Below are 72,089 nucleotides of genomic sequence, written 5' to 3'. Positions count from 1 at the left end.
GCATCATGAAGGCGCTAATAGGGGATACCGGCATGCCGGCAATACCGGCATCATGAACCAACCGTAAAATGCTATGTGTTCCCAACTGCCACAGGTGCACACAATCAGCACAGGTGGAGGCAATGGAGTCTGGACCAGAACAAAAGGAGCACAACCACACACCACACCCCTTCCCACACCAAAATGATTCCACTAGCAGTAGCAATACTGGGGCTGGAGGACATGCTTGCATTGCGACACCAGCAACAACAACAACAGCAACAGCAGGCACCACAGAGGAGACACAGGAGCAGGAGGAGGGTGAGACAGGCCCAGCATGCCCCACCAGTGCAGCCAGTGGTACCACGCAGGCAGCCCCAAATCCCTTGCATCAGAGCCAGTCCATTCAACCTAACCCCTGAGCAGTTCCACACCCTGTACCGTCTGGACCGGGACACCATCAACACCATCGTGGAACATGATACGCAATGACATTGTCAGCCTCATTTAAATACGCACCACCATCCCCCCTCTACTGAAGGTAGTGTCGGTACTCCACTTCCTTGCTACAGGCACCTACCAGCACACAGTGGGGCACAGGCATGGCATATCACAATCCTTATTTTCTCGCATTCTGAATCAAGTGCTGGATGCCCTCCTCAAGCACACAAGGGACTACTTATCCCTACCATGGACTCCCCAGGAGATTTCTGATACAAAAGTTGGCTTCCATGCACTGACAGGCATGCCAAATTGTATAGGTGCCCTCGACTGCACCCACGTGGAGTTGGTGATCCCACATGCCATGGAGGTGGCGTACCGCAACTGCAAGCAATACCACTCCATCAATGTGCAGCATGTGACACCAGCAAGATCATCACACATTGTTGTGCCCAATATCCCGGATCAACTCATGACTCAATGGTCCTGCGGAACTCCACGCTACCACGCTACATGGAGCGACATGCAGGACGATGTGCCTGGCTGCTTGGTAAATTGCATGACAGGCACATGGCAGTGAAATGGGGGGAGAGATGCACACACCACCATGGTGTCAATGTTGATGTGACAGCACGATGTGCACATCACTAAACACTGTGCCCCAAAGCATCCCAAACAGAACATGACAACCATATCCCATAGGAATGAAGTAAGGTGGACACCTATCAGAACATGCCAAACAGTAAACCACCCCACATCCCACAACACGTGCACCACTCATCAGCGCACCTCGCCCTCCGTAACACCATCCAGCAGCATGCAGTGAATATGCACTGTATTGCTGTCTCCAGCAAATCACCACTCAGGACAAGCGTCCATGGGAGTGCATTGAACAAAACCACCAAGGGAATCCACTGTCTGTCACAGGGCCGCCACAACCACAGGAGTGCCGCATGTCACCATGGGAAAAATCAGCGCTGAATGCCTAATATTGCAGAGCCTACTGCCAACGCTGCCAGTCAGAAAATCTTACAGAACACAACACATCACAAATTTGACACAAACACAACTGTATGAGCCCACAATGCATGAGCAACATCAAAGCAGTGTACACCGTGTATCATCTTGGAGATGTAACCCACACCATTAGTCCATGGCACAGGACACATTGAGGGCATAATATGGTGCGCATACAACCAGGGACATGTGCATGTGACCAACGATAATCTGCAGGCATGTGTGACTAGTAGAGCTGTCCATCATGAATCGACTGACATATACCTTTCATTGCCTCCCATGCAGGTGATAGTGGCTACATGTGTATCCGATGGAACGTGCTCCTGCCCCCTGACATTGAACTGCTACCACCTGGTGATGATGAAGGGGATGAAGAAGATTTGGCTGCACATCATCGCAGTGCCGATGCACAGGAGAGATGTGTTGTGTGTCAGTCAGTGATTGCACAATATTTCTAACACACATGGCTGCAGAGGCTGACATGATAGTTGGACAGAGGGCACTGGGTGTGGGAGTACATGTACACTATGCACTGTATATGAATAAATGACACATGCGCAATGAGGAATGTCCACTCAAGATATTTTTTTTCACAAAACAGGTGTATTTAACTGTCCAATAAAGATGAAAGTGCACTAACACTCCACCAAACACATCCCCTCCCCCCGCAACTCCCCCACACACCCTCCCCCTACCACCACAACTCCCCCACACACCCTCACACCCCTCCCCCTCCCCCACATCTCCCCCACTCACACCCCCTCCCCCACAACTCCGACACAGACCCTCACCCCCTTCCCCCACAACTCCCCCACACACCCTCACCCCCTCTGACTCCTCCACAACTCCCCCACATACCTTCACCCCTCTCCCCCTCCCCCCACAACTCCCCCACACATGGTGTCAAATCAATTGTCTATTGCCTTCATCAGGCTGGCCAGTCTACATCCTGCCACTCCCTGCACCTGGTGGCGGCATGTCCGGGTGGCGCAGGGTGCTGGCCGACCTGCGTAGTGGGCTGGTTTGCGTGGAGCTTGAGGAAGATGCGGTGGCCGCCTGCTCCATTCCGGGGGCCGGACCCTCAGCCTCCGTTGAATCTGCTATGCGGCTACTGGTGCTATCCGCGATGATCTTCCCCAGGGAGGCGGTGTTCTCGCGCCACTCCTGCCTTGCTTGGGCATTGTCAGTGACAAACAGGCTCACCAGGGCAGTTAGCTCTTCCTGCTGCTGCGAAGCATGCCCTGCCTGCTGCCTCCCTGCCGGTACACCAGTGGAGGTGGAGGGTGCTTGTGTATCATGCTAAAATGCAATTGGGTCCTCTATGGGACTCATGCTCTCTTGGAATTACTCCCCCCAGACTGCTCCGGGGTGGTGCCGTGGTCAGAGTCGACCAATGTGAGCTGGGGGGATGGTGCCAGACTTGGCAGGCAGGTTGGAGGAGTCATCCTCCACAGGCACAGACACCTGTCCCTGCACGTCGTCATCAGTCAGGGGTGCTGTAGCTGCCGCCTCCCCGACAGAGCTATTCTCTGCAGAGAGTGCTCATTCAACTGTCTTCTGTGCCGATATCACAGGAGTTGTGGTTATAGTGGTGATTGGCCTTGGCGGCACCAGTGCATTGGCATCCTGAGGCGGTTTATTCTTCGGTGCCTGCTGTGGCTTGTGTGGGGCTTTGGAGGTGGAAGGCCTGTTGCCCTCATCCCTGGTCCTCTTCCGGGGTGTTGTTGGCTGTGGGGGTGAGTGCCGGGCCTCGCTGTCAGGATCTGAGCCTGTGGGGGTCGAAGAGAGGGACGGCATGAGTGATGTTTGAGAAGCATCATGCATACATTTTTATAATTGCTCATCTACACAATAGAGGGGAATAGGCAGTGGAGTTTGGATGATCACGTTGCTTGCTATATGGGTGGGTAATGCAGGCATCCGTCGGGGTCACTCATGTTGGGGCGGATGTATGCTATGTGACATGCATATCTGTTGTGGCCTGCATGTAGTGTGACTTATGCCATTAACATCTTAGTGTGGTGTGTGTCAGGTATGGCATTGCCTTGCTGCAGGCATCTGCATGTGTCTAGGCTGGGAATGTGTGTGTATTGGGGCATGGCTTGCCTCTTTAGACAGACATATTGGTGGACTATCATCAGACTCTGCTGTTACAGTATTTTCTTAGGACACTCACCTTCTTCCTCTGATGAGGTGGCACCACACTCCATGTCACCCACGCCTTTGATGGCCTCTATGCCGATCGTGCTGGCACATATCTCCTCCCAGGAATCCGGATAAATTTGTCCAGAGAACACAACTGTGTTACTTACAGATTGTATCAATTTTATTTAATCGTGATACAGAAACTTAGAAAATAATCAATTAATGACACAATACTTTAAGAAACATATTATTACATATCACAGCAAATAGGGGGTACATATAAATAAAAACATGACAAAAATTAGTCCATCAATCAAACCATTCGTAGTGCAGCATTCAATCCATACAGCATTCATCGTGACATTCATCCAATCAACACTAGCTAAAAACAGCAAAAATTACTTCATGTGGGGAGTGAGCACAATCATCACAGCCCAGCTACTAATTTTAATATGTATTATTTGATTTTATAGAAGTAGAGAAACATACAGTAGAAGAAAAGTTATTAAAACAATCTATCTGAAGGGCAGATCTGAAGATGACCCTGTAGTGTAGATCACATCCCTTGAAAACAAAACTCAACCGGTTTTGACGTAGTATGTCTAATGTACAACGTCTTCATCAGGAGGTATAGAACAGAAGACTGCAAGAGAAGAGCAGTGCCCCTTCTCCCAAAGACAAACAAAGTGAGGAAAATAATATACAAACTGTACCCACTAGATACAACCAATAAGCAGCCAATTGTGTAGAGAGGAAAGAATAATATGGTGCTAGAAGATGAAGAGAAATCAAATCAACATCCCTGGTGCGGAGATAGAGAATACTAGAAGGGTATATTGAGCTACCCAACCACAAGAGTGCCAACTACATGCATCATGCGAAAGTGCTATTAAAGGGACGCCCCGAACGAGTCAGGAGAGATGAAGCCAGTGTAGCAGGTAGATGGATCATACCGGGCAACCTGCAGGAGGGAAAATATGTCCCATGTGAGAAAAGTAATCAAAAGTAATAAGCGAAAACTGACCTCACACAGTAAACCGAGCACTAATGTGAGGATGGAACAATATGTATGTTCTGAAGGAGTGGACCCTGCCGGGGGCTAGGGTGGTTCTTATGCTGAAAAAATAAATAAACAGTAAATAACAAAGAAAACCAGGGAGCAAAACCACGAAAACTAATTGAAGAACAGCTACCTGTGAGACCAGAGGTCCTGTATACCGTAGTAGCCATCATCGAAGGATCTGGTGAAGGACCCAGCTGGGAACAGGATACGAACAGAAAAATCAGTTCGGTACAACAAGCCTGGGTGAGCTGTGGATCCAAAGATAATGTGCATCTCATACCATGTTAGCGGAGGAGGAGGTGAACAAAATAAATTGAAATAAAATGACACGGGGGACAACACATGCAAAACTACTAGGGCTAGGCCACCTAACAATATAATGGGCTTTACAGATAATAAATGTGCATATGAGCCGACACTGGCACAATGCCCAGTGTTGGAAGCCCTAGAAATAGGGTCATAGAAAAAGGAAAAGAAGAAATGTGCACGTAGAGTGCTAGGACCAACAATATCTAGAGTCAGGGAAACTACTCGGTATAAAGAAAAAGTGCTGTAAGCCCTCAAAGGATGTATGTAATGATTAGTGGGGCACGAAGGTGTCCACGTAGTAAGAAACATCTAAGCTGACCCAAGGGTAAAATAACAGCATGAGCTGACATAAATAGTCGTAATTGGCAACAGCAGCCCCACACGGCCTGCCAGCATTAATAAGCGCAATGTTGTACAGAGGATCCGACTCACCTGATATCCAGCCAGGGTGAGCCGGTGAAAGCGACCATCAATCCGCTAGCTTGCGGGCGACGTTAATGCGTACTGCAGATGGTGCCGAGCGCGGGATCCACTACATGTAGAACTAAGCGCAGCGTAAGTCACGTGACCAGAGCAGGTCACGTGAGGAGGCTGGTTCACAGAATAAAGAGGAACCAAAACATCCGTACGGCAACCCGTAACGCATAAAAACAAAGGAGGGACAATCCACCCACCCGATGCAAAGCCAGGGTGAGCCGGTAAAAGCGACCAACAGTCCGCTGGCTTGAAGGCAACACTCCTGCGTACTGCGGATGCTGCCGAGCGCGGGATCCACCAAATGTAGAACTATGCGCAGCGTAGGTCACGTGACCGGGGCAGGTCACGTGAAGAGGCTGGTTTGCAAAATAAAGCGGAGCCAAACCATACGTACGGCAACCTGTAACGCATGAGAGCAAGAGTGGACGATGAATGACAATAAAAAAGGAAGCCGACTAAGGAAATGAATAAATAAATAAAGCCCAATAGGTGAATGGATAATTTATTTAAAAAACAAAGTGAAACAGAGCAAAATGCCCCCATCCTGCCAAGCAGGAAAAACAAAACCCAAAACCCAATATAAATGGACACATAAGTATCTGTAAAAGTTGGGACAATAAGAGACTCAGATGTATGAGCTGAATTACATAATAGGCTATACCAAATTGAACTCCCATGTTTCCATAGAATTAAACCCTTTTTGTAAGGTCCTGAGGTTGAAAATCCACATTTGCTCTTTGTAAGCCAATTTATTGGCAGTTTGTACCGCGCCACGGGCAAAACATTTTTCAAGGCAAAACCATCTAAGTGAGTCTGCATCATGGCCCTTCTCCAAAAAGTGGGACACCATAGGGGCAGTAGAGCAAAGATTTTCAACCTCAGGACCTTACAAAAATGGCTTAATTCTATGGAAACATGGGAGTTCAATTTGGTATAGCCTATTATGTAATTCAGCTCATACATCTGAGTCTCTTATTGTCCATTTATATTGGGTTTTGGGTTTTGTTTTTCCTGCTTGGCAGGATGGGGGCATTTTGCTCTGTTTCACTTTGTTTTTTAAATAAATTATCCATTCACCTATTGGGCTTTATTTATTTATTCATTTCCTTAGTCGGCTTCCTTTTTTATTGTCATTCATCGTCCACTCTTGCTCTCATGCGTTACAGGTTGCCGTACGTATGGTTTGGCTCCGCTTTATTTTGCGAACCAGCCTCTTCACGTGACCTGCCCCGGTCACGTGACCTACGCTGCGCATAGTTCTACATTTGGTGGATCCCGCGCTCGGCAGCATCCGCAGTACGCAGGAGTGTTGCCTTCAAGCCAGCGGACTGTTGGTCGCTTTTACCGGCTCACCCTGGCTTTGCATCGGGTGGGTGGATTGTCCCTCCTTTGTTTTTATGCGTTACGGGTTGCCGTACGGATGTTTTGGTTCCGCTTTATTCTGTGAACCAGCCTCCTCACGTGACCTGCTCTGGTCACGTGACTTACGCTGCGCTTAGTTCTACATCTAGTGGATCCCGCGCTCGGCACCATCTGCAGTACGCATTAACGTCGCCCGCAAGCTAGCGGATTGATGGTCGCTTTCACCGGCTCACCCTGGCTGGATATCAGGTGAGTCGGATCCTCTGTACAACATTGCGCTTATTAATGCTGGCAGGCCGTGTGGGGCTGCTGTTGCCAATTACGACTATTTATGTCAGCTCATGCTGTTATTTTACCCTTGGGTCAGCTTAGATGTTTCTTACTACGTGGACACCTTCGTGCCCCACTAATCATTACATACATCCTTTGTGGGCTTACAGCACTTTTTCTTTATACCGAGTAGTTTCCCTGACTCTAGATATTGTTGGTCCTAGCACTCTACGTGCACATTTCTTCTTTTCCTTTTTCTATGACCCTATTTCTAGGGCTTCCAACACTGAGCATTGTGCCAGTGTCGGCTCATATGCACATTTATTATCTGTAAAGCCCATTATATTGTTAGGTGGCCTAGCCCTAGTAGTTTTGCATGTGTTGTCCCCCGTGTCATTTTGTTTCAATTTATTTTGTTCACCTCCTCCTCCGCTAACATGGTATGAGATGCACATTATCTTTGGATCCACAGCTCACCCAGGCTTGCTGTACCGAACTGATTTTTCTGTTCGTATCCTGTTCCCAGCTGGGTCCTTCACCAGATCCTTCGATGATGGCTACTACGGTATACAGGACCTCTGGTCTCACAGGTAGCTGTTCTTCAATTAGTTTTCGTGGTTTTGCTCCCTGGTTTTCTTTGTTATTTACTGTTTATTTATTTTTTCAGCATAAGAACCACCCTAGCCCCCGGCAGGGTCCACTCCTTCAGAACATACATATTGTTCCATCCTCACATTAGTGCTCGGTTTACTGTGTGAGGTCAGTTTTCGCTTATTACTTTTGATTACTTTTCTCACATGGGACATATTTTCCCTCCTGCAGGTTGCCCGGTATGATCCATCTACCTGCTACACTGGCTTCATCTCTCCTGACTCGTTCGGGGCGTCCCTTTAATAGCACTTTCGCATGATGCATGTAGTTGGCACTCTTGTGGTTGGGTAGCTCAATATACCCTTCTAGTATTCTCTATCTCCGCACCAGGGATGTTGATTTGATTTCTCTTCATCTTCTAGCACCATATTATTCTTTTCTCTCTACACAATTGGCTGCTTATTGGTTGGATCTAGTGGGTACAGTTTGTATATTATTTTCCTCACTTTGTTTGTCTTTGGGAGAAGGGGCACTGCCAATTAGTTATGCAGTTCTGCTCTTCTCTTGCAGTCTTCTGTTCTATACCTCCTGATGAAGACGTTGTACATTAGACATACTACGTCAAAACCGGTTGAGTTTTGTTTTCAAGGGATGTGATCTACACTACAGGGTCATCTTCAGATCTGCCCTTCAGATAGATTGTTTTAATAACTTTTCTTCTACTGTATGTTTCTCTACTTCTATAAAATCAAATAATACATATTAAAATTAGTAGCTGGGCTGTGATGATTGTGCTCACTCCCCACTTGAAGTAATTTTTGCTGTTTTTAGCTAGTGTTGATTGGATGAATGTCACGATGAATGCTGTATGGATTGAATGCTGCACTACGAATGGTTTGATTGATGGACTAATTTTTGTCATGTTTTTATTTATATGTACCCCCTATTTGCTGTGATATGTAATAATATGTTTCTTAAAGTATTGTGTCATTAATTGATTATTTTCTAAGTTTCTGTATCACGATTAAATAAAATTGATACAATCTGTAAGTAACACAGTTGTGTTCTCTGGACAAATTTTTCCGGATTCCTGTGACACTATAATACTCTGGTCCAGAGTTTAGAGTTTTCCTGCTCTTTTCTGTTTTTGACATATCTCCTCCCACCTTATCAGCTTTATCGGAGAGCTTGCTCCTCCGCCAGTTTGTATTTTGTATTTGTATTTATTTTATTTGTATAGCGCACCAGGCCCGAGGGAAACTGGGCGCATATCTTAGAGGAGCAAGTACATGCATGGCATGGATTACATATACAGTCAATCACTTACAGTAAAGGACAGTAATGTACATAACAGTGCAGATAGTCAGAATGATAATGATCAAAATAGAGAGAGGTGGTGAAAATCAGATGGCCTTTGAAGGCGGTGGGTCAGAGAAGGTGGCAAGCCAGAGCTTGGCTTTGTGTTTGAACAAGGTGGGTGATGTCAAGGATCTAATGGTGAGTGGCAGTGTGTTCCATAGTTTGGCAGCAAGAACAGGCAAGCTGGTGCCTCCGGCTGTCTTTAGTTTGTATCTGGGGATCGTGAGGCAGTGAGCTTGGGTAGATCTGAGCGAACGCGAGGGTATGTATTGCGAGAACCGAGAGGCTAAGCAAGTGGGAGCCTGGTTGTTGACGCATTTGTGTGTGAGCATCAGTGATTTCAGTGAAATCCTTTGGTCAACCGAGAGCCAGTGAAGACTCTTCCTGGTTTCAGAGATGTGTGCAGATCTAGGAATGTTGAGGGCCGCTCTGATAGCATTATTTTGAGTAATCTGTAGTTTGTTAAGTTTGCGTTGGTTAGTTCCTTGATAAAGTGCATTGCCATAGTCAAGCTTGGACATGACCAGTATCCTAGCTAGAATAATGCAATTCTGTGTGGAGAGGAATGGGCGGCAGGCTGTGATGAGCTTACATGTGTAAGCAGAGGCAGCGACAACCGCGTTAGTTTGTCTGTTGAGAGAGAGGGTAGCATCGAGATAGATTCCTAGGGTTTTTGTGTCTTTGGAGACTTTGATGGAATTCCCATCGATATTGAAAGTGTTGAACGACGGGTCAAGCTTGTTAAGTCTCTGTTGGGAACCCAGAATGAGGAGCTCTGTCTTGTCATTGTTCAGACAAAGCTTGTGTTGGGCCATCCAAGCTTGGATAACTTGGTATATGTCATTCAGAGCTTTAGAGTCAGCATTGTAATCACTTGTAATGGGGATGAGTATCTGGGTGTCATCCACGTAGTTAGTGTAGGAGACACCCAGATAGTCAAGCACATCAAACAGAGGTTTGGTAAAAACATTGTAGAGTGTGGGGGATAGGAGCACTTTCCCTCTCCACCGCCGCCGATGGACCATCTGAGGAGGAGGGCATCAGAGAATCACTGTTGCATGCAGCTCATCCCTGTTGCAGCAGATATCACCCCATGCGATCATAAGAAGCCTCCACACACCGTGGTTGCGAGCCTACAGCCCGACATTTGTCTGTAAACCTACACGTGGCCCAATCTAAAATGGCTGTCCGTCCCTAAGCATCAGCAGGTTGCCAAGCAACCATCGAAGAATCGGTATAGCCTGACCTGATTGGCTACGTTGCCCCATTTACAGCACCAGACTTGACCGGAAGGCAAAGCCGGCCCTCCTTGTTCAAGGCCATCATCTTAAGGCCACTCTACCTGTCTGTGCATGTTGTTGCCTGTGATGCAGAGGGGCCCAGCATCCTGCCCGATATTCATCTGATTTCTACAGGATCACGGTAAGACACATGATTGAAACGTGTCCATCTTGCGGTTGCATCCATATAGATATTAACTATTCTACTAGCCGGATACCGCCTTACATAGTATGGAGTAACCACATTCAACTGAACCGATTGTGGCTGCATACTACCCCAACTGCAGTAATCAACCATCACTAGTAGATCACTACGTCATAACCCTCGAACTACCTTCAACAAATTATAGTACCTATCTCCTTACTATGTATGGCACACCTAGCAGCTTGTAATCCAAAAGGTGACACATGGCCGGTTGATTGTGCCAAATGATCATAGTCGCCCTCACCAAACCTTTACTCTAAGCCAACCATGTACCTTTGCATATAGCTCACTTGCCTAGCGTACCGTGTATATAGTTACCTGCTCAGTGTACATTCCTCCTGCTAGCGTTTTGCTGATCAGCAATCTACTCAAACCTATAACATTGGCCTGTATCCCAATAGACATTAACCTGTACCTCCAGTTTGTCTGAGCATCACCCTTGGAACCGAGCCCAGACCTCGGCCCTAAACTGCCCTGTGCATTGCAACTATACTAACTATACCACGACCTGTCTCTCACCTATACACGTACTAGCATTCAGTGAGTGAACAACAAATGCCCTATCCGATCAGGCATACTAACCGCATATCATTTATGTGCCCTACCCTAGTCACACCTACATTATTGTGATTGATCAACCACATGCCTAACAATAGTCTGTTTGAATGTATAATTATGTGTCCTACTTATATTTACATATCTGAAATGTGCCTAATTGCTTGCTCAACTGCTTCATTTACAGAAGGTGCCCACCTAACTATAACTAACTGCCTGATAAACTGATTATACCCATATGATTGTGAGTACCGCCCACTGATACTTAACGTGAGACCCACCTCTAGTAACGTGACTATGATAGCCTATGCCCAACTAGAGATCAACTGTTAGCAATCTCACTACCACAGCCTTATCTGCTCACAAATCACTACCCAAGCAGCCAGAACAACAACTACCAAGACAGTTAACTGAACTACCAAGACAGTTAACTTACAGGAAAGGGCCATGAAAGTTTTCTCGGACTCAGCATGCGCCTCTCCCAGTCACATCAAATGTGGGGTGCCCCAGGGCTCCTGCATAGCGCCCACCCTTTACAACCTGTTCACCCGGCCTCTCTTCATTCTCCTCGATGCCATGGGCATCTCATACACCAACTATGCGGATGACACCCAAGTGCTCATCCCGCTCACAGGTGACTATGAGTTGGACAAGAACACCCTCAATTCCATCTATGCCACCATCCAAGCCTGGATGGCAGACAATTGGCTATGTCTTAACAGCGAGAAGACCGAGCTTCTACTGATCAGGTCACCAACAATTCTAGGCAACCTTGACAGGCAATACTCATCCTTTACCTTCGACAACATACCGATTGCGGTATCCCAAACAGTGAAGACTCTAGGAGTCTACCTTGACTCCAACCTCACGATGGACATGCATGTTAATGCCATTGCCTCTCATCTGCATACTACTCCAAACTCATCTACGCAGCAAGACCCTTCATCTCTTCTCAAAATGACCTCACTATTGCCAGGGCCATGATAGGATCCAGGCTGGACTACTGCAATGCGCTCCTTGGTGGAACCTCCGGCAAAAACATTGCTAAGCTCCAACTTGCCTAGAACAACGCCCTCAGGGCCGCCACAGGTTTCTCCACGAAAGACCACATCTCAGACCTCAGAAGGCAGGTCCACTGGCTACCCATTAGGCAGAGGATCACCTTTAAAATACTCTCCCTCACCCATAAATGCCTCCACGACCTTGCTCCCCCTTACCTTGCCCAGAGGATCTCACGATCCACCTCTGCCAGGCCCATGCGATCTGCCTACACTAACCTGATCTCTACACCCAAGACCTGCAGAGTACGTGCAGGTGGCTCAAGCTTCCCAGCCCTAGCAGCTTCACACTGGAACGCCATACCTACGCACCTTAGGGGGATTGACTCTCACCTAGCCTTCCACAAAGCCTTAAAAACTAGGCTGTTTGTCTAAACCCTCCTGCCATGATCGCTTCAGACACACGAATGTCATATGTAACCACCCTCCGCTTTCTATCTCTGTAACTAAGTACCTATGTTTTCTATGTTTACATAATCTTGCTTGCATACACCTTCCTGCAACAGCGCCTCGATGTCTATGGGCTGCAGTGCGCTCTACAAATGTAAAAAATAAAATAAATAAAATAAAATAGAATAAACAGTGAAACATGACTAATAGGACTATCCTCCAGACAGTACTATCGATCACCCTAGCAACAATCTCCCTTCAAACTACAGATCTGAATTGCTTGATGGGAATCTCATCTCATCTAACTATGGCCAATTTCACGTCACTACCTTGCCCACTTATTTTAAGAAATAATAAACTTAGAGCACGACTACCATGCCTCTACGAACCGAGAACTAGCCACCTACCCAATCACTACCTGAACAACAACCGGTCCAAAATCAACCTTCCGCTCTTCACTAATGAGGTAGCACCCCAGAAATATAACTATATGGCACCACCAAAGACTAAAACCAGTGTACCCAATCATACAAATGACCTAAATCCAGACAGGTTCTCCAAAATCAATACTGCTCTAATAAATGCCAGATTGCTAGTGGCACATGCCTTGGAAATACCACTAATAACCTTGACATCTTAGCAGTCACTCAATCATGGCAACATGCCGCAGCAGGCCCAGCCCTTGCACTAGCAATCCCAGAAAACAACCAAATCATCAGAGCTGACAGACCTGATGCATGAGGAGGCGGCATTGCCCTGATCGCTAAAACACACCTGGCTAATACTCTCTCCAACAATCACCTCCTGTGAAATTTCCATAGCCAAAGTACCTATATCCAACACTAGCACACTAACAATCTACCTAGTCTACAGACCTCCAGGTCCTATTGGTTCCTTCGAAGATGACATATCAAGCATTCTTTCCAACAGCACCAAAGAAACCTCACAAGTACTCCTACTGACGGACCTCAACCTAGGATTTAATGATCCAACAGACAAAGATGCTAAGACTATTACGGACATGCTAGTAGAACAGGCACTTACCCAAAAAGTGAGCCAGCCAATCCATTCCAAAGGTAAGACCCTTGATTGGGTGGCTGACCTGAATTGTGAATTATCAGTTAACACCCCAATACCACTACCATGGACTGAACATCACCTGATTACTTTCACGATGGCAATAAATAAGCAGCTACAACCTAATTGAGCTATAGCTCCCCACAGCTCACATGAAAAAAAAAAATATCATGACTGTCACACTACTCCCACTTACCCTCCTTTCTCTGAACTCACTCCCATCCACCTCTGACCCTGTCACTCTATTCGAAGCCTACAATAATACCATGTCTAAAGCCTTAGATCACATTGCAGGCAAACTTGAAAGCCTGGTTCACCCCACACTTGAAAACCCTCAGACTGGAAAAGAGCAAACTAGAAGTCTTAGGGCACCACTCTCCTACAGCTGAAAATAAAACTACCCTAACAAAATTGTGCCGGCAACTATTAAAAAGAAATAATATGCACAAAGAAAGAGCTATACATTGACAGGATCTCTAAAGCCAGATCTAACACAAAGGAGCTATTCACCATCCTAAGAGAAATGGAAGCCCCAATCCCACCAGTGGACAATATAACCAAAGATAAAAACTAGTGCACAAATATTCGATACGCACTAGCCAACAAAATTGAACTCCTCCAAGATAAAATAGCTATTAAGAAATCCACACTAACCAAACAGGACAATCAAAACCTAACTCTTGAGGATTCAATCAATAGACCAAATCAATTTAAATTCATTAAAGTTTCCACCTTTGAGGTTTAGAAAATTATCTCCTTGCTAAAACCATCAAGGTGCCAGGGTGACAAGTGCCCAGCACAGCTAATTAAAGATGTAGCCAGAGACCTAGCTCCCTTTATCACTAAACTCATTAATGCATCCTTCTCAACCAACACCATCCCAAGTAACCTGAAACAATCTTGGGTCTTACGACTACTCAAAAAGCAAACATTAGACTCTTTTATTCCAACAAACTATAGGCCCATTACAACAGTACCCTTCCTGCTGAAGATACTTGACAGAGTAGCATATCTCCAGATACAACAATTCTTTGAAACCAATCACCTTCTTGGGCACCCATCAATCAGGCTTCAGGCCACAACATGGTACTGAAACTTCCTCAATTGACCTGAAGCCTCAAATTGAGGAGCTTAGGGATAAAGGAAAAACTGCCATGTTACTCCTCCTGGACGTGTCAGCCGCTTTTGACTTGGTGGACCATGAAGTTCTATGTAACCATCTTGCCTCAGCAGCTCACTTCTCCAAGGATGCAATAGCCTGGGTCCAATCATTCTTAAACAATAGAACCACGCAAGTCTTCTCCCCATCAGACTCAGCAGACCCAATTCCCATAACATGTGGCATCACACAAGGCTCATATGTTTCGCCTACCATGTACAACATCTTTACAAAGCCGTTGTTTTACAAATTGGATAAACTGGGTGTCACCAACACTAACTATGCAGACGACACCCAGATCCTCATACCGTTTTTGGGCAATTACGTCAGTGACATGGCTCTTGTGAACAGGATTTACCTACTCATTCAGGCATGGATAGCCTCGCATGGCCTCTGCCTGAATGACAACAAAACTGAACTCCTGATGCTTGGAACCACTGCCAACCTTAAAAAACTCAATTCAGACTACTCTTCTTTCAACATTGATGGCAACACCATTAAGGTTGTAAAAGAAGTAAAAACTTTAGGTTTTTACCTTGACTCCACCTTATCACTGAGCAAACAAGTAAACTTCTTGGCCTCGACTTCAGCATACACCTGTAAGCTAATCAGGGCTTGTAGACCTTACCTATCCCCATCCAGCTGTATCACTCTAGCTAACACCCTTATACTCTCATGACTAGACTTCTGTACTGCCCTTTACCTGGGTGCTAATAAATATATCCTGAACAAGATTCAAACCCTACAGAACAATGCCCTAAGAACAGCCTTAAATGTTCCAAATAAAGCTCACATCTTTAAGACAAAACCACTGGCTGACAATCAAGGACACAATCCTACTCAAAACTACTTCTGTGACCTTCAAATGCCTAAATAACGCTGCCCCATGATACCTTACTAACCCTGTAACCAGGAAAACATCTAATCACCCTGCCAGGACTGCCTGGCACTTAAACTGATGCTGTATATTCGCGTGATAAAATTCCCTTTATTATCAATGACTTCCCATTACTGCGATCAATTTAAATCACTTTAACTCGTACGGAAGTGCGAATTCAGCTGGCTACAGTTACCGGCAAGGGGTTTTATGGGATTTGGAGTACAAAGCTTCACTCACCGGCTCCAAAATCACAACTGCGGGCGACTTCCACTTCCTGACTTTCTTGCTTCTGCAAATACTAGTACAGGCTATCTTGGGACCCACAACCCTCTGCAGTACGGGTGCCTCAGAAATGGCTTTGACAATGGAGAATCTTCTTTTCTCCAGCTTCCTTGGTTTTCCTCTGCACACAGGCCTAGGGTAAATGAACAAATTCAGCTCTGCATTCACAGCAATTAGGCACACTTGGAAAAACTGCGAGCTTCTCCCAGTCTCTTTCAATGTAGCCACAGACTAACAGGGTTTGTGAGCACAGGACCAGTTCAGAGTCTGCAGATGGAATCTGCTTTTCCTTCGCTCCGGCATCCTTTCTGTGGTCATACTTCCTAGTGAACTGTCAGCCTCGTCCTCTGCTTCTTTATCTGCTACTGCTGCCAACCTTCCAGCTCCTTCTCCAGTTACTTTCTACTGCTCCTTTCTGCTGCAGTCTTTTATGCGCCTCAAGTGGGTTAATTTGCTTCAGGTGCAGGTCCTTAACAGTAATTGCCTGGCCCTGCCAAAGGCTGGTAGGCCTACATGCTTCTTCAGTCCTCTTCTTCATCATAGTCCCTGAGGGATTCCGGGGCATATTGTCAATTTTAAGGGAATACGGTTTGCCTTTTTCTACACTATTTTCAACTGTGATTTCATCTCTCTTGATGTTTTCCGAAGAGGGATTGTAGAGTTTAACTCTTTTAGAGGCAGATGGGATAGAAAAGATCACATTTCCTTCATTCATGATGGTACACTGTTGACATTGGGGAGGATATTTAATTGTAGGGGTAAAAGGGACCTTTTCTTTGGATACACCACTTTTCTGAATTACACTTTGGCAATGTATCCTTCCATCCTTAGTTGGAGGTTGAGATATATCAAAATGACAATAAGCCAATTCCTCCTTTAGCCCAGTGACTAGAATATCCCTTTCCAAGGAGGAATACCATGTCTCATCCTGTGAAATCACCCCACCACTCCGGGCCTTGTCTCCACCCAGGTGATACTACTGCAGTACGCCACCCCCAGGATCGGGATCAGGAAGCGTATGCCCTTTTTTGGCCACCTGGGAGGAGTCTTTAGGCAGAGTTTTAGTGGGGAATCCACAGGATTCCCCACAGTGCCCCAATGGGCAGTCCGGTTGGGGCTGTTGAGTCTGAGGAGGTGAGCCAGGAGTCACGGGTCAGTTCAGTGGGAAGCCCTGTGTCTACGGTGATTATAGCTTCAAGATTGCCTTCACCTGCATTGGAATAAGCAGCAAGGGATGTTGTAAAGGGAGTGTTGCATACCTTGAATGAAGGACAGGGATCCCACTGAGATGCTCAGACCCTGGCATCCCAATGGTGTTGTGCACGCATGAGTGGTGGATGTCTGCATGGGAGTAGAAGATGCTGTGTGCAACCATCTGACAGGGTGAGAACATGCACAAGATGGACAGGGACATCATCACCTGGCTGAGAACATCTTCTCAACAGCTGGATGGGATGCACAGCATCTTGCCTACCGGGACCCTCAGCAGTAGTTGATGGACAGCGTGACAAGGACACTGCATGCTGAAATGCAATCCTCAAGGCTCTGTAACAAATTGGGCATGAAGGTCAACATCAAAAGCCAGCAGGAAGATTTCGTGTCTCTCCGGGATTCCCTGCATCGATATGCAGTGGCACAGAGAAAAAAACCTGCAGCTCGAGATGTTGCCGTCTCGAGACACCCATTGCTGTAAGAAGGAGAGGTATAGGACTTAACTGCATAATGAGCATTTGGGTACAAGCACCCACCTCCACCAGGAGATGGACACCTTGAGGCAGACGATCTCCCAGCAGTCTGATGCATCACAAGTGAGTGCATATGTGGACTCTGTGGCCACTCGGGAGGAAGTCCATTGTGACCTCTGCACCATTGGGTTACTCATCTATTCATCTACGTCACGAGTGGCCCTAGCCAATGAAGATCAGACTTTGACACTGCATGGACAGGATGCTCCGGTACCACCCCCACCACAACCTGAGGAACCACGACAGGATACATGAACAGTGGTGTCCAAAGAATCAGGACTCCCTTCCCCTGCACACCTATATGCTGTAATAACAGCCAACAGTTCAAATATATTGTACATACTGATTACTGACGTGGTGCTTCAGGAAGAAATTCACAATGCAGACTCAAGATGATCATAAACAACTTCTTTATTCATTAATTGAAAGACGCTCAACCCATTTCGGGGTGACAAACCCTTCTTCAGGAGCAAAAACATAGCTGTAAATACGAATGATGCCTCCATTCATAATGCATTCACAAAACATACTTCACATTACAATCACAATCTACCAGACTTGATCTCCATCTCATGTGTATAGTCAGAGATATCCCGAAAACAATAGCAAAGAGTCATGCAGCTAGAACATTGAGTTTGTGTAAATAAAGAGGAGTAGCCCCAAGACATGCCGTGTGAATAATCAAGGAGAATGTCTATCACCCTGTGTGTCCTAGGGTCGAACATAGCCTACTTATTTAAATGAGTCACACAAATCACGATGTCCAATCCAGCTTCCATTCACTAAACTGAAGAAGAACCTGTATGTAATTGGGGTACGAATTATGATAAATCCTAGTCTGCTGTATGGAGTAATAACCGGTGAAAAACATGTCTCACTTACACCATAAAGTAATGACAAAATTCATTTTATTCTTAGGTAAAGGATAAATGCCCCAGGTGGGTAAATCCAATGTGTACCATCTAAAATTCACTCCGTGTAGTGCCATAGTTCTGAAAAAGAGAACATACAGTGCGGCCACTATCAGATACCCAAAACTAGCCCATACAAGGTATGCAATGCTAAACAATCACAAGAGAGAAAACTAAGCATGTTCTCCCATTTTACCTATCACCCGACAGTGTACGTTATCCGCTGTCGGAGCAAAACGTGACCGTGCTGGGTAAGCATGAGAATGCCTCCAGATTCCGATGCCAGTATAAGCAGCCCAGGAGTCCGTGTAATCAAAATAGAAGGTGGACTGATCATCCACGAAGTGGAGTGAATTGAATGGCAAGTAAAAAAAAAAAACAGCAACCATTTGCGACAAACAAGCAGATTAGACTGCAAATTGCAATACAATCAGTGTAGCTGACTACAACCAGTACCGAAAGTCTAGATTCCAGCCCCACAGTGGGTCTCACAACAATGTACTACTGCAAATCATACTGTGATATATATCAAAGGCCTAATCTGTGAAAAGGGTAAGTACATCTCCCCAAAAACCATCTATAGAGTACTCAAAAGTGTACTAAGCCAGTGACACTTAATATAATGAGTATTTCGTCTAATTAGATAATGTAGGTCGCCAGTGGAAAGGATGATACTCAGTAAAAAACATATGTAGAAAGTGTATAGGGAGGGGGAAAACACACTAGAAAATATTTGAAGAAAATAGGTAAAAATAGATATAGAAAGTCAACACCTCTGAGATTAGAGACGGGAACTAGTTTACGTAAGTGTAACAAGGGGTTGTGCACTAAATGATAATTCCATCCACATGAATATGTATGGTACAGTATAAGGGAATGTGTAGCATCCTATATTGCGTTCATGTATTATTATTGAACATCACTAGTAAGCAGTAACCAAAGTGCAATAATTTGATATTTTGTTGCTAGCTTCTGTACAGAAGATTGGTAGAGTAAATAACATTCATAAACATGTAAGCACCTGTCTGCACACAAAAGAAATGGATACAATTAAAAATGAACAAATGCAGAAGGAAAAGAGTGTGGTCCTTTGACCAGGAGGAAAACATTCATAATTCAAACCACTCGTCAAGATATGATCTGTCAAGTCAAGAGTGGTAAATGTATCATGTAGTGGTACCAGTCATCACTTAAATTCAATGAACATCAGTGTGATGGGTCTGGAACGATATATTACAACAGTGAATAATATACACACCCATCAATGAGGAAATTACTTAACACATGATGGACTTGAAAGTCAATAGATACATAGGACACATTTCATAATAAACAATGGAGGCTGAATTCTTCATTGAGACTGCACAGAAAAAGTGTGTCCAACCGGTGTATCTAATACATCTCTCTTTGGGGTAGTCATGTTGGTCCTGTCTCCCCCCTGTAAGGTTTCTTCACAACCTCAAGAGTCACAATCATTGGGAGATGTTATCATGTTGTGTTTGAAAATATCTTGCAATGGATGACTTGCTGTTGTGTGTACAAATGTTGGATTTATGTTCTTACCAGTGTTCTCTGGCTGTCCGTGAGGTCTGTCTAATGTATAAAAGGCCACAGGATCATTTGATGCAGTAAATTATCCCATATCAGGCACAGGTCGCATAGTTCTTCAGTCCAATCTTTTCACCAGTATGGGGGTGTTGAATTGTACTACTCTTAATAACATTTCTACAATTGCTGCACAAAAGGCATGAGAAAGTACCCTTCTTACGTGCATGTATGGTACTTTGTGTATCCGGTGGTGGCTGCCTCACAAGTTTGTCTCTCAAATTCTCTCCTCTTTGGTATGCCATCATAGGTGTTTTAGGGACTAGTTTTAATAGTTGAGGCTCTAGATGTAAGCATTTCTAATCTCTGATGATAAGGCACGAGATGGGTGCACCCTGTCTAGCAAACATATATATATATATATATATATATATAGCAGTGGGATATCTTTGGAGTGTTTATTGTACTGAAGGAGTAAATCCCTCTGTACTAAATTAGCTATTTCGATTGACTCTGACAGGACTTCTTTAGGATAGCCTCTTCCAATTAATCTTTCCTCAAGATGCTTACATTCATGTTGAAATGTTGTCGGATCAGAGATTATCCTTTTCAGTCTGAGAATTTGGCTGTAAGGAAGATTCTTGGTCATGGATTTCGGGTATGCACTCGTGAAGTGAAATAGGTTGTTTGTGTCAGTTGGTTCATGGCATACGTTAGTCGTAAATTGCCCATTTGTGACATCTAGAAAGTGAATTTTCAGGCTACCAATTTCCATGGTGAATTTGATTCTTGAGTGTACCTGGTTAAGAAACTGAAAGACATCTAAGAGTTCTGTCCTTGTACCACCCCAGCTTTTTATGTACCATGATGTTTTTATGTACTCCCCATCAGGTTTGCAGATGACCCATCATCCCTTTTAATTAAGGGGGTCTCAGGGATAACAACATATTGATCATGGGGGGAGTAGGACTTTGCTTTAAGTCCAAATGAGGTAGATCTTCTGTTTTTGTGCATTTGTGTATTATTGTATCCATGTTTATCACTATCTTCATCCCTAATGCCTTTTTAGCAGTCTTCTTGCATTGATGTATATCTATTCTGAGAGTGCAGCATCCCTGTCGTACCAATAATAGTATTGCTATCAGTATGTTGAATGCAGTGGGCAGCCAGGAGGGGATCCAGGAGAACAGGGAGGTCAGCCAGTTATTGTTCCCTATCTCTTCTACTTCTTCCATCTTTATATGGAGTTCTGGAGTTCTGTCAGAAGGGTGTGGCTTCTGTGAGGTTCCCATTCTCCTCATTGTGGGCAAGTATGTAGGTGCAACATGACACATCAATTTTTATGCATATGCCACCCACCATAGCTGTGATTAAATCTAGGACATACCTGTTCTGAAGAGTCATGAGACTTATTGCTCTGAACTCTTCCTTTATTACATTGAAGCCCTTGACCGTTGAGTTAATTGTTTGCAGTAACTCCCACTGGGTTATTTGTAACCACTTAGAATTTGTGTTTGTTTTCTACTCCAGGGAAAACAGAGAAAACACATTTCTCCATCTTGCTAAATAATCTGTGATGCCAAGGTATCTGATCAAGGGCTGCTTCCATCTTGTCAGAGATATACTTACTATCTCTTTTTGCTCATTTGAGGTCAACTGATCTTTTCTTTCTCTGGCGTGCATCCATCTTAGGGAACTCTGTGACTTGGATATGGCTTTCAGGCACAAAGTGTGGTTAAGTTTACGAGTACTATGTGGTAAGGCCCTCCCCAATCTGGGGATAGTTTTATGTTTGCTTTGGATCCATGAATACTGAAGTTCCTGCCTTCATTCCTATAATGACAAGAACTCCTTTACACTCTTTGTTTTTACCCACATTTATTGTGCCATTATTCCAAAAGCACCAAAAAGTATCTTTTTTTTTTTACAGGCACTATTTGTACGGGTCCCCCCACATCATTGACCAATGTGAGTATGGTTTAATGTCAGGCCAGTAGTCAGTGCACACTTAATCTGCATTTTCTACAACCTCTTACCATTCTTCCAGTAATGCTAATGCCTTGACTACTACTAGCCCATCGGTCAAGCACTCAGGTGTGAGCGATATTCCTTTTATTTGCAATTGTGCTGCTCCCAACATTAGGGTATTTCTTCACATTTTTTTCATTGCATTGCAAAAAAATGTTTTTCTTCAAATCTAACTCCTGCTCCGGGTACTTCAGGATGTTCATATCTTGTAACCTGGTTTATTATCGCCTTTTTTTATCATTGACTTTATTCCTTGTACATAATTATCTTCTTGTTGTGACTTTATTTTATTTACCCATACTAAGGATGCAATTTGCCCATGGAATTGTCCTTGGGTTAAACAGAGTGCCACCATTGTTCGGCAGTCTGCTCTTCATTCAGATACTTCTGTGGCTATAAAGACCATGGAAGGGAATGAGAGAACACGTGTAGCAGCTCTCATCAGATGTCCCCCTCCCTATCTGGGTCATGTGCAGATACCACATATTATTACTTATTTGGACAGAATCATCTATGTAAGCATGTATGTGCTGGAAATTGGTGCCAGTATGGTGTCTTAATAGTGTAATCTGTTTAGTAGCCAAAAGAAAAGAGTTGGGTCTGTGTTTTATACAACATATGTCTAGGTGTTAGGTTAGTATACATTTGTTTGGGTACATGATATAGGATCAGTTCTTGTAGTGCCAGGAAGATAAAGAGGTAGAGACAGCAGAAGGTAAAAAGCAGCTACAAGAATTACTACTCACGAGTTTGCCGGTTGCAAGGGGGCATGGCCGTCAGGCAGTCTGCGTGCCAAAAGCCCATACTTGACATAATTAAAAAGATGCATTTTCATCACTTCTTATTAACTGCTTTCACAATGATAGTCTGGCCATCGGTAGGTACCTATAGGAAACATTGCATCATACTTGCTAAAAGAATACGTTCAAAAGCAAACCTAGTCTTAGGGTCTACTAACAGTGAAATAAGATTCACCTTGCTTGTCTTTAATACCTTATAGCTATCAATTATAAAAGCAAGTATTATATATTGTAGTGTTCTTAAAGGTAACATTTTGTTACAGAATGTGATAATGTGTTTTATTCTTCTGGTTTCTTGAAAGTGTGAGCATTTCTTTTATTGTGCGGTTGAGAATGTTTTTCGGGGCAAAGCTTGCTCCAACTGGTCAGTTATTTCTTGAGGGAAGGAAAATAATATTTTATGGGTTTCCACCTAAAAGATGTCTACTTCTTGTTGGTGATCTAGTCTGGACCCTTGCCACTTCTTCCATCTCGGCGTCTGGGGTTAACAGCAGGTGGGTCTCGCCTTTGCAGGGTTTAATGTTGCTGCGATGGAACCAGGCTCTTCTTCCTTGTACTTTGATGGTGGTGGGAGTCACCTCCTCTACTACAAATTGACCCTCGAACCATGGCTTTAGCCAGAGTCTAGCAAAGCTCCTTACATAAACATGATCACCAACATATAGGGCTGGGGGTTGGAGCAAACTTTGTAGGTCAGACTGTTGGCTGTGTTCATCATTCTTCTTTGACCCCACCTGCTGTGTGCCTATCTCTTGGGACATAAAATAAATACTCACTGTCATAGCAGTCAAATATTCATGCATTTCATGTGCAAGAACAACAGCAGAACTATTTTCATCTGTTCATGTTCTAGTAGGAAGAGCAAGAGGTATGTGCATCTGTCGTCCTGTCACTAGCTCATGAGGAGTCAGGTGATGGTCTGAACTGAGCTGATTTCTTAGCTCAAATAAAGCTAGGGGAAAGCAGTGGAGCCATCCTTTGTTCATGGTCATTTTTAATTTGGCTATCCTCTCTTTGAGGATGCCATTGAGCCTCCCACAAAGCCTGTGTGCCTGCGGGTGATAAGCAGAAGAACATTTGTGCTTAATACCCAGTAGAATTGTGATGTGCTCAAACAATTCATTCACAAAGTTTGATCCATTATTGGACCAAAAGACTTTGCACACTCCCCATCTTGGGAAAACCTCTCTTACAAGTGATTTAGCAGCACAGGTGGCATCGTGGTGTGTGCATAGTCCAGTTTCGATCCATTGGTAGAAAGGGTGCATGACTACCAACATGTATCTGCTGCCATAACAGTTTTAGAGCATATCCACATAATCAAAATGCAAATGCTGGAAAAGTCCAGTAGGATGGGGTATTGCTCCACACACTATTCGCAGAGTATTCCCTTCAGTATATTTCTGGAACACTGTGTAATTTACTACGAATGCAGCAACATGCTCAGCAAGATTATGTGAAAACCATTCCTCAGAAATCAAGGCTTCAAGACTTTCTTGTGTTGTATGTGAAGTATGGTGGAGCTGAACTAATGGTAACCTCAGTAATGTGAGGGGGATGACCAGTTTGCTGGTGCTATCCTTCCACCACATTGCTTAGTAGGGGATATTGAACACCCCCTTCTTCTCCACAGCTTCTGCTTTTCTAGCGGTGCACGTTCATGTAGTTCAGTTATTTGGGTTATGGGTAGTGAATTAAACCCCTCTTTCATCATCATGCTATGCACCCTTGTGTGCTTATTAGGTGGTGTGTCAAATTCAGATACTTTGTGAATAAATTAAGCTTTTTTGGCTTCCATGTCAGCAGCCTCATTGCCGCAGGAAATTAGATCGCTGTCCCTTGTATGGGTGGTGCACTTCACCACTGCGATGGACAATGGGAGTGGTAGTGCAGTAATGAGCCTGACCAATAATGGCACATGCTGCACTGGTGTGCCGTTTGCATGAAGGAAGCCCTGCCTTTTCCACCATGACAGTCCTGCATGTACTGTAGACATCATGTAGGCGGAATCCAAGTACACTGTAATCTATTTGTTCCCATACATTTCAAACACTACAATAAGTGCTACTAGCTCTGATACTTGTGTTGAAAAATGCAAGAGGAAGCCTGTACTCGCCACTACCTCAAATTTGCCATTCAGTTTTAATTTTAACACTGCAGTCTCAGTGTTTCTCTTCCCCAGATCCTGGTCAATGGTTGATGAACCACCAATAAAGAGGATTTTCCCTTCTCTGAGGGAGTTTTCGCTAACATAGCATATGTTGTTGTCACGACCCTCATCCCAGACCCCCAATGGCAAGCCCATTGGCCAGGTGGGATCAGGACTCGGGTCTCTAATAAGCCCTGGCATCCCCTTCCTAGGCCCTCTTGGAGCCAGTCCTGGCGCCTATGGCACCAGGCTCATACACCGTGAAAAGACATTTGTTCAGGGAACTACTTTATTTGAGGCTGTCAGCCAACATGGAGGCATCCACATAGCTTGGCGCCTAGGAAACAAGCTATGCGGTATAGTGTTTTGGGTGTGGTGGCCTAGGGACTACTTTACCTGGACTGCTTTCTTGAGGCTATTTAAACCACACCCGAACTAGATAACACACTTCGCGTTACTTTGCAATCTGCAACGTGATGCTCACCGTGTCCAGCTATACCTGTGAGCCTCGGAGAAACAGAACCTGCAAGGAGACAAAAGGAACCTTGTTAGCAGCATCTTACCTGCAATCTCCATCTTTATCTGCTCACAGCTCGTGTGAACAACTTCCTTTGGATCTGCATGTCTCCTAGACCGAAAGACCTGAAAGAGGAAGGAAACAAAGGTGTTAGAGACATTACAATATTACAAACTGCTCAAAAGGCTTACCTGGCTGGTCGCCCCTCGGCCGGGCATCACTCTGGAATTCCACACATGCTGGGAGAACACTGCGACCTATGAGAAAAGAAGGGAAACAGGTTAGCAAAGGCAAGGCATCACAGCGCTGCACATAGCGCTTACTTCCCGCATCACAGAGCTCATCACGCGCCATCATTTACCGGCGAGGCCCAACTCAGCCAATGCGCCATGCTGAAGCTCCGCATATCTAAGGGAGGAAAGAGACATTATTAAACCAAGAAAGGCATGCAGGAATAAAAGCACAATACAAAAAAAACAGCAATAAGACCTACCTGAAAGACATCAAACCCGCCGGCGTCGGTGAAGTAACTGGATCGCACTCGCCCACGAAAGACAACGCGCCCCTGCCAAGAAGGCAGGACGGAGAGCACGCCTAATTCTACAACAAGGTGTTGAGAGGGCCCAGAGGGGCTGAAGTCATACGGGGTGGTGGGAAGATACTTACCTCAGTTGGCCAGTCTTGAACATAGCCCTCCTGTATTTTCAGGCAGAACCTCCCCTGCAGGCCACATCTGGGAACCACTGAGAAGGATACCAGCATCCAACTCGGCTGGGTGGCGTCCCCGTGGATACCAGGTGAGCGTAACAGTCATCATAATGTTAAGTACATTTTGTGCAGTCATGATTGTGATCTCCTGCCTCAATTGGCTCTAACATAAATGTGGCAGGATTCACTACATTCCACCCCACTATCTTGACAGCTGGATTTGAGATAATCACTTCATACACCAATGCTCTCTGCATAGTCAATGTGCTTTTGAGTTTCTCAAGAATGGCAAACAGGGCATACCCAAAGTCATTTTGCAGCCCATCATAATAACCCTTGCTTTATCAATAGCAAAAGTTGCCACATCCAGTGATTGTTCACTGGGATAATGGCCTCCCATCACTAGGTCCAGGATTGCACTGTAATAGGCTAATGCTTGTGTCCCAAGGATGTTTTCTGGTTGAGTAGTGCTGTCATTTACACTCCAAGTGATTGTGGAAATAAGAGGAATTCTGCACTGTAGTCAGGGATCCCTAAAACGTCTGCTTTGCATATTGTTTCTTTTAACTCATTGAATGCTTCTATCATTTCACTGGTCCAAACTGGACAACTGTCATCTCTCTTGGCTCCCTTAAGTCCTTCAGAAGGGGTCTGGTCTATGTGATGTAATCAAAGACCCACGTCCTGCTATAATTCCAAAGACTTAGGAATTGCTGCATCTCCTTTACTGTCCTTGGTTGAGGTGTTTTCATGATTGCTTCTGCACTCTCAAGGGTCTCCTGGCTGCAATCCTGGGATATCACTTGTTCAATCTACAATACTTCCTCCTGACAATACTGTAGTTTGTCCTTGTTTACTTTATACCACTTATCTGCCAATATCGTAATCAGCTGCACAGAATCTTTTCTGCACTGTTCCTCTGTGTCGCTATACACCAAAACATAACCCGCAAAATGGATGACTGCACTGTCAAGATGTACGTTTCCCAAGTCCATCTAGAGTACCCTGTTAAAGATGAATGGGGACTCATAGCGCCCCTGTTGTAAATGAGTATGTTTCCATTTGTTATTTCTATATGAAAATGAAGTCAAGTCTTGTGGCTCTTCATGAAGGGAGATTGAGTAAAACACATTTTTCAAATCAATAACGGTAAAACATTTGGCTTTGGCTGGGATATTGAATAATAATGTGGCTGGATTTGGGACCAATGGAAATTCTGCTTCAACAATATTTTTTAAGGGGTACAAATTCTGGATAAATCTTCATGACCCTGCAGTCGATTTGTTCACTGGTTGCACTGACGTGTTACATGGGGATTCATAGGGGACCGGGTCCCCTGCTGCACGAGTGCCGTAATTGTCTCATAAATGGCCTAATCTGCTTCCCTTGACATGGGATATTGTTTTACTCTTGGAAAAATTGCTCTTGGCTTGAATGCAATCTTGACTAACCCTACTCCTTTCAGAAGACCAACGTCATTGGGACTGCTTGTCCACAATGTGTCTGGCACCTGTGCCAAGTCTTCCTCAAAAAATGATGGTGTCTTTTTTATCATTGCCATCCTCTGTGGCACTTCTCTGTTCTCAATCTTTACCCAATATGTGAGGCTTATGAAGAATATTACTTTATCATCTGAGTTTTCATTTGCGAATTCATAGTCTGTCAAGTCACTCAGTCTGTATCCTTAGTCCAATGCTATTACTGCTCTCCACGCCTTTCCTTCATCATCAGTTCCGTGTATAACCACCCTTTCTTCCCTTACTATGACTGCTTCTAACTATAATGAAATACATGTCCATCTTCCTTATCCATAGGAGCCTCTGGCCTGAATAAGAATTTTAAGTGGAGTCGTAATAGTCTGCCCCTGATCCCAGGATGCCATGCATCATCCACAAGGCTTTCTGGTACCTGGGAATACGCTATGTCCAACTTTCCGTCCTTAAATACTCACCTGCATGAGCCGTCTGCCCCTCTAACTCCAACTCTCTGCTTCTCAAATTCTTCTACAAGCATAGAGTTGGGGGGGTGTTAGGACTGATTTTCTATACTCGGGCCTGGTGGACAGATGTATAGAAGGCCAACCTATATTGTGACAGGGACAACTCTGGGAAACTGTAGCAAACAAGTTCAGGTAGCAGTGACTGGCGGTCTTGGCTAAGTTCTTGAGAGGTGGTGAGCGTGTAAGGGGTCCACAATGAGGTCACACAATGGGAATCACAGAATACACTTAGACAGGATGTATACAAATACAGTTATTATTCATTGGCCAAAACACACTATGAAAAAATGACTAATAGCAAGTACAGTTATCACACAAGACTAATAAACTAAATACATATATACATTCACGTTTTTATAGGGCATAATACATATCAGAATCTACTGCAAAGGAAAGGTTATATCAATATAATGCACTCAAGGTCCACAGAGATGATCCCTAACTAAAATGGACCAGCCCTAAGTTGCCTGGGGCCTTTTGCCCAATAGTTCAGGTTAAAGTTCCACTGAAGTTATGAAGCAGGAAAACATGCAGGTAGGGTTTCTGGGGTATATTGAAAGGTTCTTATGGTTAGGGTTCAAGTTATACTAATGCCCAAAAGTAGCCACAATGTTCAGAAGTCTTGCGCAATCAAGCAACGGCAAAGCCAATGTTGTCAGAATTAAGGTTTATATAAGCCCATTGACTTATAATGGAAGTATAGTGGTAGGTTAGAAGCTCTGTTATTTGCTCCCATACTTTGATTATTCCCCAGGCTTGGCAGGACAAAGGAAGAGGGTCTGAGGTTATGTTTCCTGCTGAAAGTCACAGTCCTCGATTCACAGCGATTGCAGGTTAGAGCTGATGTCTGGTTGGAGTCTTTCACTGTTGCAAGGACTCTCGATTGAAGAATGCAGGAAAAAAAAATGCAGAACCTCTCTCAGGACTGGACTCGGCTCAGGTAAGCGATTTTGGATGGTGTTCACCGCAGCACGGTGACGCAAAGGTACTCAACAGCCGTGGTCGGACCTTCCCTCCTATCTCGGGTCTCCTCGATGATAGGACACTGAAATTTCAGGGAGGTTAGCCCCATAAGGACAGATGAGGATCCCCCAAGTTTCAGGCTGAAACTTGGTACGGTGACGCTGGCAGCACGATAGACCAAAATCGAAGCTGGTCAGCCATAGGACGGTTACAGGCCACTTCTGAAGGCTTCTGTTGGCAGTGCACCGAGCAGATGCCAGGAATGGATGGTCCCTCCACTCCAAGGGTTGCAGCTTATTTGCAGGACTTCTAAAGATCACAAGCAACACAGGGCTCCTCCAGGACAGCAGCAGAAGTTGGTTGCCAGGACTCCTTCAGTCAGGTCTCAGGTTTCTTTGCAGATTTCACAGATGTCCAGGATACTTGGCTCCTTCAGGTTTCTTTAGGATCTCTGAAGAATGGGTGCAGGGGCCCTCTTCTTATCCTAAAAGCCAGGTAAGAGCTGAAACTCTCACTAGCCAATAGGAGGACTAGCCCAGACACACACCCCAGCAGTTGTCCAATCAAGACCACTGGTGGTAACATTCATGCATACCACTCAGATATACTGAAACCAGTGTGTGGATTGGGACCAGATAGTACCAGCCCACATCCTGCCAGCAAACACACACAGCCCTCCAGAAGCCTGCAAAAAGCTTCTGCTTTCCCGAGCACAGGAAGTGCTTATAAGGATTTTCCTGATCTCAGGCCAGGAAGCAGGCTAAAGAACAAGATGGCAAAAGGACAAGCAGAAAATCTCATGGCAAGGCCATGTTTGACCAGTAGCCACAGTAATACATGCAGTAAGGCTAAAATGAAAATTCCCAATAGGAGGGAAAAAGTCACTGCTGCCAGTAGGTTATACTTTTAGCACACCTAAAGAAACCAAAAATCCCTGAATTTCAGTCTAGGGCAAAACAAAAAAGCACGCCATTGTTCTGCTGTGCACAATGATAAAATGTTACCACAAGTGATACAAATGTAACTAAAAGTAGTCACACAGTAACATGACTAAGGGAAACAATGTTTCCTAGTACTGACAGCCTGAAGGACATGTCAGTTTCCCCATGACATATGAGCAAAAGCCAGTGCAGTGAAGCTTGAGGCTTCACTGCACTGTAATAAAGTACAGGTCAGATTAAAAAATAAAAGCAAAGGGTTTGGGGTTTCCATAAATATGGAAGCAAAGGTGCAGTAAAGAGAAATCTTTCCTAACATGAGGTCATTCTCTTCGGCTGGTGCCTCCCTTGATTCGGACCTCCTTAAGTTTGGAAAACTTCTCAAAAGTCTGCTTTTCTCTACCTCTTTATCGCTTTCCCCTCCTTGCTAATCACCCCACTGCTGCTGATACTGGTGGCCTGGTCCTCATGAATCTCACAGGATACCAGGCCCTCTACCCAGTCGATACCAGAACCCTCCCTCAGTACTGCCCCCTGCGGGCCCCCTGCATGGTGCCAGTGTATCCCACCCTTGGGATTCTTCTGCCCTAGCACTTAGCCTGAGGCCCTCCCTTGGCTCCCTTTGGAACTTCCCTGCCAGCTCCCCACCAGCTCGTGTCCATTCCTTGCTCCTCACCACCCATCCCTATCTCCTGAACTTCCCTTCACTGCATGTCCACTTCTGAATGTCACAAGGATTGTATCTCTACTGTTATTGCCAATGTTATTTACTTTCCTTGTTCCCTCCCCACTTTGCCTTGTGGTGCTAGGAAACACCATTCTCTTGTATAGGTGGCTAACAAATGCTCAATAACTAAAATAAAATAAAATACATACTAATAGGCGATTTACCCCATACTGAAACACTTCAAAATCCAAGGCACACTCCTCAGTGCTTTCTGTCCTGGAAAGGCCAATACAAATTTGGATCCATTCACATAATGGATCCCAGGAGTAGAACATACTATTCCCCGGTCAGTTAATGAAATGGTCATGTTGAGATTACTCATCAGGTCCCTTCCCATGATATTGACTGTTGTTTGGCGAGAATATAAAAATGGCATGGACAGATCATGTTCCTCTCTAGTAATGGGTAAGTCGTCAGTGAATGGAACCACATTTGTAGCACCAGAAAAATCTTGTACATTCATGGCAGTGCCTGACATTGGGTACTTCCCTTCTCTAACACACAATTGGGTTTCCCCTGTGTCTACAAGGAAAGAACATGTTTTGTCACCTATGGTTACTCCGATTGGTGGTTCTTTCTGTGGGTCAGGTGTAACAGATAGGATTGAACACATCAAATCAGTCTGTGGGCTGTCCTATTGTGGGTATAGGTTCATTCCTATATCAGTGAAAGGGTTTCTCCCACCACTGTCACATTTTTTAATCTAGGTGTTGTTGCTTGTGTTACTGTATCTGGGTTCCAGGTGGCCATATTATTCTGTTTCACTGGCACTGGTGTCTTTATTGACACTTGCTGTGCTGGTATCTGTGGCTGATGTGCCTGCATCTTTGACTGTTGTGCTTGCATTGGCCGTTGGTGTGAAGGTTGTATTTGTGGTGCAGGTGTCTGATACTTGTGTGATCTTGGACGTAATATTCTGGTGGATCTGCGCTATAAGGTGGTGGATATGCTGTCCCCCCTCTTGGATTCTGCCAGTTTAATTGTATTCTGCTTCTGCATACTCGTGCTATGTGTTCCATCTTCCCAAATGTCCAACACAGCTGTGGTGGTCCCATAGGTTGTGGCTGTCCCCCATTAAGCTTCCTCCTTGCAGAACCTGATGTCCACCCCCCTTACTTTTGGGGCAACCCCTCTTCTCCACGGCCATTAATTGTACTCTCCGTTTCTGCAATGTTCCCTCCAGGCATTGGTTGCCCCTGCTGCACCTACGGTGTAACCATTTCCCCTCCGCTGTCAACATCACTCCTTCCATTGAAAATGTTTACAATTTTTTTCCGTACTAACTTTGATTCCTCTATTTTTATTTCTTCAAGTTTCTTTCTATTCTTCTCTTGTAATAACCAACAATGGTGAACCATGGTCAATTGAACCTCGACCCATGGTTTTGCTTCCATCCCAACTAATTATTTCATTTGTATCTGCAGTGGTTCAGGTAGCCCTTGACATAATATGTCATAAAACATGGGCACATTTTTGTCCCACGGTTCACGCATTTCAAGACAACATCACTCTTGAATCGCTTAAATGTATGCAACAGGGTGTTTGTCCTCATGCAGCTTGTGCAACATGATCACACTGATGTCTGAGGTGTCTGGGTATGGTGCCATCAGAATCACATGCAACACAGCTGTGTACCCTGTCAAAAAGGTGACAGGGGGGTCATAGAGTTTTATACAGGACTTACACTCTTTTAACCACATTGTAGAAGCTGAATATCCTTTAGTTCTGAATCCAGTGCCAATTTTGTGTAGCATCCCCAAGGAAGCTGCCTACTTCATGGCTATAGATTTGAAGAATGCATTATTCTCTATACCACTACACCCAGACTCATAGGACTTAACTTACTTCATTTGTATATAGAATAAGAAGTGGAAACATACAAGACTTCCTCAAGGGTACTGTGAATCACCTTCCATATTCAATAAGGTACTCCAAATGGACCTAGGCAATGCACAGAGGGATAGAATGGCTATACAGTAAGTAGATGACATATCAATTTGCAGCAAGACAGAGGAACAGTGTAGAAATGACTCAGTACACATGTTGACAATACTCAAAGAAAAGGGAAACAAGGTAGATACATCCAATCTACAATATGGGCAGACCGGAGTGTTGTACATTGGACATATGACATCCTAAAATGGCAGAAGGGTAAAACAAGAAAGGGCAGAAGCAATACGCAAGACAGAAAAATCCACAACTGTAAAGCAAATGCAACAGTTCCTACAACTATGTAATTACTGCAGGGCATGTGTGTTGGACTACATCACTTACACTAGGCCCCAATTGAGCACACTGAAAGAAGCACCTAGAGGGGAGAAAACATTACAAAAGACAACAGAAATGACTGAGGCATTTGACAAGCTGAAGGATGCAATATGCACACCTCCAGCGTTAGGGATCCCATATTATCAAAGGGAAATCTTCATATTCTCACACTCCAATGAAGTGATTAGGACCGCAGTACTGACACAGAAGACATGCATGGGGCACAAGCCTCTAGCCTATTACAGTAGGAAATTAGACCCAGTCATGAGAGGACACTATCCATGTGAACAGGCATTGGATGCAGCCAGATTCCAAGTGGACAAATCAGCAAGTATTACCATGGGATGCAGCACCACTCTCTATGTGGCACATGCTCTATTTGTAATACTGGAAGACCACAGAGCACACTGACAACACAGAGAGCTTTGGGTATGAGGTGTTATTATCAATTCCAGCTCTCAATGTAGTGCGATTCACACTTTTCAAACCAGCAAACTTTATTGCTGATGCCTTACATAAGGGTGACTATGCACACGACTGCACAGTAAACATAGAAGAAATCAGTGACACTCGCAAGGTACAGCAGGATGCACTTGAGGGCATAAATGTACTTTACATTGACGGGTCATCAACCATTGACCAAATGACTGGGGAAAGGCATACTGGGACAGCAGTTGTGATGTTGAGAGAGGAAAAGACAAGCAAGGTAGTGACAAGCGCACACATGCCGTCACAATACTCAGCACAAGCAGCAGAATTAGTGCCTTAATATTGAAACTGGAGCACAGCAAGGAGAAGAAAGTGATGATGTATTCAGATTCAGCCTACATGACATCCACAGTGCATTCTGGGCTGTCATGTTGGATGAGGAGGGGCTTCAGTCGTGCCGATGGCTCACCAATGCAGCACACACTCTTATTGGGCGGATAGATAGAGGTCATAGATCTGCGAGAGTGAATAGCAATAGTGAAGTGTCAAGCACACACAAAAGGAGAGGATCGCCAGGGGTAACAAAGCAGCAGACGTGGAAGCAAAACACACCACCCATTTTGCTGACATTTTAGAAATGGAGGCCTCGTCCCATGCACATGATTATGCAAGGACTATGATACTAAAAGAATGGTACAACACATTCCCAGTGTCACAGATTATGGAGTTGCAGGGAGCTGCACCCAGGGAATAAAAAGAGCTGTGGCTAAGGATGGGATGTACAGTGTCACCGACAGACACACTATGGTAGGAAAACAATACAGGGAAGGTGGTAATGCCTTTCTCATTATTGCACACTGCACTGACACAATTACGCTATTTGACCTATACAGGGAAGGAGGTGCATCATAATGGAGAAACATGGTTCTGCTTGGCGGAACATGTTTCTGAACTCAGGACTAATTGTCTAGTGTGTTAACAATTTACTGCAGGTCATACATTGAGGGTAGTGCAAGGAGCCATACCTCGCCCAGTGGGTCCATTCCAACACCTGCATATCGACTATGTTGACAGGACCCAAGTTTGCCAAGGGTATCGCTATATGATAGTGGTTGTATGTCCATTTTCCCATTGGATTGAGGCCAGTCCTTGTTCCCATCCTGATGACCTTAGAGCAGTGAAATTGCGGGTCCAGGAGATATTCCCACAATGGGGCATGTGTGAGTTCCTGTGGTCTGAAAACAGTCCTCACTTCGCTAATTAGATGTTCCGGCACATCACAACCTTGTTAGGAATCCAACAAAAATTCTCCTGTGCCTACCACTCACAAGAAAACGGGCTGTGTGAGCGCCTCAATTGTTTGCTAAAGGAGGCTATAGCCAAATCTTAAAAGACACTGAACAAAAACAGGCTCCATTGCCTCCCTCAGCCTTGTTCACATTGTGCAATAAGCCTGGGTCTGACCACCACCCAGTAGGGCAATCAAAGATACTGAAAGTGGGTCTGATGTGTTGGGTCAAGAAATATACGAGTACACAACTTCCTTGATTGCTATTGCCTCTTATATTTCTCGCCAGCTGCAAAAACAACAGGAGAGGCCTGAAACCGGATAACAAAGTGGCAGTACTGAAATGAACAAGGACTTACTTAAGCAGCCACCTTTTTATCCAGGGGATCAGGAACTTTTGCCCACATTATCCCTAAAGTGTCATGCCCCGCGGTTCACAGGACTGCATGTGGTTGAACTGATAACTGATTGAGCTGTCAAATTGGACAGGAAAAACTATTGGAACCAACTGTCTTGAAAAGGGGTAAATGTTCCCTTGGACCAGCCCTTATTAGCATAAATTACCCACTTACAGGTCCGCACGTGCTGAGCAATGAACTCATGCACGAGAAATAGCACCTTCAGTATAGATATAGCATTTATTAGACGAAAAGCATAATATAACAGAACAGTAAATTTAGCAGCAATTTGGAATTCAAGTTAGAGAAGACTACAAAGCTCAATAGAAAAATCACAAAACTTAGAGAAATCACAAATCCTAGAGAAACACAGTCTTACGCCCCTTGAGATGGTATCATTAATCAGCACTAGGAGACCTGGTCATCTTAAGCTAACTGCTGCCAGCCCCACTCCTTCAGATAACAGCACTGCAAGGTGCCGCAAAGAGACTCATCATGTTCCGGGCACACTCGGTCTGCCGATGAATCTAATCTCCCCCCTAGTTCTGGGTGCTGGCACCTTTTGTGCTCTTGTGCCGTCAATCAGAATGACGCACAGTTCCAGAACCTTCGTCGTGAAAAATATGTTTGCCCATGGAAAAACCCAGCTCTCTCTGAGATGCTCCGTGCTCTTACCCCTCCCTTGGAGCCCTGTCCGTGAAAGCACTGGAATGTCTTATCAGCGTGGGGAAGGCAGTACCAGGCCTTATCAGAGAAAGAAGGTATGTTTATAAAGCCTGGCAGAGCCACGGTTGCAAAGACAGAATATTCTAGGAGAAGCTGAAGTCAATTAACCCCTAGTGAACAAGCTTTACCAGTTCTGCACTATGCTGGCTAGTGTCTATAGTGCTTCAAAGATTCGCTATCTAAGTGCTACATAGGTGCTATAATGCTCCAAACACTCAAATGCAAGTCTCTATTAGCTGCTAAACTGGGGCCTCTCTATGCACAATGCATAATGTAACCTTCCACCCCTTCTAGGCCTGAATATTCCTTGTAGTTCACTAATGCGTAATGTAGGCACATTACTTTCAGCATTTTGCACATACTTTGAATAATCTATTGGTTTTATCTGTTAATGCAGCCATCTAAGGCCCTAATATGCTAATATGGCACTTTGTATCTCACAATATTCCACCCCTTTTCAAAGTGTGGGTGACAATGCTGGCGAATATCTATACATGTGGTATGTAGTGCACTGATAAATGAGGTAGTTAAAGACCTTGGGGCTTTGCAAGAGGTTTAAGCAGTCTATCTTCTAGCATTTAGTCAGCATGGCATGCAAGGTTAATAAATACCCTACCTAAACAAAAATGTATACAAAGTGGGTAGTGGCATTTACCCTAGTCAAAACCTGGCCTACACAAAAAAAACAATAAAAAAATATTTTAACTAATAATCAGTTAAAAAGCACCATGCAGTCAATATAGCAAGGCAATCTGGTGTTTTCAATCTAAAATGTGCTACTACATTCATGTGTGGTCTACAGCTCTGAACCTGGCATCCTTCCACTTTAAGGACCTACCCACCCCCTTGTTCCCAGGGCATACAAACATGACTATGGGTTGTGTGCTTAAACACTTCCCCCATGTTAGTGGAACCCAACCAAAAAACATCTAATTTCATGAGCAAGATGAACACATGGGCACCAGGTTTCTAACAAAAAAACAGTTCTACTAGTATGCATCAAAACTCAATATTACACTAGCAATTAATATAAAAAAAACCTAAATGAATCACTCCAAATGTCTACAATCAAATGTAACTCTTTGCATCAGTGTGCTGGAGACAGCCTTCCCCACAGAAATATGAAAACTTGTTGGTTTAACCACAACTGTGTCATAAAATGTGTATCCAGTCAGTCATGGTTTCATTTACCCGCCCTAAGGCTGTAAAAATATCCTCGTGTCTCAAATGCTGCCATCTCTATTTAGAGCTCATACACTTGGCAGCATTTCTTCAACGCAAAAACCTTAACATACGAACAGAACTTTTGTGCGCACTCATTTTATCTCACAATATATTGTGCTCTTGCTCGCACAACCCTGCTGCCCCCACAATTCATAAATAATTTTCCTGGCTACGTACAACGCAGTAATTTTGGAAAGGCAAAACATTTCATTTTTTTTTTACAGATTCCTCTCAAAATGCACTTCAACCATTTGTCAACCTGTTGGCATTCAAGTGCTGCTTCACACAGCTGTTTCCGGTTGCATCTCCACAGTCCTTAAACAAAAAAGGCAAAATATATCAAACAGGTTATTACAAATATCAACTGAATCATTTCAGAATGTGCAGCATCAAGTGTCTGACAATATGCCAAGTCAGCATCGTGGCAGTTCTGTAAAAGTTATTACTCTGTTGGGCACTTCTCGCAGGTTGTAGTACAAATGTCTCCACCCACATCAGTAGCCTTGTGTGGTGCAGGAAATTTTCCATGTCCACATGGCACCCTGCAGTGTTCCGCTTTTTCTGAGAATGCGTCTGCTTGACTGATCTGAAGCACCCAAAAATTGCACACGTCTAACCCCAATCATGGCAGGCTACTTTCTTGGTTTTTTGCCTAGGCAAAACACAAACAGAAATGTTAGGATTTCACAAAAGTACAATATCAGTGTTAGCCACCCCTTTCCTTAATACCTCCCCAGCCTTCAGAGGTCTCATCAGGTAACTACACACTGTTTTATCATTGCTACCACAATTATTTTTCACCCTTCTGCGTGTTACTGGGGGCTTATTTGCCTTCAAACATACGGGGTGTAACTGCCTAATCACAAACTCATTTGTGCAATGCGATTATAGTTGGTCAATGGTACCTAAAACTGATCTGTGATTTTTGCAAAAGCAACACTATAAGTAGTCAGATCACACTTCTCAATGGCTCAATGTTTTCCTTTTCACCAAAGCGTTCACGAATGCCAGGCGCCAACTTGCTTCCAGTGTCTCATGATCTCGATTTGGTTTGCCCTGCTGGCATCACTCCATTTTCAAAGGTAAAGTATTTTAGTCCAATACTGTTTGCAGTTGCTTGCGCATGCAGCCTCATTTATTTTTCCAGTTCTCCATACAGCTAGTGTCTTTAAAGCCTTTGGTTTTCCACTTGTCAGTTTCCCAAAGGGTGTCTGCTGATTTCTTGGGCCCACCCCTTGAGAGCGATAGTCTGAGTCAGTCTCTTTATTTGCTTCAACAAATCATTAATTCTTGCACTAAGCCATGAGGCTTCTGGATCATGGCTAATGTGCAGTGTTCATGTTATGCTTTGAACCCCAGTTCTGCATGTTGTCTCTTGCAAAATAGCTACCTTTGTCCGATTTGATTCCATCTGGAACACTATAATGTCTCATCAGTTATGCATCATTTACTCCAGCCCTTGCAATGTAGCTTGCAATTTGCTTGCTGTGTTTTTTCATTTCTCAAAGTGCCAAGATGTGTCCTCTCCAGCACACAGCACTTTACTTCACTTCACATGGGGCACTGGGATGCAGCTTGCATGGGAATGTCTCTTGAAATGGGCAGCTGTCTTTTCTTAGCCAATTCACAGGTGCACAGTTTCCCCAAATGTTCAAATGCGTGATGCGCCCAGCCTGCCAGTTGCTTGCAGCATTTCATTTTGTTCCAGTGTGGTCACTGGCCGAATTCTTTGCCATCTGATCAGCTCCATTATTGCATGCCAATGTCAGAAAGCATGTGTGCATCGGCCTGCGCACGGTAAATTTTGCTCTTTTTCACCTTCTCAATCACGGCAATTACTGCTCACCGCTCAGTTTCAGAATTCTGGCTTGCACCCCCATCTCCTTCTTTGCTCATTGACAGTGTCTCTTGCTGGGCATGGAATGCAACTGCTGGCCATTGTTCATCTTTCCTGTGCATGGCAGCGCCATACGCACAGCAAGCTTGTCTCTTTGCTCTTCTGCCTATAACTCATAAACTGGGGTGGCTTTAAAGGGAGGCACTCGTTTCAGCTAGTGCCTTCAGATTTACTGCTTTCAGCTCTTGCTCCAGCAATTCAGAAAAGCTTCCATACTGCCATTTCATGCACCCAGCCCCTGACAGGAATGTCTGTGCAATTTGTCTTCAAGCCACAAGCTGCCGACACAAACTTTCATTTTGAAAAAGAGGCACTTTTTGTCATCAGATTCAACTCAATGTAATTCTGCAATTCTGCAAAGTGTCTTTTTCAGCCTGTAGAAAGACAGGCTGCTGATCAATGTCCCATTCAAAAGCATATTTCTTCCTCGTGACGTTGTAGTTTGGCTGTACAATCAAACTCCGATGCAGTGTGTGATCTTTCAAAAGAACCCTCAACCCACTGAATCTTTGCACTGTCTTATCACGCACAGATTTTTCACTCTGTTGTACCATTGCCAGAGTATAACCAATTATTTTCTGAACAGCGCCAAACCATACTGCATTTAACAATGTCACTTTTAGTGCAGCTCCCTGCATGTTTTCTTCATGAATTACCCACACTATGTTCTGCTTTTGGGCTGTTAATGTGTCACCAACATTTTCAACATTTATCACAGTCAACATGTCCTTGTCTTTAGCAACAAATCCATGGCATAGAGGGGGAACATTTAAATACTCGGGGCAATTTAGAAAATATAAATTGTCTTTCCCCCCAAACCATTTCAATTCCAAATCAATGCACAAAATCGAAATTCAAATGCCATTCACTCACTTTTTTTTCGTGTCTCTCTCACCCATTGTAAGCATGGCACAGCTAAATGCAATGAAGCCAATTTAGTGTGTTCCATAAAACAGAATGCACCACCAGCACATGGAATTTACAGTTGTCAAAAAACAAACCTCTTTAGATTCTCAACACAGCTGTTACTGTTTCTATTAACAACTCGACTCATTCCCACATTATATTCAAGTCAAGTCAAACAAGTTTATTCGGATTTTCAAAGAAATCCATCAAACACAAAAAAAATAAAAATGCAGAAACATCACAGATAAACAATTACAATCACTGCTCCCAAATGGAAACAATACCTCCACAGTTCATTAAATCCCTGATTCTGTCCCAGAATGACCCTTTATGGTGGCCTCTCCACCAAGGTACTTGACCGATCACGGCCTAACGGGGTAAGGTTAGCGCCAGACAATGGGGATGACCTCACAATTGGCCACCAGGTGCATCCGGACCCTGTTTCCGGATATGGACTAATTGAAATCACACTCCTGGACATCCTGCCAGCTCCCTCACGTTGTCCTAGGACTTCGTTTGCCACACTCCGGTCCCTAAAGGCCAATTCCACAGTATCGCAGAGCTGATTCCCCCCACTAAGTACTCTGACACAACCCACCAAGGATTCCCTATGCACTGAAGCACAACCTTTAGTGGACCGTAGCCAGTGTAAGGTTTTATTTAACAGGGCATCCTTTGATTCATACACACCCCTCGCCAGTTTGGGGACCCCATGAAGGAACACCCTAGCGTGTTTGGATTGACAATGAGGTAGGGGCTGGGAGGAAGCCCCACTACCCCGTAGGCCATATGCACTCTTTTTCCCTGGGAAGGTACATTGTGGGCCCTCTCGTTGAGGAACATAGACCCGCAAGGGGGTAGGCTTTGCCTTAGATTCGGACGTCCTACCAGGTTCTTTAAATTTCACTCTACTTGCACTGAGGTTGGTGGCAATTGCTGGTCCCGCGTTACCCAGCCCCAAGCTAAGGGAGGTAATTGTAGGAGCTACAGTTACAGGGCTCATGGTGGCCTGTTCCCCCTGAGATACCCATGGAGGATCAGGGGGACCCTTGCCCATGTTTGAAGTGATCAGTGGCACCCCATCCCTCATAGCCCACCCCTTAGTTTCTAAGAGGGATGAGAGCAAAGATCTGATGGCTGCTAGCTCCACCAGCACTTGATTGCATTTACAGCCGGCCCCCCTAGGTATAAAGACACCCCCAACTGGGGTGTCAGTACCTATTCCAGTGTCAATGCTAGTACTACAACCCAGTCGATCAGTGGTCCTAAGTGCGGAGAGATGGAGATAAGAGCTGGCTACTGAACAGGATGAAGACCCTTGCTCATTACACGGGCTGCGAGAGCGGAGGGGTTGGTTATGCATGGGGCCGTCGCTGGATTGACCCTCCTCTGTGGGAACGGGGGCAGGAGAGGAACTGGACAAACCCACAACCATTCCAGAGCCAAAGTTACGATCGCAAACCTCTGCAACATCCAAAGCAAGTGCAAGTTCAGAACATAACGCACCCGATGAGGTACCGGGGGAGGTGCCAAGGGAGAGGCTAGATGGTTGACAGCCCCTGCTAAACTCTGCATGCTGAACCAGTTCCCCCTCCGTCCCCGGGCATGGTTCATCAAAGGCAGGAGGCGGAAATAATGGCCGAGATGTCATAGTGGGGGCCCGGAACTCCCCTGCAGCGGGGGTTGGACAAACTGACATACCGCCCTTGTTTGGGGCTATGTCTGCGGAGTCTCCCAAACTCAGCCGACCATCCGTAGTAACTTCTATGGTTGAAGATGACTCCATGGTTACCACCTTTGTTGCTATACCCCCTCCTCCTCCCCAGAGAAGGTGAGACAGACCCGCCTGACCACCGTCCTCTCTATCACCGCCAACACAAAGACCTTCCAGATCAGTTTTACTGTCCCTTATGACTTGGAGATTGTTCAGGACTTCTTTTTCAGACGAGAGAGAAGTGAGGTGGCTAGAAGAAGTCACTTCCCCAACAACGAGGGCAGTGTCAATGAGTGAAGAGACCGCAGTAAGAGCCTTAACTCCAGTTGTTCCTCCTTGGTGGCTCAGTCTCTTAATAACCACAATTTTACGTGATGGTGACTGCTCAATGCTGATGGGGGCAGGCTCAGAGCAACACGGGAGTGAGGAGAGAGGCAAGGTGGGAGAGGGTTTCTTAAGTACAGCGTGGCCCTTGTAGGACCTTAATGACTTTAACAGACGCATAGCAGATCCCCTCGAGCCAAAACCTCAAGCACAAAACAGTTCCTGGCTTTTACTCCTTTACTCCCTTACTCCTTCGGGCAGTCACAAAAAGTAAGCACTCCCCTGCACTTACTTGCTTCCCAGCCGCACCCGGAAAGGGCCTCCCACCACGAACGCCGAACACCTGCGGCGCCAAACACCGCGCCCTTGCCCCGCCGCGGGCTTCACCGCTGCGGGGCCGTGGAAAAGAGTTTATGTGCCTGGGGGCGTGGCCTGGGACCAGGAAGCAGCTGGAGGTCCTGCGGCGCCAAACACCGCGCCCTTGCCCCGCCGCGGGCTTCACCGCTGCGGGGCCGTGGAAAAGAGTTTATGTGCCTGGGGGCGTGGCCTGGGACCAGGAAGCAGCTGGAGGTCCTGCGGCGCCAAACACCGCGCCCTTGCCCCGCCGCGGGCTTCACCGCTGCGGGGCCGTGGAAAAGAGTTTATGTGCCTGGGGGCGTGGCCTGGGACCAGGAAGCAGCTGGAGGTCCTGCGGCGCCAAACACCGCGCCCTTGCCCCGCCGCGGGCTTCACCGCTGCGGGGCCGTGGAAAAGAGTTTATGTGCCTGGGGGCGTGGCCTGGGACCAGGAAGCAGCTGGAGGTCCTGCGGCGCCAAACACCGCGCCCTTGCCCCGCCGCGGGCTTCACCGCTGCGGGGCCGTGGAAAAGAGTTTATGTGCCTGGGGGCGTGGCCTGGGACCAGGAAGCAGCTGGAGGTCCTGCGGCGCCAAACACCGCGCCCTTGCCCCGCCGCGGGCTTCACCGCTGCGGGGCCGTGGAAAAGAGCTTATGTGCCTGGGGGCGTGGCCTGGGACCAGGAAGCAGCTGGAGGTCCTGCGGTGCCAAACACCGCGCCCTTGCCCCGCCGCGGGAATGTCAATACTTAAAAGCATCAGTTTCCAAAAGGGTGAACCTTCGCCAGTTTACATTTCAGCCCCCCACATGCTAGTACACTGGGGCTGAGTCTCAATGTTTGAATCACCATTCACACTTTAGAGGCCAAATACCACAGCAACTTTTTCTGCCCTCATGCCAAAATAGAGCGAGAACTTTGTTTCACTTTGCAATCCAAATTACAACTATTTCAAGGGAAACCGCATGAAAAAATTATTTCCTAATCAACAAAAAATCTTTCTTCACCATTTCGCGGAGCGCATCGAGCAGAGCCCTCTCCCACTATGCTCATTGCCTTCTGCTCCCTGGCTTCATTCCCAAGCAGTAAGTCAGCCATGACTGATGTACTGAAGGGGAAAATCTTAACCACACAAGCTATCGGTCACGGCAGACTGACACACATATGCTGTCATTTTGTTGACTCAGAGCTGCAGTGAGACGACAATGGAAATGTGACAGCCTGCTCCTCAATCTGCACTGTGTTCTCTCACTCAATTGTCATTTCCCCTGCATGGCATGACTCTGCACGATCCCCAAGCTGCCACAAAATGTCTTGAAAAGGGGTAAATGCTCCCTGGGACCAGCCCTTATTAGCATAAATTACCCACTTGCAGGTCCGCACGTGCTGAGCAATGAACTCATGCGTGAGAAATGACAACTTCAGTATAGATTTAGCATTTATTAGACAAAAAGCATAATATAACAGAACAGTAAATTTAGCAGCAATTTGGAATTCAAGTTAGAGAAGATTACAAAGCTCATTAGAGAAATCACAAAACACAGAGAAACACAGTCTTACGCCCTTTGCGATGGTATCATTAATCAGTGCTAGGAGACCCGGGTCATCCTAAGCTATCTGCTGCCAGCCCCGCTCCTTCAGATAACAGAGCTGCAAGGTGCCGCAAAGAGCCTCATCATGTTCTGGGCACACTTGGTCCGTGGATGAATCTCCCCCCTAGTTCTGGGTGCTGGCATCTTTTGTGCTCTTGTGCCGAAAATCAGCATGACGCACAGTTCCAGAACCTTCATCGTGCAAAATATGTTTGCCCATGGAAAAACCCAGCTCTCTCTGAGATGCTCCGTGCTCGTACCCATCCCTTGGAGCTCTGTCCGTGAAAGCACAGGAATGTCTTTTCAGTGTGGGGAAGGAAGTACCAGACCTTCTCAGAGAGAGAAGGTATGTTTACAAAAACCTGGCGGAGCCACGGTTGCAAAGACAGAATATACTAGGAGAAGCTGAAGTCAATTAACCCCTAGTGAACAAGCTTTACCAGACCTGCACTGTGCTGGCTAGTGTCTATAGTGCTCCAAAGATTGGCTATCTAAGCGCTTTATAGGTGCTATAAGGCTCCAAACACTCAAATACACGTCTCTATTAGCTACTAAACTGGGGCCTCACTATGCACAATGCATAATGTAACCTTCCACCCATCCTAGGCCTGCATATTCCTTGTAGTTCACTAATGCGTAATGTAGGCGCTATCAGCACATTACTTTCAGCATTTAGCACACACTTTGAATAATCTATTGGTTTTAGCTGTTGATGCAGCCATCTAAGGCCCTAATATGCAAATATGGCACTTTGTATCTCACGACACCACCTCTGTGACATCAAGCCTTACAAAGCAGTGGTCTGTCCTAGCACCGACATCGACAGGGCTAATGATCCTCAACAAGGAGAGCAAAACAATAACCCGGAATCAGCACAGCCCCATGGAGGACACCCAATGGTTACTTGCTCAAGGACAGGAGAGATAGGGAAAGGACTTTCTACACATCCGGAGTGACGCTAGGCTGTCTGTTTGTTATTTTTCTTTAAGCACAAATTCAATATGAAAGTGTCACTGTTTTTATTGTATCTGTTCCATGATTCATTTTGTTCCTCATCCGAAACTTTCCAAGGCTGATTGTCCAATTTGTTTGGAGTTCCAACACCACATGGAGACATCATCCTAATATGTACCTCTGTGTCTTCATAGCATGTCGCTGAGGAAAGAATGTATCCAGGCAGTAGCATCAGGTGAGAAGTGGAAATGCTGGCTAAGATGCTGACAGAGTTTGCCATGGTTGAAGAGGGGTTTGGTGTACGTATTATAAAGTGGGGGTGAGAGGTAAAATCCCTGCAGTAACCCTATGGTGGCAGGGATAGGGTCAGCAGCAGCTTCCCCATTGACCATGCGAGTGGTCCGGTCACTGAGGAAAGAGTGTATCCAGGCAGTGGCATCAGGTGAGAAGTGGAAATGATGGCTAAATCCATTAGTAGGAGTATGCCTAAGTGTCTCGAGTCCCTGATAAGATCCATTTGTTTTTTGAGATCCAGTAGACCTGTTTCACTGCTGTCTTTTGGGACGGAAGCCTGATTGCCTCTTTCCAAGCAAGTGGTCAAGTTTTGGGAAATGCTGTCCTTGGATGTGAACCATGTGGTCCAGTATCTTGATGAGAAAGGAGACTGTGGTGATTGGCCAGTAGTCGATAGGGATAGAGGGGTCAAGAGTAGGTTTTTTAAGTAGTGGGGTGATACAGGCTGATTTTACTGCATTGGTACGGATGGTTGTGTTGAAAAAGTTCATGATTATGAGGGCTACGGTGGGTGCTCAGAGTTGAACTACATGTGCTGGGCAAGTATCCCCTTTGCAGTAGGACAGCTTCAGTGTGAGGATGGCAGCAAGCAATTCCTCTTGAGCAACTTTGTTAAATTGAACTGGGGCAATGCTGACAGTCTGGTCCAGCGGGAGTTTGATATCGAGATAGTAGGTGCTTTGGAGGAGGGATTGGCTTTTTTGGTATTGATGTTCACTTGCAGGGAGGAGATTTTGTGAGTTAGGGTGTTTTGTATGGTAGTGCACCAAGTTTTGTCGGCGAGGGCAGGAGGTGTGGTGGGGATAGGATTCTCTAATTCTCTCAGTACGGCGAAAAGTCCTTTGGAGTTTTAGCCACCATTATTAACACATTCATTAAAAACGTTGGCTTTTGTGGTTATAACGGTGGTCTTGGACATGGATACTGCTGTGGCTAGGGCGATACAGTTGTTAGGGGAAGGCTCTTTTTGTAGAGATCTTCCAGTTTGTTTATACACAGAGGGATGAGGTCTTCTTGCAAATGTATTGACATATGGAGTGTGCACAAATGAAGCTTGTGCCCACTGGCCATGGCCAAAGGCCATGGCTGGTGGTCTGGTAGTGCTCTAAAATATACAGTTGACATGGGCAAGGCCCAAAGGAAATGGTCTGGCAGTGTTTTAAAATGCAAATAACAAGGGGGTTCCTGGGAGATTCTCTGCCAGACATGAGTCCTGGTTACAAGAGCCTTACCCAGAGTCTTTAGCTCACTATCTTTCACAGAGGAGAAATATCCTAAACATATCAGTCTTTGTCCTGCCCTAGGGCAGTCCAGCACCGAAATGCTCAGCAATTCTCCTCTGAACAAGAGTACCAACAGCAACACCAGGCACGTGTTTCGGTCTGGTTGAACCTCATCAGTAGGGTGTAGCTGTGCCTCTCTAAGAATAGTGAGCAAGGGGTCCATGTCTGGATTCCCCTAGTAACTTGGGGTGAGACCCAAAGTTACTTGAAATATGCACATAACAAGGGGGGGTCCTGGGAGACTCTCTGCCAGACATGAGTCCTGGTTACAAGAGCCTTACCCAGAGTCTTTAGCTCACTATCATTCACAGAGGAGAAATATCCAAAACATATCAGTCTTTGTCCTGCCCTAGGGCAGTCCAGCACCGAAATGCTCAGCAATTCTCCTCTGAACAAGAGTACCAACAGCAACACCAGGCACGTGTTTCGGTCTGGTTGAACCTCATCAGTAGGGTGCAGCTGTGCCTCTTTAAGAATAGTGAGCAAGGGGTCCACGTCTGGATTCCCCTCGTAATTTAGGGTGAGACCAAAGTTACTTGAAATATGCAAATAACAAGGGGGGTCCTGGGAGACTCTCTGCCAGACATGAGTCCTGGTTACAAGAGCCTTACCCAGAGTCTTTAGCTCACTATCATTCACAGAGGAGAAATATCCAAAACATATCAGTCTTTGTCCTGCCCTGGGGCAGTCCAGCAACGAAATGCTCGGCAATTCTCCTCTGAACAAGAGTACCAACAGCAACCCCAGACACGTGTTTCGGTCTGGTTGAACTTCATCAGTAGGGTATAGCTGTGCCTCTCTAAGAATAGTGAGCAAGGGGTCCACGTCTGGATTCCCCTAGTAACTTGGAGTGAGACCCAAAGTTACTTGAAATATGCAAATAACAAGGGGGTCCTGGGAGACTCTCTGCCAGACATGAGTCCTGGTTACAAGAGCCTTGCCCAGAGTCTTTAGCTCACTATCTTTCACAGAGGAGAAATAGCCTAAACATATCAGTCTTTGTCCTGCCCTGGGGCAGTCCAGCACCGAAATGTTAGGCAATTCTCCTCTGAACAAAAGTACCAATAGCAACCCCAGACACGTGTTTCGGTCTGGTTGAACCTCATCAGTAGGGTGTAGCTGTGCCTCTCTAAGAATAGTGAATCCTTTAATGTTTGCAAAGTACCCTGGGCAGGATTCCACTGCAGCAGCGAAGACCATTATGCAGCTATTAGAAAATGTTGTGTCAGCAGAAGCACTACCACAGGAAAAATTGTGTCCTTTCATATTTTTACGTGTCATGGGTACATATAACCAGTTGTAAAAGTTTAATTGGAGAGTTCTAGTGTTTATCATTGTTCCTGTCCCAGAAAAGGAATTCTATTTTTCTCTTGAGTTTTTCATAGCTCAGCTTCTAACACTTGTTTGCCGGATTGGTGTTTTGTGTCCTGCAAGAGAAGGAATTGGGTGTTTAGAGGGTTGGCAAGTGAATGCCAATGTACTTGCTAAAATCGTGGTGCAGCCTCAAACTGTGAAATTGTGCCTGCAGCCTGAACTTGTGAAATTGTGCCTGCCTTAAGCATCAATAAAGAACATGTTTGTGTGTGTGTGTCTGTGTGTGTATGTGTGTGTGTGTGTTCGAGAATGAGATCTCAGGATCATTGTGTTGCTACATGTGGCACGTCCCAGAACCATCAGGGTTCATATCAAGTTTATATAAAATGTAAGCCGCCCCCTAACAATCTGCAGAAATTTACCCACTTACTACATTCCTTTATCACATCACATGTATAGGGTTATTTTGGGGGGCAATCAAACGTATGTGTGGTCCATTATAATGACCAGTTTGTATCAATTTTATATCAAAATACATATATCAAACATTTTGGAGGACAATGAAATCCATTGAAAATTTACATTAAAATGATATTGAAATTGTATGAATTTTAACGATTTTACATTCAAATGGCTATCACTTTTATATCAAAATGTATATCAAAATGTACATCAACATTTGTATAGAATGTATATAAAATATATATCAAAATTATTGGGGTTCAATCACATTCACATAAAAATGTTGGGTGCAAAAATGTATATAAACATGTGGGAGACTATCACATTTATAGGGGATCAGTGGGCATGGAAAGGGGCAGGGTAGGGGCGGGAAAAGGTGCAGGAAGTCCTGTGAAATTTAACATTGACATTAAAGGTACCCCCTTGAACTACTCAAAACTATTGTATTGGAGTACAAATGAGAGTGACATGACATGTGAGGAGTGGGACACATAGCTTGTCATTACTCGGTAGTTAGTTACCTACGGATTTACTCCCCTTGGCCATGATCATTTCTATTACTCTTCCCACTCTTGCTTTGGATTAAGGCTCTATATAAATAACACATCATTATCATTATCATTATCACTCTCTATCAACCCCTCGCGCCCACATCACATGGGATCTCTTTGCAGCGTGAAACACACCCTCCTAATCATTGAAACACCTTATTCCCTGGTTAACTCCTAGATGAGGTGGTTTCCCCTGTCAGTTAAAAGTCCATGGCTGGGTGACTGGCAACTCTTTCAGCTTTTTGCATTCCACACCTTCCATGACAGCAAGTACCCAATGTGTGGGAGATAGCACAACCGGGTACTCTTTTATTGTAGATGAGTTGGAGTTAATGGTCCTGCAAGGTCTGAATTTGACAGCAGAAGGCAACCATTTCCTGCCCACTGGACCAGGAAGTTGAAAGGTTAGCCCACAACACCCGACCACCACAATGGGTGACATCCTAATTGATGCACGTTTACTAAAAGAGTTGAGTCATAATTAGTCGAAATGATGCAGTGTCTCGTCCTTTCTTTTGCAAATGCCTAAAATCTTAATAAGAAAGATCGAGTTATACTCGCCTCAGGCGTTGGTTGAAATGAAAGATGATGTGTCTTTTTAGGGAAATGCTCGTCGTCGTTCTTGCTTAATATGAGTGAGGGAAACAAAGGTAGACGTTTTATCTCCATATGAAAAACACGAGATTTGTCTCCTGAGAACAACTTTATCACACACACTACGAAGCAATCTCCAGTCGAGGATGCTGTCACACTCATCCCTATCTGCATGACTGGAGAAGAAATGGAATGACTCCCACAGAAGGCAGATGAAGCAGTGCTTACAGAGTAAAGATGTGTATTAGGTGACCACGCAGAGCGCCGCCCACACCAACATCTGGTAAGTCCCTGCAAATATAAACACAATTACTCCACTAAGGACAATCCTCCAGTGAATGCAGCATCTGAACGCTATGATTCATGCATAATTTACTTGACGTTTCTTCTTCGTTTTTGGGCATCCTTTGAAAGATGTAAAACATATGGACCGAAAGAGAATTCAATGAGTAGATAGATAACACATAGAGGGCATAGTTATATATAGTTATAGCCCAGTGCCCCCCTCCACTAAGGCCCCCACAACCCTCTTCAAATTCAGGGAAGTAACAGAACAGGAAGTCATTGAGATAATGAACAAAATTAAACCATCCAACTGCAAAGGAGACCCCTGTCCAGCCAGTCTCAAGGACTGCACCGAGACACTTGCCCCCTTTCTCAAACCCTTCATTAACGCCTCCCTCAATGCCAACACAGTTCCAGACAGTATAAAAGAAGCTTGGGTTCGCCTCTTCTAAAAAAACCTACTCTTGACCCAGAAGTCACTAATAACTACAGAACCATCACCGCCGTGCCCTTCCTGCTCAATATCCTGGATAAAGTTGCTTATACGCAAATCCAGGAATATGTTGAAACCAACCATATCCTGGGTAAAAGACAGTCAGGATTCCGACCTGGCCACGGGACAGAATCAGCCCTACTCGACTTAAAAATACAACTTGGGGACATCATGGATAAAGGCATACCAGCACTCCTTCTCCTACTGTATCTGTCTGCCACCTTTGACCTTGTCAACCATGATATTCTAGGCATGCACCCAAAAAATGAAGCACACTTCTCTCCAGAAGCTATCGCTTGGGTGGCCTTGCTCCTAAATGGTAGACTCATGAAGGTCTTCTCAGACACTGCCTCGGCAACTCCCACCATCATCCACTTCAGCATCCCTCAGGGCTCCTCCACCGCCCCTACACTCTACAATATATTCACCCTTCCACTCTTTAATGACCTTGACTGTCGTAACATAACGTACACCAATTACGCGGACGACATGCAGGTACTACTCCCACTAACCGGAAGATGTGACAGTCTTAACTAAAATCTAAAAAGGTAGCAGGCGCCCCTCTCTCGAAAGAACAAGGCATGATAACCTGTTCAGTGGTTATTAACCACATTGAGAGTTCGCAGCCATTGCTTTTTGCTCACTGTACCTTCACAGATGGGAAATAACATTTGCATATCAGTCTTTGTCCCGCCCACAAGGGCAGTCCAGCACCGAAATGCTATGGCAATTCATCTCTGAACAAGAGTACCATCAGCAACCCCATACACGTGTTTCAGCCTTGTTGGGCATCATCAGTGAGGTGAAGCTGAGCCTCTCTAAGCACAGTGAGCAGGGAGTCCACGTCTGGTTGCCCCCAGGTAACCTGGGGTGACCAACCCCAAGTTCCTTTCAAAAATACAAAAAAGGTAGCAGGCGCCCCTCTCTCGAAAGAACAAGGCATGATAACCTGTTCAGTGGTTATTAACCACATTGAGAGTTCGCCGCCATTGCTTTTTGCTCACTGTACCTTCACAGATGGGAAATATCCATTTGCATATCAGTCTTTGTCCCGCCCACAAGGGCAGTCCAGCACCGAAATGCTATGGCAATTCATCTCTGAACAAGAGTACCATCAGTAACCCCATACACCTGTTTCAGCCTTGTTGGGCATCATCAGTGAGGTGAAGCTGAGCCTCTCTAAGCACAGTGAGCAGGGAGTCCACGTCTGGTTGCCCCCGGGTAACCTGGGGTGACCAACCCCACGTTCCTTTCAAAAATACAAAAAAGGTAGCAGGCGCCCCTCTCTGATAACCTGTTCAGTGGTTATTAACCACATTGGGAGTTCGCAGCCATTGCTTTTTGCTCACTGTACCTTCACAGATGGGAAATATCCATTTGCATATCAGTCTTTGTCCCGCCCACAAGGGCAGTCCAGCACCGAAATGCTATGGCAATTCATCTCTGAACAAGAGTACCATCAGCAACCCCATACACCTGTTTCAGCCTTGTTGGGCATCATCAGTGAGGTGAAACTGAGCCTCTCTAAGCACAGTGAGCAGGGAGTCCACGTCTGGTTGCCCCCAGGTAACCTGGGGTGACCAACCCCAAGTTCCTTTCAAAAATACAAAAAAGGTAGCAGGCGCCCCTCTCTCGAAAGAACAAGGCATGATAACCTGTTCAGTGGTTATTAACCACATTGAGAGTTCGCAGCCATTGCTTTTTGCTCACTGTACCTTCACAGATGGGAAATATCCATTTGCATATCAGTCTTTGTCCCGCCCACAAGGGCAGTCCAGCACCGAAATGCTATGGCAATTCATCTCTGAACAAGAGTACCATCAGCAACCCCATACACGTGTTTCAGCCTTGTTGGGCATCATCAGTGAGGTGAAGCTGAGCCTCTCTAAGCACAGTGAGCAGGGAGTCCACGTCTGGTTGCCCCCAGGTAACCTGGGGTGACCAACCCCAAGTTCCTTTCAAAAATACAAAAAAGGTAGCAGGCGCCCCTCTCTCGAAAGAACAAGGCATGATAACCTGTTCAGTGGTTATTAACCACATTGAGAGTTCACAGCCATTGCTTTTTGCTCACTGTACCTTCACAGATGGGAAATATCCATTTGTATATCAGTCTTTGTCCCGCCCACAAGGGCAGTCCAGCACCGAAATGCTATGGCAATTCATCTCTGAACAAGAGTACCATCAGGAACCCCATACACGTGTTTCAGCCTTGTTGGGCATCATCAGTGAGTAAAAGCAGTGGCTGCGAACTCTCAAGTGGTTAATAACCACTGAACAGGTTATCAGGCCTTGTTCTGTCGAGAGAGGGGCGCCCGCTACCTTTGCAAACTAAATTTCAAGGAACCTTGGATTGGTAACCCTAGGTCTCCTGGGGGCAACCAGACGTGGTCTCCCTCTCACTGTGCTTAGAGAGGCATCAGCTTCACCTCACTGATGATCCCCAACAAGGGTGAAACACGTGTATGGGGTTGCTGGTGGTACTCTCGTTCAGGTTGGAATTGCCATTGCATTTCGGTGCTGGACTGCCCCTGGGCAGGACAAAGACTGATATGCAAATGGATATTTCCCATCTGTGAAAGGCACAGTGAGTAAAAGCAGTGGCTGCGAACTCTCAAGTGGTTAATAACCACTGAACAGGTTATCAGGCCTTGTTCTGTCGAGAGAGGGTCGCCCGCTACCTTTGCAAACTAAATTTCAAGGAACCTGGGATTGGTAACCCTAGGTCTCCTGGGGGCAACCAGACGCTTTCTCCCTCTCACTGTGCTTAGAGAGGCATCAGCTTCACCTCACTGATGATCCCCAACAAGGGTGAAACACGTGTATGGGGTTGCTGGTGGTACTCTCGTTCAGGTTGGAATTGCCATTGCATTTCGGTGCTGGACTGCCCATGGGCAGGACAAAGACTGATATGCAAATGGATATTTCTCATCTGTGAAAGGCACAGTGAGTAAAAGCAGTGGCTGCGAACTCTCAAGTGGTTAATAACCACTGAACAGGTTATCAGGCCTTGTTCTGTCGAGAGAGGGGCGCCTGCTACCTTTGCAAACTAAATTTCAAGGAACCTGGGATTGGTAACCCTAGGTCTCCTGGGGGCAACCAGACGTGGTCTCCCTCTCACTGTGCTTAGAGAGGCATCAGCTTCACCTCACTGATGATATCCAACAAGGGTGAAACACATGTATGGGGTTGCTGGTGGTACTCTCGTTCAGGTTGGAATTGCCATTGCGTTTCGGTGCTGGACTGCCCCTGGGCAGGACAAAGACTGATATGCAAATGGATATTTCCCATCTGTGAAAGGCACAGTGAGTAAAAGCAGTGGCTGCGAACTCTCAAGTGGTTAATAACCACTGAACAGGTTATCAGGCCTTGTTCTGTCGAGAGAGGGGCGCCCGCTACCTTTGCAAACTAAATTTCAAGGAACCTGGGATTGGTAACCCTAGGTCTCCTGGGGGCAACCAGACGTGGTCTCCCTCTCACTGTGCTTAGAGAGGCATCAGCTTCACCTCACTGATGATCCCCAACAAGGGTGAAACACGTGTATGGGGTTGCTGGTGGTACTCTCGTTCAGGTTGGAATTGCCATTGCATTTTGGTGCTGGACTGCCCCTGGGCCGGACAAAGACTGATATGCAAATGGATATTTCCCATCTGTGAAAGGCACAGTGAGTAACAGCAGTGGCTGCGCACTCTCAAGTGGTTAATAACCACTGAAGAGGTTATCAGGCCTTGTTCTGTCGAGAGAGGGGCGCCCGCTACCTTTGCAAACTAAATTTCAAGGAACCTGGGATTGGTAACCCTAGGTCTCCTGGGGGCAACCAGACGTGGTCTCCCTCTCACTGTGCTTAGAGAGGCATGAGCTTCACCTCACTGATGATCCCCAACAAGGGTGAAACACGTGTATGGGGTTGCTGGTGGTACTCTCGTTCAGGTTGGAATTGCCATTGCATTTCGGTGCTGGACTGCCCCTGGGCAGGACAAAGACTGATATGCAAATGGATATTTCCCATCTGTGAAAGGCACAGTGAGTAAAAGCAGTGGCTGCGAACTCTCAAGTGGTTAATAACCACTGAACAGGTTATCAGGCCTTGTTCTGTCGAGAGAGGGGCGCCCGCTACCTTTGCAAACTAAATTTCAAGGAACCTGGGATTGGTAACCCTGGGTCTCCTGGGGGCAACCAGACGTGGTCTCCCTCTCACTGTGCTTAGAGAGGCATCAGCTTCACCTCACTGATGATCCCCAACAAGGGTGAAACACGTGTATGGGGTTGCTGGTGGTACTCTCGTTCAGGTTGGAATTGCCATTGCATTTCAGTGCTGGACTGCCCCTGGGCAGGACAAAGACTGATATGCAAATGGATATTTCCCATCTGTGAAAGGCACAGTGAGTAAAAGCAGTGGCTGCGAACTCTCAAGTGGTTAATAACCACTGAACAGGTTATCAGGCCTTTTTCTGTCGAGAGAGGGGCGCCCGCTACCTTTGCAAACTAAATTTCAAGGAACCTGGGATTGGTAACCCTAGGTCTCCTGGGGGCAACCAGACGTGGTCTCCCTCTCACTGTGCTTAGAGAGGCATCAGCTTCACCTCACTAATGATCCCCAACAAGGGTGAAACACGTGTATGGGGTTGCTGGTGGTACTCTCGTTCAGGTTGGAATTGCCATTGCATTTCGGTGCTGGACTGCCCCTGGGCAGGACAAAGACTGATATGCAAATGGATATTTCCCATCTGTGAAAGGCACAGTGAGTAAAAGCAGTGGCTGCGAACTCTCAAGTGGTTAATAACCACTGAACAGGTTATCAGGCCTTGTTCTGTCGAGAGAGGGGCACCCGCTACCTTTGCAAACTAAATTTCAAGGAACCTGGGATTGGTAACCCTAGGTCTCCTGGGGGCAACCAGACGTGGTCTCCCTCTCACTGTGCTTAGAGAGGCATCAGCTTCACCTCACTGATGATCCCCAACAAGGGTGAAACACGTGTATGGGGTTGCTGGTGGTACTCTCGTTCAGGTTGGAATTGCCATTGCATTTCGGTGCTGGACTGCCCCTGGGCAGGACAAAGACTGATATGCAAATGGATATTTCCCATCTGTGAAAGGCACAGTGAGTAAAAGCAGTGGCTGCGAACTCTCAAGTGGTTAATAACCACTGAAGAGGTTATCAGGCCTTGTTCTGTCGAGAGAGGGGCGCCCGCTACCTTTGCAAACTAAATTTCAAGGAACCTGGGATTGGTAACCCTAGGTCTCCTGGGGGCAACCAGACATGGTCTCCCTCTCACTGTGCTTAGAGAGGCATCAGCTTCACCTCACTGATGATCCCCAACAAGGGTGAAACACGTGTATGGGGTTGCTGGTGGTACTCTCGTTCAGGTTGGAATTGCCATTGCATTTCGGTGCTGGACTGCCCCTGGGCAGGACAAAGACTGATATGCAAATGGATATTTCCCATCTGTGAAAGGCACAGTGAGTAAAAGCAGTGGCTGCGAACTCTCAAGTGGTTAATAACCACTGAACAGGTTATCAGGCCTTGTTCTGTCGAGAGAAGGGCGCCCGCTACCTTTGCAAACTAAATTTCAAGGAACCTGGGATTGGTAACCCTAGGTCTCCTGGGGGCAACCAGACATGGTCTCTCTCTCACTGTGCTTAGAGAGGCATCAGCTTCACCTCACTGATGATCCCCAACAAGGGTGAAACACGTGTATGGGGTTGCTGGTGGTACTCTCTTTCAGGTTGGAATTGCCATTGCATTTCGGTGCTGGACTGCCCCTGGGCAGGACAAAGACTGATATGCAAATGGATATTTCCCATCTGTGAAAGGCACAGTGAGTAAAAGCAGTGGCTGCGAACTCTCAAGTGGTTAATAACCACTGAACAGGTTATCAGGCCTTTTTCTGTCGAGAGAGGGGCGCCCGCTACCTTTGCAAACTAAATTTCAAGGAACCTGGGATTGGTAACCCTAGGTCTCCTGGGGGCAACCAGACGTGGTCTCCCTCTCACTGTGCTTAGAGAGGCATCAGCTTCACCTCACTAATGATCCCCAACAAGGGTGAAACACGTGTATGGGGTTGCTGGTGGTACTCTCGTTCAGGTTGGAATTGCCATTGCATTTCGGTGCTGGACTGCCCCTGGGCAGGACAAAGACTGATATGCAAATGGATATTTCCCATCTGTGAAAGGCACAGTGAGTAAAAGCAGTGGCTGCGAACTCTCAAGTGGTTAATAACCACTGAACAGGTTATCAGGCCTTGTTCTGTCGAGAGAAGGGCGCCCGCTACCTTTGCAAACTAAATTTCAAGGAACCTGGGATTGGTAACCCTAGGTCTCCTGGGGGCAACCAGACATGGTCTCTCTCTCACTGTGCTTAGAGAGGCATCAGCTTCACCTCACTGATGATCCCCAACAAGGGTGAAACACGTGTATGGGGTTGCTGGTGGTACTCTCTTTCAGGTTGGAATTGCCATTGCATTTCGGTGCTGGACTGCCCCTGGGCAGGACAAAGACTGATATGCAAATGGATATTTCCCATCTGTGAAAGGCACAGTGAGTAAAAGCAGTGGCTGCGAACTCTCAAGTGGTTAATAACCACTGAACAGGTTATCAGGCCTTTTTCTGTCGAGAGAGGGGCGCCCGCTACCTTTGCAAACTAAATTTCAAGGAACCTGGGATTGGTAACCCTAGGTCTCCTGGGGGCAACCAGACGTGGTCTCCCTCTCACTGTGCTTAGAGAGGCATCAGCTTCACCTCACTAATGATCCCCAACAAGGGTGAAACACGTGTATGGGGTTGCTGGTGGTACTCTCGTTCAGGTTGGAATTGCCATTGCATTTCGGTGCTGGACTGCCCCTGGGCAGGACAAAGACTGATATGCAAATGGATATTTCCCATCTGTGAAAGGCACAGTGAGTAAAAGCAGTGGCTGCGAACTCTCAAGTGGTTAATAACCACTGAACAGGTTATCAGGCCTTGTTCTGTCGAGAGAGGGGCGCCCGCTACCTTTGCAAACTAAATTTCAAGGAACCTGGGATTGGTAACCCTAGGTCTCCTGGGGGCAACCAGACATGGTCTCTCTCTCACTGTGCTTAGAGAGGCATCAGCTTCACCTCACTGATGATCCCCAACAAGGGTGAAACACGTGTATGGGTTTGCTGGTGGTACTCTCTTTCAGGTTGGAATTGCCATTGCATTTCGGTGCTGGACTGCCCCTGGGCAGGACAAAGACTGATATGCAAATGGATATTTCCCATCTGTGAAAGGCACAGTGAGTAAAAGCAGTGGCTGCGAACTCTCAAGTGGTTAATAACCACTGAACAGGTTATCAGGCCTTGTTCTGTCGAGAGAGGGGCGCCCGCTACCTTTGCAAACTAAATTTCAAGGAACCTGGGATTGGTAACTCTAGGTCTCCTGGGGGCAACCAGACGTGGTCTCCCTCTCACTGTGCTTAGAGAGGCATCAGCTTCACCTCACTGATGATCCCCAACAAGGGTGAAACACGTGTATGGGGTTGCTGGTGGTACTCTCGTTCAGGTTGGAATTGCCATTGCATTTCGGTGCTGGACTGCTCCTGGGCAGGACAAAGACTGATATGCAAATGGATATTTCCCATCTGTGAAACGCACAGTGAGTAAAAGCAGTGGCTGCGAACTCTCAAGTGGTTAATAACCACTGAACAGGTTATCAGGCCTTGTTCTGTCGAGAGAGGGGCGCCCGCTACCTTTGCAAACTAAATTTCAAGGAACCTGGGATTGGTAACCCTAGGTCTCCTGGGGGCAACCAGACATGGTCTCTCTCTCACTGTGCTTAGAGAGGCATCAGCTTCACCTCACTGATGATCCCCAACAAGGGTGAAACACGTGTATGGGTTTGCTGGTGGTACTCTCTTTCAGGTTGGAATTGCCATTGCATTTCGGTGCTGGACTGCCCCTGGGCAGGACAAAGACTGATATGCAAATGGATATTTCCCATCTGTGAAAGGCACAGTGAGTAAAAGCAGTGGCTGCGAACTCTCAAGTGGTTAATAACCACTGAACAGGTTATCAGGCCTTGTTCTGTCGAGAGAGGGGCGCCCGCTACCTTTGCAAACTAAATTTCAAGGAACCTGGGATTGGTAACTCTAGGTCTCCTGGGGGCAACCAGACGTGGTCTCCCTCTCACTGTGCTTAGAGAGGCATCAGCTTCACCTCACTGATGATCCCCAACAAGGGTGAAAGACGTGTATGGGGTTGCTGGTGGTACTCTCGTTCAGGTTGGAATTGCCATTGCATTTCGGTGCTGGACTGCCCCTGGGCAGGACAAAGACTGATATGCAAATGGATATTTCCCATCTGTGAAAGGCACAGTGAGTAAAAGCAGTGGCTGCGAACTCTCAAGTGGTTAATAACCACTGAACAGGTTATCAGGCCTTGTTCTGTTGAGAGAGGGGCGCCCGCTACCTTTGCAAATTAACTAAAATCTACACAGCCATCCAAACCTGGATGGCTGCCAACAGCCTCTGCTTCAATGGGGACAAAACCGAGATCCTCCTAGTAGGGACCAGCGAAACTCTCAACTAACTCCCTCCACAATATAAATCCTTTAACATTGATAACTCCATCATCACAGTCTCTAAGACTGTCAAATCACAAGGTGTTCACCTAGATGGCTCACTATCCATGTCCCACCAGGTCAACGCCATAGCCTCCTCCTCAGCACTCACCACCAAGGTGATCAACGCAGTCAAACCTTTCCTCTCCACCAAAAATTGCCTTTCCATCGCCAGAGCCACAATAGGTACCAAATTGGACTACTGTAATGCCCTTTTCCTAGGTACCTCTGCCAGCAATATAAAAAAACTCCAAATCACACAAAAGATGGGCTCAGGGCAGCGCTGACCATCCCTAAAAGGGAACACATCTCTCAAGCCAGGAAAGATGCCCATTGGTTACCAGTAAAGGAACGCATACTCTTCAAAGCCATGGCCATCACACATAGGTGCCTTACCTCAGACGCCCCACCCTATTTCTCAGAAAGAATCACCCTGAACACCTCCAACAGACCCACTAGAGCACACCACGCTAACCAAATCTATGTTCCCACGTTCAAGAGAACTAGAGCTGGAGGGTCTAGCTTCCAACACCTTGCACCCGAAAATTGGAATGCCCTGCCAACCTCACTAAGGAATGAAGAATCATACACCACCTTTCGCAAAAACATCAAAACCTTTCTATTCCGCTAATGTTTTTGCTTACCAGCATGCACGGTTATGCTTGCACTGTAACCAAAGTAAAGTATAACCTCTGCCTCTTAACACTTGTCATTGTACTACTGCTACGGACTGTTACATCCTACCTATGTTAAGCTCAAGCCTTCTGTAACAGCGCCACGATGCCTCAGGGCAGCTCTGTGTGCTTTATGAATGCAAATAAATAAAATAAATAAATAAAATAGATGGATAGATAAAAAGGAAGATATGCAATAGATGATAATAGAGAGATAGAAGATGATAGGAGGTCGTGGATGGATAGATTATAGTAGATGGAAAGGCATAGCAATTGCCATAACTATGATACACAGAAAGACAGCCTAATTACTATAATGTTGAGTGATAGTATCAACGTTATAGGACAAACACACAGAGGTATAATATGATGACAGAATTACTGAGTGACAGACACAGAAGTGGGCAGAGCGGATGATAGACAGAAGAAAACTCAACATTCAGAAATGAAGAAATGCGTTCATATGAATATTTTCTATGTAGGACGGTATCCAGCAAGACTGCCCACTTTGGCTTTGGCACACTGACCCTGCTGTTAATTGAATGACAATACCAGCAATTTGTTGTTGCAGTGACTCGGGGAGCTTGTGTTTTTCCGCTCGTCTACTTTCTGCTGCAGCCTCCAATAATCAAAAAGCAATTCCCAGTGGAATGTGTGGGGGGAACCTAGTACCTGCGTAATATTCACATCATGATGTCGCTCTTGTTTATAACTCTGCACTGCAGCCAGCTTTACTGACAATAATTAACTGAAAGGGGAAAGCAAACATCCATTCCAAGTTGCTGGTTCTGAGCAGATATTTTTAAATGTGCTTTTCAGAATGTCTTTAGCAGGTTTTAGGATGATTAAGACCAATTATGAGTACACTTTTCTGTTTGTCGGACACGTATTTTAAGGTCAGCATTCTTAATTAAAAGATGTTCTTATCAAATAAATGTCCATGTTAATCATGCTTTTTTTGTTACACCACTAGTGGTGATTACTTGAAAGCAATGTATTGGGTAGGGTAGGATGAGATAAAGGAAGATGGTACGTACGCATGCGCACATACACATACACCCGTTTGATATAGTTCTGTTTTGATATTTTATAGAGCAAAAATTGGGCTCTAGGGAGTTTCACAGCACTATACGTGGACATCCACCATACCATAGGCAGGCTTACAGGTATATTCACGTTATCATACTTGCATTTTTTTGATTGACAGGGCCAATATAAGGTTCAAGATTATAATGTTTTATTTGTTAACCATTTTATTCAAAGTTTACAATAAACAAGGAACACAGAGAAACAACAGTTTGCACATATTGGATGATTCCGATTATAGGATACTGGGAATACAGTGTCTAGACTCACCTGGTGAAAGAACTTCTCCTGCATGTATAGCTGCATGGAACTGTGTCCCCAACCTCATTTATTCTGTATTACCGAGCGTGAACAGCTGGTTCTGTGACCTAATTTATTTCAGAACACTGCCACCATGGCACAATCTGAAGAGGGAAGTTGCTTTCTTTTTTTAACATCAATGGGCAATTTACCAGATTGATATTAATGCTGAATGAAATAATAATGGTATACCCTTTAATTCTGAATAAAAATTGTATACTCTAACAGTGGCATCTCTCTCCTTGCTCTTCTGGATCTCCCAGTAGCATTTGACAAGATTTACCATGGGGTGCTCCTTATCACCCAGTCAGATGGGGAGCAGGTGCAAGTGGATGTTAGTGACCTGGCCTAAGCCCGCCCACCTGGGGCCTTCCTGGTTGCTGCTCTTTTTCCCCACTTAGCAAGCCCTGCCCACCTGGTGCCTTCCTGGTTGTAGCTATTTTTTCCTACTTAAAGAGCCCTCCAGCCTCTGTCCTTTGCAGATGGGTAGCAGGCGCAAGTGGATCTTTGGTCACCTGGACTAAGCCCCACCCACCTTCTTAGCCCTGCCTCTTCCTGCCTGCTCTTAACTCTTAGATCAAGGGCGTGTCTCGCCCGGGCGCCCAAAGCAAAGGGCAATTTTTGTTTGGACCTGTTCCGACCAGGAGGATCCAGGGCCTGAACCCCTGCTCAGACAGCAGGTAAGCATGCACCAACATGTAATTACTCCATCTGTCCCCACAGGCCATCCCCACCACTCTGGTCCCCCCGTGATGTTCCCTTGTGCTCGCCCCTTCTAGCACACAGGTGTTGCCTGTTTTGCATGATTCTTCTACCCTGCTCCCCCCCCCAGCCTATTTCTGCAGGAGTCTGTCCTCATATATTCTGGTTTCACCATCACTGTCTTGTGGGCAATGCTGGATTTGACTTTTACGGACTTCATTCATTGACGGTGTGTCACCCTTTCTCATGGTGGCCCTGAATCATGCTGTGCCCATGCTCATCTTGTATCCAGGCTTACAACATTATCTGCCTGATTCATGGAATTATTTGCGTGAACAACGCAGATTTGCGCGCCTTTCTGCCCGAAAATCCCCATACTTAAAACAGGGATTTTCAGGCAGAAAGGCGCACAAATCTGTGTTTTTCACACAAATAATTCCATGAATCAGGCTGTATGTGTTACTACTGACTTTTGCAATTGTATTTGCTCTCCCCTCTTGCTTCTCCACTCTTTTTGACTGCTTACCTTGTGTTCTCTCCTCCTCTCCCTTTCTCCCTTTTCCTATCTCCTCCCCTCCTCCCCTTACTTTCTTCTATGCTCTATCAGAATTGTGCCCGGACCTAGTATGATAGCAACCTCGTCTGTCTTCTCCCGCCTCCCCTTACTTGTTTTCCCCCACCCCAGCACTATCTGAAATGTCGTCAGGCCTACTACGATAGTCGCTTGTTTTGCTCCTCCCCTCCCTTTCTGCACCCCTCTCCCTCACCTTTTGTTTTCTCTGGCTCTACCAGAAATGTTGTCAGGCCTAGTACAGTAGTTGCCTTTCTGTTTCCATTTCCTTCCCTCCCTCCCCCTCCCCCTCCCTTCCATATCTATGTCTTAGCTCTTGCACTATCTGAAATGTTGTGAGGACGAGTACAATAGTTCATTTCACATCCTTACTGTTCATGGCCTGTAAGAATGTCATTGTATTTTCCCTTGTTCCCTCCCTTGCCTTGAAGCGCTTTGAAACAAATTCTGTATAGGCGTTATATAAATAAACTATCATATCATATATCTTGCAACAGAGGAAAGCCACTGCGTGATCTGCTTATGCAGTTGGGTGTCCAAACTCACCAACAAATAGTCAACACCCAGTTGTACCTTCTATGTACTTGTGTGTCCTCTGTGTAAGCATGTGCCAAATCATTTACCAGAATCCCAAATCACTCACATTTTTACCACACTTTTTAAAAAATTGTGTTAATGAATTTGAAAAGACAGATTTGCTGGCTATATATTGAAACTCTTGGAGTTCTTCGGCAGGAGCCGAGAATTTGTCAGAAAGGGACGAACATGGTGTGTACAGTTGTCTGCTGATGTTTGAGAGATGGAGCATTTCATTTCTAGTTATGGCTTTGTGGGCTTGTGCATGTAGAGAAAGACAAAAAAGAAGGAACATTTAAAATGAAAGCAATCATTTGGTGTTTGTTGCTGTTTGAGAACTGGTGAATTTTAGTTTAACTTTTAGCTAGGGCATTTAGGACTTTGGAACAAAACGTTACTGCATGTTGTGCATTTAATCTTATAGGAGAACACTTGGGTAGAGTGATTTTAGGCAATGCTCAACAGAATTTATAGCATACACCCAAACACAAGAAGAAGAATCCGATTTATTTGCCACAACTTTGAGGGAACAGAAAGACTTTTGGTGGTTCCAAAGAAAATGTTGGAGGTAGTGGTGGGAAATTGATTGACTGTGTGAAACAACACACCACCAGCTTGTGCACACTGTGATCAGTAGGTTTGAGAAGAAATTAGTGATGTGTACACACAAAAAATAATCAGTTGAATTGTTTTGTGGGGAGACTATATTTTGGTGATGGCTAAAAAATAGTTGGAGGCAGTGGTGGGCGATTACTGGCAGTTTGATTGACTATGTGATGAAACACACTACTTGCTTGCACACATTGTGAACAGTCGGCTGGACGATTCATTTCTGCTGGGCCAGCTTGTTCGAATACTCACAGTCGTACACAAATCAAGAAGTTGAACTGTTTTCGGGCAAGAGAAAATGTTCGGGATGCCAAAGAAAGAGTTTGAGTCAGTGGTGGGCAATTTTTCGAATTTTGATTGTCTGTGTGATGCAACACGCTCCTGCTTGAGCACACTGTGAACAGTTTCCTGGAGGAGGACTTGCCTCTATGCCAAATTGCTTGAACAGGCATGTTGCCAAACAAATCTAGCAGTTGAATTGTTTTAGGGGAAGAGAACATTTTGGGGGTTCTGGAAAAGTTGCTGAAGGTGGTGTTTGGCAATTTGTGGGAAGCTGATTGGCTGTGTGATAGACACACCTGCTTCAGTGCACTTGGACAGTAGGCCAGCAGAGGACATTGTGCTTGCCCATCTTGTTTGAATGGTGGACACTCTCACACAAAACATGAAGCTAAATTGTAATGGAGAAAAAGAACATTTTGGGGTGCTGGTAAATTGCTGGACGGTGGTGGGCTATTCATGGCATATCGATTGGCTGTGTGATGCGGCACACCACATGATTGAGAACACTATGAGCAGTAGCAAGGAGGATTCATTTGCACTGGGCCACCTTGTTTTAACAGATGCATTCACACAAAATGTAAGCATTTTGATTGTTTTGGTGTAAGAGATTGTTTTTGGGGTGCTGGAAACATTGTTGGAGGAAGTGCAGGAAATTAGTAGCAGGCTGATATGCTGTGTGATGCAACAAACCACCTGCTTGACCAGCAAGCCTGGGGAAAAACCTACACTGGGGCCTCTTTTGTTATGTTAGGTAGTATTTGAGTGTGGTTATGGCCCATTTAATGTCTTGAGAATCCAATACTACAGTTGCATAAATCTGTTTGAGTACAAATCGTTTTTGGCAAGTGTATAAAACTGGGTATTCATGACCTTCATATATTAAAATATATTAAAATAACTTCTTTATCAAAATCCAGCATTTTGAGGACCGGCTCCAGACAGAGGATTCTTTTTAAGTTGTAAAAACTGTTTTGGTATACCCGAGACCATACCAATTTCTTGGGATGGGCATTTTTCAAATCGTAATCTTTTCAGCTTTTACTTTCTCTGCTTGGGGTTGGATTAGACTATTTGCCATGAAATACACCAAATATTTCACAATACTGTGGGCCAGGTGATATTTCTTTGGGTTTGCCCTGGGTTCTGCTCCCTGTAAGGACCTGGTGATTATGTAGAGGTGGTGTAGATGTTTTTCCCACATACTACTATGGATAAAAATGCCATTGAGATAGGCAGCCACAAAGGATGAATAGGGCCACATGACTTTATCAATGAGCCTCTGAAGCTGGGCCACAATGAAGGCTAAACAGGAGGCACATGAATTGATAGAGACCTGAAGGGGTACTAAAAGAGGTTTTCTCCGCATCCATGGAATTTAGTGGTACCTGCAATACCCTTTAATTAAGTCAAGTGTGGTCATAATCTTGGCATTCTCCAGCTGCTCTGTCAGTTTATTTATCCTAGGCATAGGGTAGTTATCAAAGGTGGAGATCAAATACAATGTTCTAAAATCAATACAAAACCTCCCGGTCTTGTTTGGTTTAGTGACTAGAACAATGGGGGAAGTCCATGAACTTTCAGATTGCTCTTTGATGCCAATTCTTAATTTTTCTATCTCCTCAGCAGTGACTGTACGTTTGGCCTCTGGAATCTGATAGGGTTTAATGTTCTCTAGTTACTCAGGGATCATTCTAATCGAATAGAAGAAACCTTTGACCTGTCTGGGTTCTTCCAAAAAAAAACATCAAGGAACTGGGCCAATAGACTGCAGCCTGTACAAATCCAAGATTCCCCCTCTGGGTGGTGAACATTTGTCCACTATCTGTATGTGGGGAAATAAAGCCCACTGAATAATTGACTGGTCCACAGACTCTCCTACCTTAACAGTATGTCTGTGTCTCCGCATAATGTTCTAGGATGTTCACCTTGCCCAGGTAATCAGGGTCTATGACACCAGCATTTACATCCAAAGAGTATCTCTGGGTCAGACCAGATTTGGAAGCCAATCTCGTGTAGCTGCCTGGGAGTTAAAGACATAGCCAGCCCTGTAGGAATCAATGTCCTCTCCTGGCTGGGGATTACTACCTCGAGGGTGCTGAAGAAGTTAAACCCGATACTCTGGGGTGTTGCTTTTTCAAGTAATTTAGCACTCAGGGTAAGCAGGGTTACCACTGTTGGTCCCAACATTGTATCATCTTGTTTGAATCACCCTTCTTACACCACTTGTGATAAGTCAAAATGAGGAGTAGGACAAGGTGGCATTTTGAGTCAAAGGTTCTTTATCAGAACAAGCAAAACCTATGCTCTCCCTATATTTCTTGGCGCTTGTTCTAAAGAAAAGAAAGGAGTCTTAGGTAAATTACGTTTCACATCCAGAAAACCTATTCTAACCTCATTACTGTCCCTACCACTGTGTTTCCTCTCAGTCTCTGTTTTTCTTTTATCAATGGGACGCATGGTTCCTAAGTCCACTCCATGTATTCTTCTTGGTTTCCCCACCAAGGGTCTTTGTGATACTCTCTCCAGTGAGTTATCTCCTGGGTTTTCCCTCCCTGTGGCATCAGTTTCTCACACCCCTGCTTGGGATTTGATGTCTATCAGCTCACATTGGAGCCTGGTTTCTTTCACCCCAACTTGGGGTCTGTTTTCTCAAATCCCACCTTGGGGGTCTGCTTCTCTTACCCCATCTTGCTGTTGCAAGCCTCTCTTGCCACCTTGTAGTTTTGTTGATCTCTCCCCACCTTGATATTTCCAATCTCTCACCCGTCCTTGGGTCTGGCTTGGCCTTATGATCCACTTCCAAGTTCCCTAGAGCTACTGTGTACCTTCTGTCTCTGAATTGTGCTTCTCTGGGCTTGCCTTCCAGTAGACTGATGCAAGTTTTCTCCTCACACTTCTTTCTGGCATTCTGCATTTTACAGAGATGACATTTTCTTCCTGCTGTCTTGCAGTAGGCATTCTGTCTTTTTTCCTCATTATGCCGCTTTCTTGCCTCTTAGGTGTTCTCCACAGCTTGGGTTTCTGTTGAACTGGGCTTCTCCGGTCAGTGCCTCGGCAAGGTTGCTGAGCATTCCTTGGATTTGACTGCCCTTTGATCTGCAATGTCAGACCTACAATGACTTCTCCTTGTCACAACTCCCAGGGGGAGGTCTCAACCTCTGCACGTCCATGAACTCTTCTCCTCCTGTGTAGCAAAGCTGATTGGGTTTTTTATCTTCCACATAACTAGGAATTGGGTCTATGCACCATTCATTCTTAGCTGACGTTGCCTAAAAAGAACCAGCAACAAAACCTGTAATTGGCTACGGAATGATAAGTCATTGTACAGTTTAATACCCACAAAACCAACAAATCACTCCATTTCCTCTGACGGGGATAACCCATATCCCTGTTTAGGGGCCACCTGTCCACTAAGGGTGGTTCACCCCAGTGGGATCCTGCTTTCCCTGCCCCTAGAGGGTGTTAAGCTTAGCAGGCTCACTTCCCTAGTCCCAATGACTGTCGCTCCCCCCCTTTGGGGAGAGGGTGCAAATTCCCTGGATTTGTCATACTACTTTCTATGATGTAATATTTGTTGTGGTTATAAAGGCCTTGGACCGGTCAGGAAAAGTTCACTACACTATAGTCACATGTACAAGTGAGCAAAGCACAGATTAAATGTCGGTAACAGTGCATTGTGTGCCTTCCCCTCTAGCGGGGAGCAAGGCAACTTGTGAGTAGCTGCATGCTATCCACCAACTATCGATGTATGTAAAGGTGTGATGGTAGGAGTCACACAGGAGTAGACCTATGGGATAAAGTGGGTCAAGTGGTGGCAGAGTGGCTAACTCCCCAGCAACTAGTATCAGGCTTTGTGGCACCAAACAATGGCCCCAATGTCATTGTTGCATATGGCTTGGGAACACAATGCAATTGTTCCTGACCTTGATTTTGGTGATTGTTCCCTTTCTGTGACACGCTTGCTGGTCTCATTTGATTGATTTCATTTATTGTGCATTTGTTAGGTGCTTATATAGTAGGTCAATTCTGTTTCAAAGCACTCACAGGGCAACAGGGAAGGAACATGCAATTGGAAACAATGAATACAGTGGAAGGAAAAGACAAACCTACTATGCCTTGTGAGTATTCAGAACATGCACGTGCAGTGAGAAGAGGGGAAGTGGGGCATGGAGGTAAGTGCTGGAATGTCAATACTCATTGGTGAGCAGCAGATGAAGTGCATAGTATGGTAAGTGCTATGCGACCTGGACCGGCATTGGCTAGAAATTGCAAGCCTAGAGGATTGAGGTTGGTATGTGCTGAGGCAAGTGCTTCAATGAAGGCAGAGGCTGGGATGATTGGGTATGGGAGGCCAGGTCACTGAGGGATACATAAGGATACATAAGGGCCCTTGCCACCAATCACAGCAACTGTGAGATTAGCAGAGGAGGGCTGAAGGGAAGGAGGAGATGAGGAGCAAGGTCTTGAGGAGCTTCCTGAATTTGCGGAAGTCCTGCGCAAGACAAAGTGGAAGGTTGGAGGTTGTTCCATAAGAGGGAGCCAGTTGAAGAAAATGATCAGCCTCAGCCCTCTGTTTAGCCAAATGCTTTACACACAAAGAGTTGGTGCCAGAGGACTGCAGAGGTCTAGGGGGAGAGAATTTAGTAAGAGAATATTTCAGATAGGGTGGTCTCAGGCCCCAGACAGCATTGTGGATGATGCAGAGGAATTTGAATTTAATCCGTGCCACAACCGGGTGTCAGTGAAGATTTTTTAGGACAGGAGAGATGCTGTCCATGGGCTTAAGGCTACGGGTAAGTCTTGCTACACTATTCTGGATTAGTTGGAAGATGGTAGATTCAAGAGAAGGCAATTGCAGTAGTCAAGCTTAGAGAGAACCAGGGCTCAGGTAACATTGAGCTTCTGGGGGAAAGTGAGAAAAGGGAGAATTTCATTGAGAAGGACGAGTTGAAAGCGGGACTTCTTGACAATGTCCTGAATGTGGGGGAGGAAGGAGAGAGAGGAGAGAGCCGACGATGACTCCAAGGTTTCTAGCTGCAGAAGAAGGAGCAGGGGAGAGCCCATGGAGGATGGCCAGAGTGAGGGGAAAAAAGAGGGAGCAAATAGGCAGTCAGGGATGATGGAAGACTCAAGATGTTCGGCATGACATTTGAAAAAGAGTTGTGTGTCATCTGCACAGTACTGGAAGTTGGCAGAGAAGGAGGAATTGAAGTTCTGATGAGCCAGGGGTTAGAGAATAGAGCCCTGGGGACAAAACAGGTAGAGAAGGAAGTAGGTGAGGAGAAGGTCCCCAAAATGACTTGGGACAAATGGTCAGTTAGGAAGGAGGTAATCCAATCCAGTGCCTGCTCCAAGGTACCCAGGGTATCATGGAGATATTTTATGAGGATGGAATGGTTAACAGTATCGGAGGCAGAAGAGAGATCAAGTAGGATGAGGACAGCTGGAGAGTTAGAGTCCAGAGAAGCAAGCATTTCTTAACGGGTGTTCAGAGGAGCAATTTCCATGCCTCTGGATGCTCGGAATTCTGATCGATGGTCGTGGAGACCACCAACAAGTTCAGTGTGTGAGGTAAGTTGTGGAAAGGGGATGATAGAAATAGGGTGGTAGTTGGTTGGGCAGGTAGCATCTGCTGAAGGAGTTTTCAGGAGGGGTGCACAAGGGAGTGCTTGAAAGAGGATGGGAAAGATCCAGTGGCCACCGTTTGGTTGCAGAGGCAAGAGAACCAATATTGTCATTGTTGGTTCTGGAGGCGCAAAGGGAAACCTATTTGGAAGAGACCTTCATGGAGCAGACAACTTTAGTGACTTTTTCAGGTGTGACAAGGGAGAAGCAGGAGAGAGAGGAGGAAGTAGGGTGAGAAGCCGTAGGAGGCAAGGGAGTGAAGGAGGGGTTGGTCATGCAGTGGCAGAAATGTTCTTAGTGTATGGCAGGTGCTGACTAACTCCTACACCAGCAGCTAAACAGATCTGTTTAAACCCACAGGAATTAAAGATTGTATATGCTTTCCCAGCTGTACAAGAAAAGCAATGATTTGGTTGACTACAGCTACAGTCACAGTTGAGCATTGGATCAGGCTTTCTTTGTCCTGGCTAAGTGGCAGTTCATAAATAATGTCTGCAATTAGCTATGGCCCTTTGAGGAAGCCCACATCATGTGAGCCAAAGCACTGTGTCACTGAGTGAAGTACCTCCATTAATCTACTCCACATAAATAACCCCTTTAAGAAGAGCAACAGAACATGATCACATGGTCGAGCTAGAGGTTGTGCAGCTGCTGAGAGAACTACTGGAAATCATTCAGAATGACTTAGTTATTCAATGCATACAAGGAAACATAGCATATTCTTTGGCATCATTTGTTCTCCCCCCTTTTCAGTGGCTACATTCCAGATTTTGGGCAGTAGTATGACACATACAGAAGACATACTTGGAATGTTAAAGACTGCACTCAGGTAGCATTTGCAAGACAACTTGCTTTCACGAAAGAGGCTTGAAGGAAAGACAGCAACCACAATTGAACATTCCCAACAACCAACCTGAAGCCTGCCTTCATCCGCAACTGTGTCAGGTGCAGTGGTACTCCATGTAGGCTATGCAACTCAACCATGTACAACAATGTGGGACTCACAGATTCTGCATTATTTAATGTGTCTGGGATTAGGGGATGTCTGGGACTAGGAGAGCAACAAGTAGTCGTAGATGGCCCACAACTACACAGATGTTGAATATCTTTTTCAGGAATACATGCCAGCTTGATAAGAATGGTCATCCACTGCCATATTGGTTCTCTAAGCAGTTTGAGTGGTGAGCAGCATTTGTTCATGTAGTCATTGACATCATAAGTTGCCACCAGGTGGGGTAAAGTCAGACCATGTTTTAAGTACTGGTGTCACTAATGTCTATGACCACCGCATAATCCTCTTTGTAGGAACAAATGGCGCTCATTAAAATAAATGAGTATCACATCCCAGTGAGCAAGATCCCATCGCTTTTGCCAGCACAGAAACATGATATTCAAAGCCACGATCAGATCAAAGTTGAATAAAATGATGATATTTTGTGTCCCAGTTTACAGGGTAGTCTGGGCAGGGTAGGGGGGTGAAGGATGCTGTGGTTTCAATTCATAATGCTAGCTCTGACTCTGGAAACTAAATTACATTTTAGTGCTGCTGGTTGGTGGTGATGAAGGTGATGATGAACAGCAAATCAACAGAGTGTGAAGTACCAAGTGTGCTGAATGTTGTGTTTCTACTAGTATAACACATCTATATGTAATACAGTTATCATAGATGTTCCATACATTGAAAAGAGCCATTCACAGACTCAACTTGTATGTCTCCTTGTCTAGAAGGAGGAATGGCACAGCATGACTGTGTGCATCTCTGCAAATTCATAAGGATAAGGACACACAATCAATGTGTATGCCTCTCCAGTCATGCAGGAGTGAGGGCACACACTCACATTTTACTTCTCTACTGTCTCACGGGGTTTGGGTCACTGATTCAATGTGTACATCTGTCCTGCCTCACAGGGGTGAGTGCACACACTAAATTGTTATGTTGCTCCTGTCTTGCTGGGTAGCACAGAGCCTGAACTATTTTCTCCCTCCTGTCTCACAAGAGTGAGGGCATACCCAACATCTATATTTTGGTCTCTCCTGTCTCACAGGAGTGAAAGTACATACACCATTTCTATGTCCCCTACTCTAGCAGTCATGAGGGCTTAGCATGAATTTGTATACACAATGGATGAATATGTCTTTATGTCTCATAGGGGTGTGGGCACTCACTCACATTTTACTTTTCCACAGTTGTTGTATGTCTCTCATGTCCAACAGGGGGGGAAGACACAAACACTATATTGTTGTGTTGCTCCTGTCTTGCGGGGGTGAGGCAGAGCCTAAACTATTGTGCTTCTCCTGTCTCACAAGAGTGAGGGCATACATTACACTCATATTAATGTCTCTCATGTCTCACAAGAGTGTGGGTACACACTACATGTCTATGTTTCCCTGTCTAGCAGGAGCATGGGCACAACATAAATGTGTATATGTCTGAAATCTGACAGGTGTAAGGACACACAATTATTGTTTATGTCTTTCTTATCTCGCAGGGGTGTGGGCACTCACTCACATTTTACTTTCCTACTGTCTTGCAGGGTTGAGGTCACAAATTCAATGTGACAATCACTCCTGTCCCACAGGGGTGAGGAAACATACTATATTGTTATGTTGCTCTGGTCTTGTGGGGGTGAGGCACAGCCTAAACTATTGTGCCTATCCTGTCTCACAGGAGTGAGGGCATACACTACACTCATATTTATGTCTCTCCTGTCTCGCAGGGGCGAGGCACACACTTAACTTCTGTACTGTCTCACAGAGGTGATGGGGCAGGATTGTTAATCTAAATTATGCTCTAGCAATCTCACTCATACATGCAGGCCTTATATCCTCATTCT

This window comes from Ambystoma mexicanum, chromosome 11, assembly GCF_040938575.1.
Source record: "Ambystoma mexicanum isolate Mex_15411 chromosome 11, UKY_AmexF1_1, whole genome shotgun sequence".
In the NCBI taxonomy this organism is placed as follows: domain Eukaryota; kingdom Metazoa; phylum Chordata; class Amphibia; order Caudata; family Ambystomatidae; genus Ambystoma; species Ambystoma mexicanum.
The sequence above is the reverse complement of the archived record's forward strand: the minus strand, read 5'-3'. Positions refer to the sequence as shown.